This window comes from Pan troglodytes, chromosome 10 (genome assembly GCF_028858775.2).
Source record: "Pan troglodytes isolate AG18354 chromosome 10, NHGRI_mPanTro3-v2.0_pri, whole genome shotgun sequence".
Taxonomy (NCBI): domain Eukaryota; kingdom Metazoa; phylum Chordata; class Mammalia; order Primates; family Hominidae; genus Pan; species Pan troglodytes.
The window spans coordinates 20,106,115-20,168,795 of NC_072408.2; the positions used below are offsets into that span (position 1 = coordinate 20,106,115).

At 43.2% G+C, this 62,681-nt stretch overlaps 1 protein-coding gene, 1 long non-coding RNA gene, 1 other non-coding gene and 1 pseudogene across 3 annotated transcripts; 3 read left to right on the forward strand and 1 right to left on the reverse strand.

Moving 5' to 3' along the window:
* The first annotated feature begins 14,974 nt into the window (after positions 1–14,974).
* On the forward strand, positions 14,975–15,064 carry LOC112205158 (small nucleolar RNA SNORD88). The gene has a single exon (XR_002939009.2). It is a non-coding gene; the product is annotated as a small nucleolar RNA SNORD88 (small nucleolar RNA).
* Positions 15,065–17,787: 2,723 nt separating this feature from the next.
* Positions 17,788–43,589, reverse strand: HEBP1 (heme binding protein 1). The gene is made up of 4 exons (XM_528742.8): positions 42,855–43,589; positions 32,143–32,281; positions 30,044–30,224; positions 17,788–18,388 (listed from the first exon to the last, which is right to left on the reverse strand). Exons 1-4 carry the CDS (start codon positions 42,930–42,932, stop codon positions 18,217–18,219), a joined length of 570 nt encoding a protein of 189 aa, XP_528742.2. The 5' UTR covers positions 42,933–43,589; the 3' UTR covers positions 17,788–18,216.
* Positions 22,705–27,538, forward strand: LOC104001478 (uncharacterized). The gene is made up of 3 exons (XR_010147984.1): positions 22,705–22,790; positions 22,902–23,293; positions 26,246–27,538. It is a non-coding gene; the product is annotated as an uncharacterized LOC104001478 (long non-coding RNA).
* Positions 43,590–43,958: 369 nt separating the features above from the next.
* LOC107967466 (5-hydroxytryptamine receptor 7-like) lies at positions 43,959–49,323 on the forward strand (annotated as a pseudogene).
* Positions 49,324–62,681: the final 13,358 nt, after the last annotated feature.

The window sequence follows — 62,681 nt, forward strand, 5'->3', positions numbered from 1 at the left end:
CTGAGTATCACTTAAGAATGTCAGGATATTTTTTGGAATGGAAGTTATTCTACTTTTTTTTTTTTCACTTTGTAGCTATTATAACACTTTAATTGAACTAGTATACATTCTGTTATACAGAGCTGCTTTATTATTAGAGGAAAGCAGATGATATAAAAATATAGAGGTATATTCAAGTTCAGCTTGTTGACACCTGTACTATTACAGAATAATATGAGGCATTTTTTTTTTAATGGAATTACAGTCTGGTACAGATTTTTTGATTCAATTAAATCACAACACTGATGTTGCAAATTGCCAACACTTTTAGTCAGACTAGATATGACTGACAAGACAATTTTTATGAAGAATTTGTTGTGCATCTGGAAGTATAAATCTGACAATACTGAGAAAAATGTTGACTCTAATAACATTTTTTTGGGCTAGGCTAGGTGTGGTGGCTCACTCCTGTAATCCCAGCACTTTGGGAGGCTGAGGCTGGCAGATTGCTTGAGCCTAGGAGTTCAAGACCAGACTGGGCAACATGGCAAAACCCATCTCTACAAAAAATACGAATATTAGTCAGGCATGGTGGTGCACACCTGTAGTCCTAGCTACTCAGGAGGCTGAGGCGGGTGGATCGCTTGAGCCCAGGAGGTTGAAGCTGCAGTGAGCCGAGATGGCGCCACTGCACTCCAGCCTGGGTGACAGAGTGAGACCCTGTCTCAAACTGCCTCCGCCAAAACCCGAAAGAGAGCCCTATTTTTTATTTTATTTGAGTTGCATTCTAAAAAGGAAAAAGTACATGGAAGACCTGATAGTGAAGATTATTTAAATGCGATTTTATAAAATATACAAGGCTTAACAAAAATGACAGACTCAACATATTATTTACAAAAAATTTTTTATAATTGAAAGCTTAGGACCTTCAAAATAAAAAACATACCTGGAAATACAACATAATATCTTGTCAATAAGTCAAAGAAATGTTTCCAAAGGAAAAATACATACGATTACTAATAATTTATAAGTTGTCAGCTACTATTAATGAAAGAGCCATATAATCACCTATTTAGTAGTGTATTAGGGGCAAAAAAGAAAATGGGTCATGCACCTGTCAAAAATTATTCTTCCAGAATGGATGAGATGGTACATAGGATTTTTTATGATAAAATGATAAATCAGCTGAAAAATTAAAAATTATATCTTTTAGTATCCCATAATATCTCATCAAATCTATACTATTACAGAACAATAAGAGGCAGTGTTTTTGAATGCAATGACAGTATGGTACAGATTTTGTGATTCAACTTAATGAAAGCACTGATACTGTAAGTTGCCAACACTTTTAGTCAGATCAGATATGACTGACAAGACAATTTTTATGGAGAATTTATTGTGTTTAAATTTTATTTTACTTTATTTTATTTTGAGATGGAGTTTCACTCTTGTCGCCCAGGCTGGAGTACAATGGTGTGATCTCGGCTCACTGCAAACTCTGCCTCCCGGGTTCAAGCGATTCTTGTGCCTCAGCCTCCCAAGTAGCTGGGATTACAGGTGCACACCACCATGCCTGGCTAATTTTTTTGTGTGTTTTTAGTAGAGATGACGTTTCACTACGTTGGCCAGGCTGGTCTCGAACTCCTGACCTCAGGTGATCCACCTGCCTCGGCCTCCCAAAGTGCTGGGGTTGCAGGCATGAGCCACTGTACCCAGCCTTAAATTTTATTTTACCCTCAACTGGATTAGATATAATCTCCTAGTTGGAAAAGTATATTGTTTATTGAACATTTAAAAAAAAATTTTTAGCTTTTATTTTAGGTTTGTGGGTACATGTGCAGGTTTGTTACATAGGTAAACACGTGTCACGGGGGTTTGTTGTACATGTTATTTCACCACCCAGGTATGAAGCCCAGTGCCCAATAGTTATATTTTCTGCTCCTTTCCCACCTCCCACCCTCTCCCCTCAAGTAGACCCCAGTGCCTGTTGTTTCCTTCTTTGTGTTCAGAAGCTCTTATAATTTAGCTCCGCATTGTAAGTGAGAATCTGTGGTATTTGGTTTTCTGTTCCTGTGTTAATTTGCTAAGAATAATGGCCTCCAGCTCCACCTATGTTCCGGCAAAAGGCATGATCTCATCTCATTTTATAGCTGCATAGTCTTCCATGGTGTATATGTCCCACATTTTCTTTATCTAATCTGTCATGGACGTGCATTTAAGTTGATTCCATGTGTTTGCTATTGTGAAGAGTGCTGCAATGAACATTCGTGTGCATGTGTCTTTATGGTAGAATGATTTGTGTTCCTTTGGGTATATAGCCAGTAATGGGATTGCTGGGTCCAATGGTAGTTCTGTTTTTAGTTCTTTGAGGAATTGCCATACATTGAATATTACTTAAACTGAAAAAAATGTAAAGGAATTATGAGTGTGGACAACAAATACAACCAGAAAATCTGGCGGAATTAAGAAATATTGTTAAAAAACTACTAACAGCCCTGGTTTATTCAACATAAGGCTTTGGCACCTAAAGAAATTTAACTGAACTTCATGGATTTATTGAAATCGAGATGCCAGTGGGCAAAACTTGTAGAAATATTTTGTTCAGATATTGGAGCTGACATATCCACTTACCACACATAGTCAAAGTCCTGGTTACCATGAGGAAAAATACTCAAAAATAAGATTTAGATTTTGTTAAACTGAAAAACTATCTCATCTGGCAAATATTTTTGAACATGGTATTTGGATAGTAAAAGTGCACATTTAGCTGATTTGGGGGCATTATTTTCCTTTTTTTTTTTTTTTTTTTAAGACAAGGGTCTTGCTCTGTCACCTGGGCTGGAGTTCAGTGCTGCTATCAAAGCTCACTGCAGCCTGAAACTCCTGGGCTCAGGCATAACTGGAAATACAGGTGCACACCACCATGCTCAGCTAATATATTTTTTTTAATTAAAAAATTTTGGCTGGGTGTGGTGGCTCATGCCTGTAATCCCAGCACTTTGGGAGGCCAAGGCCGATGGATCACAAGGTCAGGAGTTCGAGACCAGCCTGGCCAACATGGTGAAACTCCATTTCTACTAAAAATACAAAAATTTGCCAGGTGTGGTGGCAGGTGCCTGTAATCCCAGCTGCTTGGGAGCCAAGATCACGCCACTGCACTCCAGCCTGGGACAGAGCGAGACTCCATCTCAAAAAAAAATTTTAGACTGGGTGTGGTGGCTCATGCCTGTAATCCCAGCGCTTTGGAAGGCCAAGGTGGGTGGATCTCTTGAGGCCAGGAATTCGAGACCAGCCTGGCTAACATGGCAAAACCATCTCTACTAAAAATACAAAAATTATCTGGGTGTGGTGGTGCACACCTGTAATCCCAGCTGCTCAGGAGGCTGAGCCACGAGAATTGCTTGAACCCAGGTGGAGGCAGAGGTTGCAGTGAGCCAAGATCATGCTATTACACTCCAGCCTGGGTGACAGAGCAAGACTCTGTCTTAAAAACAAAAACAATTAAAAAATTTTCCATGAAGACAGAAATTCACTATGCCAGACTGGTCTTGAACACCTGGCATCAAGCAGTCATTCCGCCTCGGCCTCCCAAATTGCTGGGATTACAGGTGCGAGCCACTGCACTCAGCTGTATGATACACTTTAAAATGTTAAACACATTTAAGGAATCTAAAAGGCAGCAATTTTAAAAGGTGGCTGTAAGTATCACACATTCCTCCCACCGAGAGGTGGGGTCTATCTAATTCCTCTCCACTTGAATCTAGGCTGGCTTTAGTGACTCTCTTGTAACCAATAAAATGTGGTGGGAGTGAGGATGCGTGAATTCCAAGGCTAGGTGAAAATTAGCCTTGCAGCTTCTGCTTTGATCTTTTGGAATACTTGGTCCAAAGGCTCTTCCTAGGACACAGCTGCTGTGTTCTGAAAACCCCAAGCTGCATAAGAGACCACACATATAGATTCTCTGGTCAATAGTACCAGCGGAGCCCAGCCTGCTAGCTATCCTTGACAAAGCACCAGGCATGTGAATGGAAAAGCCATCTGGGAAATTAATCCTCTTGTTCCAATTCTTCAATTGAAACTCCACTGAGCAGAATTTATGTTTATGTCTGTATGCAAGAATTATTCACATTGCTATCAGTTTTCCATATGTTGACTTATATTTCTACAGAGTTTTAAAATAGCCTAGTCAAAATCAAAGGCACATATCCCTATAGGATCAAATAATCCCAGAGGCACCAGCATTCCAATGAAGGGATGTTCATTCCTAAGTCTTAAAATTGTCCTTATAAAGGTCATAATTATGCTGCTGTATGTTCCCAACATTGCTGCAACACATGGAAGAGAACATTATAAAATCAGTTTGAGAAATAAAATTAGAGATATTGCTACATCTCATTTTTCTTTCAAAGTCACAATTATTACTTTTCAGAAGAAAATATGAAGCTTGAAAGAAAAGCATTTCAATAAAAGGTCTATTTTCTTTTCAAATCTCTGAATCAATAATTGAATTAAACCTGGTGAACAAAGAAGAGAATAACTGATTGTATTTAATTCTTTTTAAAAATTTATTATTATTATTTTTTTGAGACAGGGTCTCATTTTGTCATCCAGGTTGGAGTGCAATGGCATGATCTCAGTTCACTGCAGCTTTGACTTCCTAGGCTCAAGTGATCCTCCCACCTTAGCCTCCCAAGTAGCTGGGACCACCATGCCTGTCTAATTTATGTATGTTTTGTAGAGATGAGGGTTGCCATGTTGCCCAAGCTGGTCTTGAACTCCTGGGCTTAAGTGATCCACCTGCCTCGGCCTTCCAAAGTGCAGGGATCATAGGTGTGCCCCACCACGCCTGGCCTGTATTTAATTCTTATACTGAAGAATGATTTAAAGACATCATGTATATTATGTGGATTAAGATTGAAGAAAAATTTCAGTGCTACTATCATAACTGGTGTATTACTATTGTTAGCAATTGCTACAGCCTATTTGTGTGAATTTTTAGGATTTCAACTTTGACTGGATTTTAAAAAGAAAAAAACTAGGTTGAACAATGTATCAGATGTACTTATTGCCTCAGGTAGTCCACAGAATGAATTTATAAATGCTTTAGCATATCTGTCCACTACATAAAAATCATGTCTACATTTCTGTTTTGTGTTATTTTGGATTTTCATAATCTATATAAATATCAATAAAATAATATGTGATATTAGCTTTGCTCTGCTTTTATTTTACATTGGTAGCAATGGTAAATATTATTTTGTGAAATGTTTGAGGGGTATGTGTATGTATGTGTGTGTGTGTTTGTCCTGGGTTGAATGTAAAATTATTTCTGACTGGGGACTAGGGTAAAAGAAAATTTTGAAGCCAGGCGTGGTGGCTCATGCCTGTAATCCCAGCACTTTGGGAGGCTGAGGCAGGCAGATCACCTGAGGTCGGGAGTTCGGGACCAGCCTGACCAACATGGAGAAGAAACCCCCTCTCTACTAAAAATATAAAAAATTAGCTGGGTGTGGTAGCGCATGCCTGTAATCCCAGCTACTCAGGAGGCTGAGGCAGGAGAATCGCTTGAACCTAGGAAGCGGAGGTTGTGGTGAGCTGAGATCGCGCCATTGCACTCCAGCCTGGGCAACAGGAGTGAAACTCCACCTCAAAAAAAAAAAAAGAAAATTTTTTTTGAAAATACTAGTCGCATCAAATGAGCACTGGCTTGGAGTCTGACTTAATTTTGGATGCCTGCTCTCTGATCTTGGGCAAGTTTCTTGATTTTCTGAACTTAAACAAATGTTTCCTCTTCCCTGTGGCATATTTACAGAAAGGAAAACCATCAATGATGGTTTTCAGGTAATTTGGTCTGAGCTGAGTTAAAGGGTTTTGAAAGCAAAGTGATGATAAAAACCATATCTGAGGTTAAGAAAGAGTGCAACTTACTTAAGGATTCTAACAAGTTTATTTTATTGTTTTTATTTATTTATTTATTTTGAGATGAAGCATTGCTCTGCTGCCCAGGCTGGAGTGCAGTGGCGTGATCTCGGCTCACTGCAACCTCTGCCTCCTGGGTTCAAGCAATTCTCTTGGCTCAGCCTCCTGAGTAACTGGGATTACAGCCACGTGCCACCACACTTGGCTAATTTTTGTATATTTAGTAGAGATGGGGTTTTAACCATGTTGGCCAGGCTGGTCTCGAACTCCTGACCTCAAGTGATCCACCCGCCTGGGCCTCCCAAAGTGCTGGGATTACAGGCGTGAGTCACTGCACCCAGCCAGGATTCTAACAATTTCAAAGGATTTTTATATGTAATTGTCAACATGCAAATTATTATGTTAAATTCAAGTGTTAAGTCTACATATTAATGTAGCCCATTTATTTACTCTTAGACTCTCTCCCTAGAAATATATTGTTAGTGTTCATTCATCTGCTTGTTCTTTCTTTTAATGACTTTTTGAGCATCTATTTTGTGCTGAGTGCTGTGCTTGTGCTTGAGATACTACAGTGAACAACACTCAGGGCCCCCTACCTGTATTTAAGTTGCTTACCTACTGGGTGGGGTGGAAGGTAGGCAGGTAATGAAAACATCATTAGACATTCAGCGTATTCTGTGGGTTCATAGGCGCGAGGTTCAGAGAAGACCTTTCAGGAGAAATGTCTAAGTCAGGTCAAGTGAGGTGTAGGAGAGCTCTGGATGGAGGAAGCAGCCTGCACAATGTCCACAGCAAGGACGACCACAGTCTCTTCCCCAAATAACAAGTGGGTGAGTGTAGTGGGAGGATGGATAGGTAAGAGAGGAGGAGGAGGCCCTGTAGCCGGATTATCCAGGGAGGGTGTGGCTGTGTTGAGGGGTAGTATGAATGTTATTCTGAGAGTAACTGTCTTTATTGTATTTAAGCTATAAAGTGCATTACAGTTAATATTCACTCATTCATTTACACAACACATTTTTAGGGGCATCCATAGCTGCTCATTGTGCTTAATGCTGTGGATATAGTGGTAAACAAAGCAGGCACAGTTCTTGGCCTCAACGAGCTTACAGTTTGGTGGGAGAGCAACCAACAGAACAACAAATAAAACGTGTGCATATATAATCACTAATGTGAAAATGCTGTAAAAGATGTTGTGGTAGAGAATAATAGAGCAAGGGTCCCTCTGACAGGTTGGGTGAGGAGGGCCTCCCTGAGTAGGCACCATTTAAGCAGAGACCCAGAGGATACGAAAGATCCAGCTGTGCCCATGTAGAGTGGGAGGAAGAGCATTCCAGGTGGAGAGGGCAAGATAAGCAGGAGCCCTAAGATGCCAAAGAGCATGGTGTGTTTGAGAAATAGAAAGATCCACTGTATCTGCAGCAAGGAGGGGAGTAGCAAAGAATGAGCATGGAGTAGGAAGTGGGCATCAGATGATACAGAGAGCTTGAGTCCCAGGGAGAGGAGTCTGATGCAACAGGAAACCGTGAAAAGGTGTTAAGCAAGAAAGTGACAGCTTCTACTATAAAGATCAATCTGCTTCAGACTGTCTAATGCACGATGGAACATCAGGCATTGAGAACGGATTAGAAAAGACCAGGGTAGGAAGCAGGAGACCATCTCGAGAGTCTGGGTGAGGCATGATGGTGGTTATTAGTCCACCAGGGTTGGGTGGAGTGATGGAGAGAGACAATAAGATTCAAGAGACACTTTGGAGGTGGAATCTCTGTCTTGCTCGTGGTTGGGAGACAGAGAATGAAGAATGGCTCCTGGAACCCTAGATCTGCTCCACCAGCCCAGATTTTTTGCATCTCAGTTAGTAGCAAAGCCATTCTTCTAGCTGCTCAAACCAAGAATCTTGGTGTCATCTTGAGTCCTCTCTTTCTTTCATGTACAGTCCACCAGGAAGTCCTTTTGGGTCTACCTTCAAAATATCACGGACTCTGACCACTTCTCACTACTTCAGTGACACCATCCAAGTCCAAGTGACCATCATCTCTTGTCTGCTTGACTGCAGGAAACTCCTAACCTGCCGTCTGCTTCTGACCTCATCCCCCAGCCCCAACCCCGACCCCTTTACAGTATATGATCAAAAGAGCAGCCAGAGGGATTCTTGGAACAGTTGAGTTTGATTTTGTCACTGCTCTGCTTGAAATCCTACAATGGCCTTCTCTATTTTATACAGAAGAAAAGGCAAAGCCTCTGAAGTGACTTCTAGGTCCTTACCAGACCTGCCCACTCCTGTCACCTCTCTGTGCTTCCCCTGGGCTCTCTGTTTCAGCCCCTCCGACCTCTAAGTTCCTTGACCACACAGGCCCGCCCTGTCCGACAGCCTTTGCGCCACCTAGGATGGGCTTCCCTCAGGTTGCGTCTGGCCAACCCCTCACTATTTTCAAGTCTTTCTTCTCCAGGAGGGCTTCCCTGGCCACATCAGCAGGAACTGCACACCACCGCCTCCACACCGACCTCCCAAACACTGCCCATTCTCTTTGGTCTACTTTAAAATTTTGCCATTGCACTGACTACTTTCTAAGATATAATATAATATACTATTAAAATTTACATGTCTATTATTTGTTATCTATATACCGTACTCTACAAGGGTAAGGATCTTTGTTTTGTTCGCTTATAAACGGAATTGCCTAGGACAGTGCTTGGCATACAGGAGAGGTTCAATACATGTGAAATGAATGAACATGAGAGGGAATCATGAATGTGTTAAGCCAGAGGGTGGGCCAAACACCACAAACAATGAGGTGCAGGCCAAAGCCTGGTTAATAGGGAGGAATTATAGGCAGGGGTCAGCAAAATGCATGTGGCCTCCCAAGTTCTCACTCCTGGCCAGGCAGGGCTAGAGGCACTGTAGGTTTGTGCTCCAGGAGACATCCCCACTCTTTCCCACCCATCCCTCCACTTTACCTAAGAGAAGTTACAGGGAGACAGGAAACAGCTGGCTGCCTGATCAAGTGCAAATGTGAGGTTCCCAAGGAGGGGGATGACACTGTTGCCCAGAGGAATATTCTGAGCTCAGATGATAGTCACATAGGGGAGAAAGATGATGCCTGAGGGCCGTCCAGCTAACAAGGAAGATGTCTGTCTATTCAGGGTGATTTTGTGTTTTGATTTGAGCACGTAGGTGAATGGTAGTGCTATTTAGAGATATGGGGAAGATGGAGGCATGAAAAGGAGGGTGGAAAAGTGTGCAGTGAGAGTTCAGTTTTGGACGTGCTGTTTGAGGCATCTGCAAATTCCTTGTATGAATGTCAAGTAGGTCACTGGATATATGCATCTTGAACATCTGGATTTATTTCTGCATTTTTGTACTTTTCTTCATGTGCCAACTTCCTGTTGGCATCCTAAGCAGGTACCAGGCTGGTGCCATAGTCAGGACACCCCTCTCCATCCTCATTCCTCACCTTTCTTTCAGCAATTTCATGAATTGGGAAACACATTCATTCATTTATCCATCCCACAATCATACACCAAGCTTTCACTATATACTGGTACACAGCTGGGAACTGAGACTACAAAAATAAATAATACTAAATATCAGCACTCAAGAAAACCACGTCTAATTGGGGCTGGTAAATTAAATAGTTGAGATTTATGCACTGTGAAGTATGTGTAACTTGAAGAAGAAATTAATATTTCCCTGACCCTATCTCTCTTCCTACTAGAAAAAGACCTCAAAAAGAGGGTGGATCTTATCCATTCCTTAGAAGCCCTTACAAATGGCACTTTTACAACTTTTGTTATGTTTAGGTCAGGAGCAATGGCTCACGCCTGTAATCCCAGCATTTTGGGGGCCTAATCGGGCAGATTGCTTGATGCCAGGAGTTCGAGACCAGCCTGGCCAACACGGTAAAGCCGCGTCTCTACTAAAAATACAAAAATTAGCCAGGTATGGTGGCACACGTGCCTGTAATCCCAGCTACTCGGGAGGCTGAGGCACGAGAATCATGAGATTAACTTGAACCCAGGAGGCGGAGGTTGCAGTGAGCCTAGATTGCACCACTGCACTCTGGCCTGCGTGACAGAGTGAGACTCCGTCTGAAAAAAAACCCAGAATTTTTGTTACGTTTTTGTATCAATGAGGAATTGTTCAGTGTATGTCTCAGCAGTGAACCCATTTCTTATTTCCGCATACCTGAGGGTGACATTTTGAAAGGAGATGAGATGAAGAAAAAAATTAAGAAGAGAGATGGGCTGTAAATAAATACTTAGGAGTCAATAGGTCATGGATGGTCACAGAACCCATGTGCACGATTTTCATGGTCATGGATGTCCTGCTGTTGGGAGTGGGCACAATGACATGATGCAGCCAGAAGAGGGTAGAGAACCCTGTCCTGAGGACACCAACATTTAGGGCTGGGCGTGGAGAGATGAGCTTATGAAAGAAGTGGGGAGGTAGTCTGAGGCAGGTGCACCTGGAGAATGGCAGGTCACAGGTACCAGAGGAAGAATACCAGGGAGAAGGAGAGGTCTCAGTATTGAACAGTACAGAGAAGCTGTTCAGCCTGATAAAGGCCAACTATGCTGGACTTCATGATGATCAGTTTCAGAGAAAGTAAATGTCCATGAGTGGAGGAAATGAGGGGGAAGGATGTAAACACTCTGTGTAAAGTCATTTGTAAGACAATTTATAGAGGTAATGAGAGAGCTGACATGTACCTGGAAAGCAAGATGAGATTGAAGGAAGATGTTTTTTGTTGTTCTAATTAAAGAGATGTGAGCATGAATTTGTGTTGAGAAGGAGGAGGCAGAGACCAGGGAGAGACTGAAATAACAAGGACAGAGTAGATGGTAGAATGAAATTCCTGAGGAAGTGAGAGACCTGGCCCCCAGCACAGATGACACAATGAGCTTTGGATGGAAGGTGGGACACCTGATCCTCTGAGAGAGGGAAGGAGGCAAGGGTAGTGTTCTCCAATGACCAAGAAGCCTCTTCTCCTAATAATTAAATCAACTCCCGTAAGTCCACTTCCTCCGTGGAGCCTTTGCAGATACATCCAAGTGCTGAAGCTTCCTTTTGATGCTTAGGATGGTCGAGGCTTTGCTGGGCTCTGCCTCCAGTTTAGGGCCCCCCTCATAAGACACATTCTGCTCACACCAGCAGACACCCTGGTGTGAATCCACAATCTGCTAGTCCCTAAGAAAGGGCTCTAAAAAGTAAGCAGAGACAACAGGATCACAAACATACATTATATATTCAGAAGTATGTCATAGACATTATGTAAGAAGGGGCAATAGTCTTGTGTTTGTATTGGTGGCATAAGAATTTCTTTTAGCTGAGTTTTACTATATGAGAGAAAACAAGGGCTGCTAATTTGACAAGCGGCAAATAGGTTGCTGCTGGGTATCTATGCTGCTTCTGGAGTTTTGATCTCATGGAGTTTGTTCATCTAAATTCCAGGCAGTGGCACATACCCTAGGGACACAGGGATTATCTCACTGCCACTCTGGCTGAGCCACGGAGTAAATTATACAGGGATGAGGGAACACCCACCCAGCGTACTCACTGGTAGATTCACACCCTGTCTTATTTCCTTTCTTGCCAGCCAGGGAAACCAGCCATTGAACTAAGCATTTAGTGTTGTACTGCAGAGCAGATAAGAGCATGGGCTCAAATTCTGACTCTGTCACGGATCATCTGCATAGCCTGGAGCATGCTAATGAGCCTCCCAAAGCTGCCCCAGTTCATCTGTACATGGGGTAGAGATGACAGTGCTAGTGAACACCTCATAGGGCTGTGTAGAATACATAAGGTAGTCCATGTAACAAGTTTGCACAGTTCCTGGGATGTGGTGAATGCTCAATGAATATTAGCTATCAGTAGCTCTTATTTTTTAAAATTCCAGCCAATCTACATTAATACAACTGAGCATCTATGGTGCACACATCCTTTATGCTATGGGTGTGGGGTGGGGATTATAAATCATAGAGAAAAAGGAGTGTTCCTGAAGAGACCAAGGAAGAATTCAAAGACTTTTGAGCTGGACTCTAAAGGGATTGGGGATTGTAGGTATGGGAGCAGTGTGAGTGAAGGCATGAAGAAGGGGCGGTGGGGAGGCTGCCAGGGGAACCAGCAATAATTCCAGTGCTGCTGGAGGGTAAGGAACCCAAAAGGGAGCAAGAGGCAGGATATGAGAAGAGGCTGGGGTTTGAGCCCACTCTTGAAACGACTTTTTTGGCTGGGCGCGGTGGCTCATGCCTGTAATCCCAGCACTTTGGGAGGCCGAGGTGGGCAGATCACTTGAGGTCAGGAGCTCAAGACTAGCCTGGCCAACATGGTGAAACCCCATCTCTACTAAAAATACAAAAAAATTAGCTGGGTGTGGTGGTGCACGCCTGTAGTCCCAGCTACTCGGGAGGCTGAGGCAGGAGAATCGTTTGAACCGAAGAGGTGGAGGTTGCAGTGAACTGAGATCGCACCACTGCACTCCAGCCTGGGCGACTCAGTGAGACTCCATCTCAAAAAAAAAAAAAAAAAAAAAAAAAAGACTTTTTGATGAGGATCTAATTAATTCATTGCCAAGGAGAGAGGAGGTCTTTTTACCCGAAGTTTGATTATGCAATAGCTCTTCATTGCCTACACAAATTTTTGCCATACCTTCAGCCCATTCCGGCATTTCCACCTTACATGGTTTGATTCTTGATTCTGAATTTGTGGATATTGTTTGGGTCTGTCCCCAATTCCTCTAGAATAATGTTGCTATAGAAACAAAATTACTTCTAAGGAAAAAGGCTAGCGCTAGTTAGAAATATAAATTCAAAGGCAAGATCCATGGCATTCAATCAACTATATAACCACCGATGTGGCATGCTATGAAACTTTAATTACTGTGCTCAAGATCAAAGTAACATTACTCAGGAGTGGAGAAGCCAAATGTAATTAAGGAGGTCTTTCTTAAACAAGTGATGACCAACTAACTCCCTGAGCTCAGCCAGGCCTTCCACTGTATTTATATACAGTCACCCAGGGCCCTTAAACACTCACATGAGCATGAGAATGTGGTGTTGTGCTGTGGGACATCCAGAACAAATTTTACTGGGTGAGGCTCACAAAACATACAAGGAATATTCATGCCTCGGGAAGATGGCTTCTGGAGGAGGGAAAACATCCTCATATATGCTAATCTGCAGAGGCAGCAGCTTTATTTATTTATTTTTTATTGTTTTTGAGACAGTCTCGCTTTGTCACCCAGGCTGGAGTGCAGTGGTGCGATCTTGGCTTACTGCAACCTCCACCTCCTGAGTTCAAATGATTCTTGTGCCTCAGACTCCTGAGTAGCTGGGACTACAGGCACATGCCACCACACTTGGCTAATGTTTGTATTTTTAGTAGAGACAGCATTTCACCATGTTGGCCAGGTGACTCTTGAAGTCCTGACCGCAAGCAATCCACCCACCTCTGCCCCACAAAGTGCTGGGATTACAGGTGTGAGCCAACGCGCCTGGCTGAGGCAGCAGCCTTAAGGCTGTGGTCCTGAACATTAAACCTAGAGTACAGTTTAGATTTTATTAATATCTGTATTCTTCTGGTTACTGCTTTCCAATTTACAATCTAAAATATTAGCTGTATGCTCTAATCCAGGCCCTAGAGAGGAGTGAGATGGGGCCAGAGGGTTTTTCCATCAGTGTATTTTGGGAAAGATACTGACAAGAGGATGACTGGGAATCAGGAAAAAAGATTGCTTTACTAATCCACAGATGGACAATTAGAAATCCTAGTCTCATTGGTTCTGTTTTTCATTCTTAAGTCCAGAACAAGGATAAACTTCCTTCATTTTCCTAGCTCCTAATCCCTTTTTCTCTTAATTCACTCTATCACTATCATCCAGTCACTTGCTATGGCTTGGCTGTGGGTAGGGGACTGAAGATGCTTCCTCCCTTCCTCATCTTGACCATGCTCCACTGTTTTGGGTTTTCAAAGTGGGAGAGAGGAGAGATGGGGGAAGCAGGAGACATCATGAGGGGAGGCCGCTACTGCTCCTGAGCACTAGCTCATATGCTTGGTTCAGAAGTGAGAATAGGCCGGGTGTGGTGGCTCATGCCTGTAATCCCAGCACTTTGGGAGGCTGAGGCGGGTGGATCACTTGAGGCCAGGAGTTCGAGACCAGCCTGGCCAACATGGTGAAACCCCCATCTCTACTACAAAATACAAAAATTAGCTGGGCATGGTGGCACGTACCTGTAATCCCAGCTACTTAGGAGGCAGAGGCAGGAGAATCACTTGAACCCAGGAGGCAGAGGCTGCCGTGAGCTGAGATCACGCCACTGCACTCCAGCCTGGGTAACACAGCGAGATTCTCTCAAGAAAAGGAAAAAAAAAAAAAAAAAAGAAGTGAGAATATAGAATTGAAGACTATGATCCTCTGCAATCTGGCCTCAACCCATCTCTCCAGCTGTTTCCCATCTTCCCAAACTCTTGACCTCAGGTATATGCATCTTTACATAGTCTCCTTGCAAAAGACACTGTTGATCAGCTACCTCAGAGCCATTCTGAATATTCTTCTCCCTTGCTGCTCCTCACTATAGAGGCTACAAAACCCAACACACACTCTCTCTTGCAGCTATGGATGGCCCTGTGTGTTAGTTTTGGCCCATGAGATAAAAGTAGAACTCTGATGGGGAAACTTTTGGGAAAGCTTCTGTTTCTTCATAAAATGGGACAGATGCAACTGATACAGCCTGTCCTCATCTCCCTAATTTCCTGCCTTAAACATGGATGAGATGGCAGGAGCTGCATCAGCCATCTTGCAGCCCTGAGGGAGAGAGAAAGGCAAGTGCAGACATCAGCATTGAGTACTGAACCTGTCTCTGGATTTCTTGCTATGTGGGAAAAAAAAACCTTCTTGGCTTAAGCTACTGTTGGTTTTCTGTTACAGTTTCATGCATTCTTAAATGATAGATCCCTGAGCTAGGTGCTGGGCATACAATGGAGAACAAAGCAGGTATGGGGCTCCTCCTTATCAAACTTACAGTCTTGTGTGAGAGACAAAAAAAAAAAAAAAAAAAGGAAATGAATAAGTTAAAAAATTACATTCCATGATGTCCAGCACTGGGCTCTGATCACTCTGGAGGCACAGTTTTCCCCAAGACCATGGCTACCTGGGGATCTGAGAGAAAAAGGAAAATAATTATACAGTGGTTTGTATTATGAAAAAAGCAAAAATATAATGGTATGATTGAGAACTATAGGGGAGGCTGACTCTATTTTAGCTAGAGGGGCCATTGAAGGCCTCTTTGAAGAGGAGGTAGTTAGGATCTGTAGGATGAGAAAACCTGGCCATTTGAAAAGGAAGTGAAAAGGGTTTTAGGCAGACAAAACAGCTAGTGCAAGGGCCCTAGGGCAAAAAAGGGCTGTGTGTGTTCAAAGTCCACTGTGGCAGAAGGGTATTAAGGGAGAGATTGGAAAGAAAGAAAGAAGTAGTCAGAAGGGGCCAAATCACACAAGGCCTTGCAGGTCATAAAATGGAGTTTGAATTTTAGTCTAAGTGCAAAATAAGAATTATAAAGCAAAGATCCATTTGGAAGTTGTGTAGAAAATGTGTCCAAGGGGGCAGGAGCAGAAATGTGGAGACCAATTAGAAGGCTGTTGCAGGACTTCAGGCAAGAATGATGGTGATACATCCTAAGATGGTACCAGCAGAGATGGCTTCAAGATGATTTAGGACTTGGGTCAGTAGCACTTACTGATGTAGTGGTTTGATACACACTGATTACCTTCTTCCTTTTTTATTCTCTGGCATTTCTCCTATATAACTAGCCACTTCTAAAAAATATTTGTCGGCTCTTTTCTTCTGCTTGTCTCTAAATATTAGGGTTCCTGAGTCCTTACCTAGATTTTCTTCTCTTCTTACTCCTGGCCTTTCCCTGGGAGAGTTCATAATTCACCTACTCCATCTAGATATTTGTGATGTCCAAACACATCTCCACGTTAGGCTTCTATTTGTAGCATCAGACCCACACTTTCAACTGTCCACTAGATAGCCTCACTTGGATGCTCTGCAGGCCTAAATAATCTCTGTGGACAGATTAACAGGGAAAAAATATTAATAGGAAAAAATATAGATTTTTATCTGATGTTAATATTTCTATATGGCATGGAGGACTTCACAGAAAAAAGTGAAAACTCTAAAGCAGTTAGATTTGAGAATTATATACCATTTTAACAAAGAACAATACATTATGGAGACATGACAAAGGAAAAAGGGGTTTGGGCTGGAAGGGGGATGGGAAAGTGACTAGGAAACATATCAGGGAAACTGATGGAAGAGAGGGGCAATTTTAGTAAGGTTTGTACAGACTCATCTTGGCATTGACTCCCCATCCCTGGTGATAAGCATGTTCTCCTCTTCCTAGTAGAATGAGAGCACCTTTCTCAGGGGAAATTTACATACTGCTTTTAGGTAGAAAAGGGGAGGGCAGACAGCACTTCCTGTATCTGCCATTTCTCCATTGCCTTCAGCTCAAAATAACCAATTTGCCACAGTGGCATAGTTTGGAGCAATGCTCTGATCCTCTTCAAACCTTTTCCTTATCTCATTCACCAGTCAGCCACCAAGTGCTGTTAACCTCTTCTCTTGCTCCAAACTGTCTACTCTCCATCCCCACTGCCATGATCTAGTTTTGACCTCCATCATCTTTCTCTTAGTCTTGTGACTGGTCTCTCTGTCTCCAGTCATATCCTTTTTCAGTCTGTTTTCCACACTGTAGACAGAACTTTCTTTCTAAAACATGACAGTATCACGTCCCTGCTCAAAGCTGCCCATGCACTTTTCAATTTTCTTAAAACAAAACTTAAACTCCTTGACATGTAATAAGGCCTCTGTGGCTGCACTTTTGTCTTGGCTCCAAGGCTTCTCAAGTGTGGGAGCCTGTGGAATCCTCAGCTTCCTCACCTGTGTGTGGGAACAGCAGTACCTTTCTCACAGAGTTGCCCATGGAATAAGTGGGGCAATGCATGCAAAGTGCTTGGCATGGTGTCTGATAGTCAAGGCTGGGTGGCTGACGGTTTTCACCCTGGATCTTCAGAAATGGTCATGGCCTATCCCTCAGAAGACTGCTGAAAGGACTCCAGGAAAGATGATGACATATAGCTCTTGTTCCTCTCCTTAGGAAACCCCACTTTATGTCCAGTAAGAACTCTTCATGGTGAGGATTAAAGCTCATTTTTCTGTTTCCTATAGAAACAGCAAATGGGGTGTGGGTGGGTGCTAAGGTGGGTTTCTCCCTGAAAACCTGTCCAGCTGTCGTAGGGAGGGCTGCTGAGAGCGTGGGGCCCTGATGCACTATGAGGATCCGAGTACCTCCTACATGCCCTGGGGCCCACTGAGAGCTTCATCCTCCCCTGCTCACTCACGGGCTCTGCTCCAGCTCAGCTGCCATCCGGCTTCCTGCTCACAGCCTTGCATCTGTGTCCTTCTCTGCAGGCCAAACTGCACCTTTTCTTTCCTTCCTATCCTCTTCAGTTAATGAAACTGGACCCCAGCTGCTTCTCATCTCATCCCCCTGAACCAATCCTCCTGGCAAATCTCCTGTCTCCAGGGTAGTCTGTGCAATGATTTTTCTTCTTGGTCTGCTCTTGTGACTCCTGGAACCCTTCGCAGACCACAGCTGCAAACAAAATCCTCAACTTATAATCACAGAGTGCTACATAACAGTCATGGGAAATGTCTAGTTTAGGGATGGTGTGTGTCCTGGGATATTTGCGTTTATATTCGGAAGGACTTGGGAGCTCTAAATATAGGGTTCCTGCAATGGTAAACACCATCAATAGTACTTATACCTATATTACCTTCAGGACTGTAGAACCTTGGAAATAATTACACTTATGATTTGTCTCAGCTGTTTAAGTCAATGCCTTTTATTTTTAGTTTTTCTGAAGACAAAGCTCTTATAAGAATCACAGATGAAAGATCAAGCACAAATCACATTTTCCCCCTTAATAACAAAATACAAATCCAATAATTTTAGAAAATCAGTTTTTAGTGACCCAGATGCCTGGAGAAAAGCTGCCAGGATTTTTCTGGTCTACCGCAGAATTTTCTAAATCAATGAGAAGTATGCTGCATATCTTGGCTGTATTATTTCCTACCGTGAGAAAAGAGACTTAGTATATGGAACATGCTTTTTTCAGAAAATTGGCAGTAACTGACTTTGAAGGAAAGTTGGTTAAGTTGGACTTGCAGCTGGAACTTGGGAAGCACTGTCCCCTCCTTACCCCCGAGGAAGGAGACAGAGGCACACTTCCAGTAAGTTCTTGGTTCAGTGGGTCACTCATGTCTTCAACAACCAGATCTCATTGCGCCGTCCGTAGGGCTTCATGGGAGGGTCATAACCCGTGCAGAAGTAGATGTCCCCCCGGTAGGTGGCTGTGCCCTCCAGGGCAGCACGCAGACGGGTGGCTTGTGCTACGTAGTCTGCTTCCTTGGCATAACCACCAAACTGCCTGGGGGTTCAAGAGCAAGGGCTGGTTACGAAAGGACATGACCTCTGAGAGAGGGGGGATCTTTAGAAAAAAGTCACTCACCATGTTTATTATGACAAGCATGCTAGAGTGGTAAGACTGGGGACTGAGTCACCACTTCCTAGATGGGTTGATTTTACCTCTCTGAGCCTCAGTTTCCTCATCTGAAAAAGGAGATATATTTTCTTTTTCCTCTAGAGTTTTGAGTGTTAAAAGCAGTAATGGACATGAAAAACTCTAATGCGGGGCCTGAAACAGTAGCTGAGTATAAACGTGAGCCTCCCTTTCTTTCCTGAAATACCCAAAGGGACAGCAGGTTTGCTTTCCCAAAGGCCAAGCCTTCACCCTTTTCTCTGGCTCCCTCTACTGCCCGGCTGTACCTCTTTTCTGCTGCTCTGTCACCACCTCTGGAAGGAGGAAGTCTACATGGGACTTCCGGCAGAGCTGCAGTGAGTATGGTGGCTAATGCCCCTTCCACAGCAGAGCAGCTCTAGTGACTGAGTTCATCACAGCAGTGACTTGCAGCAGCTTCATTTAAAAACAGAGCTAGGCTAGCCTGGGCAACACAAGACCCTGTGTCAAAAAAAAAAAAAAAAAACCAAAAACAAAAACTAAAAAAGTAAAAATCTCAGAGCTAACAAAGGCAAAGACCCAAGGAAGACTTGGGAGGGCCCCACGCAAGCTTTAAACATGCCCCAAATAAAGAAATCACTTCTCATAAATCCTTTCTTCTGCTCAAATCATGAAAGCCTTCTTTTTCTAGTAAGGAAAGAGACTGTTCCTAAATCTGGTATTTCTTTTGATGGCAGAAATTGGGGACAGAGAAGCAATAAAGCCTTTCTTTTCAAGATTATTATTCTCTCCCTTACGTCATCTGCTTCTGTTCCAAAATTTGTCTTGTAGCCTACCCTAAATATACCACTCTAAATCTGGGTTGCACTAAAATTTTTATTAGAGTCAAGTACATCCCGATTTCTAATGAGCTGTATGACTCAAAAGTCTGAATTTGCACCAGGCCAAGATTAGGCCAAATAATGCATTATTTTTGGTGGAGTCCTCTGAATCATGCTTTGCTCTTTTACAAGTGGTTAGTCATGCTGGACAAGCATTCAGCATGTGGATTGCAGCATCACTGATGTGAACACCCAGGATGTTTTCTGTAATGGATTGGTTGTTCCAATGTCTAGACAACAGCTACAGAACATGGATGAAACTGAGACCAATTTTGAATAGCAGAGGCTTGATTCTTCAAATATATTGAAGAGATTATAAGGGAGATGAAGAAGTTGGGCTCTAGCTTCATTGAGGTTCAAATGAGAGGAAACTGGGTTAGTAGACAGACAATGAACATCCAGGAAAGACTTTTTTCAGGCAATAAGAGCCTGTAAGACACTGAAGTTTTTTGTGAACCATGTCTTTAGTTGGAGAACCATTTGTCTGAAATGAATCAAGTGCTGGAGGTGGAAGCAGGTGTTGAGTGCTCTCTGCACCCCCTACTTGTGCTGTGACACTGAACTGTTCTCTAGGAAAAGGGACAATGTTGGCTCTTTAAATACTGATTTTGGAAAGCTCCAAAGCAGTGGTCCTCAAATGTCTTCCTTCATCAGTTAGAGGCAAAATGGCTAGTGTGTGCTCAAATCCTAGTTCTGCCCTTTCTAGGTCTTAAGTTAATTCTAAAATTTCTCAAATCTTCTGGTTTTTCACTGGTAAAATAGGGATAGTGATAACATCAATCTTCGAAGGCTACTGTAAAGATTAAAGGAGAAAAGACTATGCAAACTGCTCAGCGCAGAGCCTGTCACGTAGTAAGCTCACAACAAACAGTAGCTATTATTGTTACTTGGCAATTTGCTCAGAAGAGCCTTTTAATTCCCTGACTCCAGGGTGAGGGACATGATGGTAATCTAAAGAAATACCATGTAGCTGAGTGTTGTGGTGCATGCGTGTGGTCCCAGCTACTTGGGAGGCTGAGGCAGGAGCACTGATCAAGGCCAGGAGTTGAGGCTGCACTGTGCTATGATCACATCTGTGAATAGCCACTGCATTCCAGCCTGGACAACATAGTGAGACCCTGTCTCCAAAACAAAAACACAAAATACAACTAAAAAAAAAACATAGTAATATTATGAACTGGCTCAATGAACAATTCTCACTTTCTCAATTAGGCCTATTCTTAAAATGCTTTGTTACCTTGTAACCCCATTCTCTAACCCCATCCCAATCTTCTTCCTAGGTTTTACTTTTTCTTTCTTTATTTTTTAACAGCACTTATCACCTTTTAACATACTATATAATTTACTCACTAAGTTTATTGTTTATGGTTTGTGTCCTCTGATAGAATATAGGCTGCACAGTGGCAGGATTTTTGTTATTTTTTGGCCACTGATGTACCTGATGTACACTGAGCACCTAACACAGTGCCTGAATATGTTGGACCCCTTGGTTAAATGAACAATTCTGGGCTAAACAATGAAAGTGATGTCTTCAGCCTGACAGAGCTAAAGATGACAGCACTTAGGACCTAGTGAGTGAAGTGGTTACATAAGTTTCACTCACTCATTCACATAATAAACATCTGAGGGGACAGTGGTGGGAACTGAAACAGGAGAAGTGGATCCACTGCAGCCAGATGCGAAGGCCTTGAATGCCATGCTAAAGAGTTTGAACCTCATCCTATATGCACAGGTAGACCTACGAAAGGGTTTTTTTTTTTTTTTTTTTTTTGAGACAGAGTCTCGCTCTATTACCCAGGCTGAAGTGCAGTGGTGCAATCTCGGCTCATTGCAACCTCTGCCTCCCAGGTTCAAGTGATTCTCCTGCCTTAGCTTCCCGAGTAGCTGGGACTACAGGCACACGCCCAGCTAATTTTTGTATTTTTAGTACAGATGGGGTTTTGCCGTATTGGCCAGGCTGGTCTCAAACTCCTGACCTCAGGTGATTCACCCGCCTCAGCCTCCTAAAGTGCTGGGATTACGGGTGTGAGCCACCATGCCCGGCCTGGAAAGGGTTTTAAAGTAGAGGACTGGCACGATCCAATTGTTCTTTGGAAGGATCCCTCTGCTGGCAGTGGAGGGACAGGGGAAATGGCAAGGGGTTGAGAGATGTGGGGCCACCGGAGCCCAGGAACAGCCAAGTGTGAGATGATGAAGGTGGGAGAAAGGCAGATTTGAGAGGTAACTGTATGTGGAGGGAGGTAAGAGAGAGGAAGGAAGAGAGGATTCTCCAGGGCTTCCAGTTAAGCCTCTGGGTAGAAGAAGATGCCGCTAACCAGAATAGGGATTAAAGGCTGAAGAGTAACATTAGGCAGGAGGGGCAGCTGTAGGGGTGTTCATGATTTAGTTTGGGGGGCATATGAATATTAAGGGCCCTCTGTGAAATACATTCATGCAACAATTATTATCTAAATGTGTGTCTGACCATGTAAAAATCTCCTTAGACTTGGGACAGAACTGGAGTCAGAGATACCAATTTGGGAAGGAGAAGGATCTAGTGACAGAAACTTGGGAGTGCCCAGTGGGTAGGTACTGGCTATAATCATGGTAAGAAGTGACATGTGGTAGAGATGTTGTACAAACAGCAGGCCAGAAGCTTGCTCCTTAGAATCCTAATATCTAAATGGTGGGTGAAGAAAGAGGACAGGTCAAAGGACAGCGAGAAGGGGCTGAGAAGCAGAAGGAAACCCAGCAGAGAGTGAGATGGAGAATGTCATCATTCAGGGAGTCCTAAAATTCACTCCGGGAAAACCCCCAATTCTTTACATTTATTCCCAGGCAGACTGAAATGCTGGTAATGCAGATAAAATTTTCCCTATTGCTTCATCGTAGAATCCTTTTACTGGAAAACAAACAAACTGGGTGGGCTATGGGAACAGATACATGAGTTCTCCTCTCTGCTAATTTAACCAACCACACTGACTCCCATCACAGAACTGCACAAACAAGCCAGAAACCGAACCCTACCGGGAACCCCCTGGTGTATGAAGGGAGCCTAGCTCTGGCTGACTCTGCTTGTGTTCACAGACACTTCGCCTCATTGGTTCCTGCCTCAGCTTCCAATCTGGACATGGAGCACAATAACAGTGGGCCCACTGCTCTCCGAATTCCTGCGCGCACTTGAAGGTGAGTTAAGAAATGCTCATAAAGTGCTTTGAGCCCCTAAAAGAAAGAAACGTGAAGTCTATACATTATCTTTGTAAGCCTGTGAATACGTCTTTATCTATAAACGCCTCATCTTGAAAGAAGCTCTCCTCCAGGGCAGTGTTTTATCTCACCCAATGTCAGAGCTCAGTATTCTGAATAAAGAATTTGGTTACCATGGGAACTGAGGAATCTCAAACATACACACACCCCTGATTCCAGAAACACAAAAGGAGCTGACTCAAAAGGTCTGGAAGAGTTAGAAAGGGGAAAGATGACACAAGCAATAGTGAAGGCTAGTGGAGGGAAGCGGGGCTTTCGTCCAAGGAAGCAAAAAATCATAATGTATTATTTTTTAGGGAGTGTCTGGTGCAGGCATGCAGGGAGGAAGAATGACTCTGAGCTTGACCATTCAACTTCGAAACTTTAACATCAATGGATCAGCACACACTGGTGTACGGTCTGCTATGCATGCAGCCCTGTGCTAGGCAAAAAAAGTATCAGACCAGGAACTGACAGCCTCACTGCAATAGGAAGAGAGGCTTCACACAATAAGCGTTTCATTCAACCAGGCTGGACCTGCGCTTATTGAGTTGAACATCACTGAGCACAAAATGCAAGCCAGACACCATAAGAGCTGTAAGGATGATAAAGATGTCTTTCTACCCTCGAGAGCTCTAAGTGTGGTCAGGAGAGAAACACACGCAAAGATTATGCTGGCTGGAAGGAAATGCTGGAATGAAGGTGGAAGGTACATCCAGAATGTTCTGGGGGTGAGGAATAGCGAATGATGGGTTCTGACTTAGAACATGAAGGGAAGGTATTAAGAAAGAGGTGATATTAAGCATTTATTGAGCATCTCTAGTTTTTTTGTGTATGTGACCTTGTTTGGAAATACAGTATCTCTTCTTGATGCTGGCAATGAACAGTGTGACAACCTTCTGTCCTCACAGAGCTTCCAACAAACAGAGGCTGTGGAGGGTTGAGAGGAGCTGGGGACATATGAGCAAAGGTCTGGAAGTGGATGTTGTGTCCGGGGTGGGAGGCATGTTGGGTGGTCGTGGGTGTGACGCTCTGAGATCAGGTTGACATGGGAGTGGTGCTATGTGTGGAGGGTGGTCAGTGCCATCACAGGGCATTTTTACTAGGCTTTACTGCCTGGTCAAACATTTGGCACCCTAAGTTGATCCACCCTCTCCTAGTGGAAATGAAGCATCTCATTACTAACTGGGCTTTTGTTCAAACCCCAATGTCTGGTTGGATGGGCCTGAGGCCCCCAACCAGAGCTGAGCAGCCTCTGGGGAGGCTCAGTTTCTGAGCAAAGACAGGCGATGTGATCAGTCCTGTGCCTTAGGCAGGTGGTGATAAAAGGACACTTTAGAAGGGTCAGAAATGGGAGAGCTGGAAGCCAATGCCATGGCAATCATTTGCGCAAGAGATGATGAAGACCTGTGTAGATGGAAGGGAAGGAAGGGACAGCTGGGAGCTGACCAGGATGGGCCAATAATTAGATGCAGAAGTGAAGGAGTCAGAATGACATTGGAACAGGGTGGGTAGGAGGAGGGAGGGGACCATCACTAAGACAGAGAACACAGAAAGGGATCTGATTTTGCGTGGAAATCTGCGTTGTGTTTTGGACATGCTGATTTGGGAGATACTTGAGGTGGTGATGCCTCCTGGGAGCTGGAAATATAAGGCTGGTGCTTAGGAGAGAAGGCAGCATGAGACGTGTTGACCCGGGCATCATCTACAGAGAAACAGCCTGAAGCCCCTGCCTGGTGGGAGTTTATAAAAGACTTACGGGATAACTGACAGCTATCAGGGGGAGAGAAAATGGTGATTAATTAGGCTGAGACACAGAATCTTATCATTGGCAAGGCTTTTGGACATGAGGTGGCTTAAATATTAGAGATATTTAATAAATGTTTGTCAAATCAAACCAAACTTCCCACCTAGTGCAAATGTCACATGGCATAAGTGTCACCCGTCTATCCAGATGGCACTTGAATTCTTCCAGGGGCAAGGACATTACCTCATGACATCCATTTTGCTGTTAGACACCTAAAATAGTTCCTGGTACAGAGTAAGTGAACAAGGAATCCACTATCTTTTGAATGAAGGAATGAACCAGTGGGTAAATCACATTGTCTCAGGCTCCATGCTGAGTCTGATGGGATGACAAGACATTCAGGGGAGACAGATAGAGGTTAGGCTGGAAAGTTACCAACACACTGGTGACAGCTGAAGCTATGATGGGGACCAAGATCTTTATGGGACAGAGCAGAGAGAGAGAAGCACAGGAGAGGCAAGGATGAAGCTCTTTTGTTCATGTATCCATTCACCAACTTGTTTTTGTTTTTTATTTAGAGACGGGGTCTCATTATGTTGCCCAGGCTGGTCTCGAACTCCTAAGCTCAGGTGATCCACCTGCCTTGGCCTCCCAAAGTACTAGAATTACAGATGTCAGCCACTGTGATGGCCAATTCAACAGCTTCTTATTGAACACTTGTTATATTCTAGCCAAAGGCCCTGCCCTTGGGAAGCTTGCATTCTAGTGGGGAGAGGGCAATAAATAAATGAGCAGATAGAGATATATAATGCAATTGATTATAAGTGAAGCAAAGCAAAATAAAGCTGGATAAGAGGACAGAAAAGGACAGGGTGCTATTTTCAATAGAACGGCTGGGCAAGGCCCCTTTTAATTAAAGTGAGGGGGCAAAGCAGGGTGCTAAGACTGAAAACCCTTGGTCCCAACTTCCTGTGGTTACAAACAGGGTTGAATTATCTAGGAACATGGGCAAACACTGGTCTGTAAATCTCCTAAGTGGTAATGTGGGAACCCCCTAAGAGTTTAGCAGTTGAGCTCTTTCTTCCAAACTTCTCTTTCTCTAGGCGGAACTTCCCAAGCTGCCAATGGCCTCCACAGGGGCCTGGTCATTTAGAGGGAAAAATGACATCAGCAACCTAGGTGCTGACAGCTGACAAAGTTCTTTCAAATGCACAATGAAACTGGCTTTTGCAATCATGCCTTAGAAATTTTATTTTATAGATGAGAAAACTGAGGCTCAGAAAGATTAAACAACTTGCTGCAAGTTACAAAATTCATAATTATTGGAGTTGGGGTTCTAACCCAAGTGTATCTGCAGTAACTTTGACTTTTTTATTGTTAATTCTAATAAAACTTGATCAAATTCTCAAAGGGAGGTGAAGTTAGGAGGAGGAGAATAGGCTAACATTTACTGAGTGTCTACCTCATATCTAGGATTGAGTAGGTATTTACAGGTATTATCATATTTTATCCTCACAACACCATAAAAGCTAGGTACTCATGCCCATCTTACAGATGAGGAAACTGAGGTACAGTGAGGCTGGCAATATACCAAAGGTCCTATGGCCACTGAATGATGAACTGGGTTGGAGCATATGTTACCCTGAAAATAAACTCCTGGTTTCCAACTTTTTCCTTTATATCTAGACATTTCATTTAAACCGTGAAAGTTTCATTAAGACCATCAAACTTCTCCTGCTGTTGGTCCCTATTGAGAACCTGGTGCTGAAATGAGCTGAAAAGGCCAAACTCTAACCTAAGTGCATAGAGAAAGGACAGTAGTCTGGAATGTTGCTGCTGGTCTAAGTGTGAGGATAATTCTATTGCCTCTTGTGAATACTAAACATATTCTGATAGTGCTATTTTTTTTCACAGCATTCTATTCATCTAAAAGCACCGGTAATTAACGATGCTAATAAATGTATAATCCCTTTGTAAACATCTCTTCACAAGGTCATAAAGAAGGAAGACTGAATGAAGGACGCCAGGCTTTCATTTTAGAATTAATTTTGTCATTGAATGCACTCACTGCATTATTTGATAGAGTACTTTTGCATTTGAAGTACTACATTTGCCTTCTACCATCTCATTAACATTGCTTTCAACAGAATCAGAAATAACACAAATCACTGCAGGGTAATTTTGAATGCTCATTTGACTATGCAGTGACATCAAGTGGCGAGTTGAGGAATGATCATATGCTGTGTGAGAACTCCATGTTAAAAATTCCATGGAGCCAGGCTAGACACCACATTTGGCACTTTCAGCTGTTTAGATTTCAGAGAATTAAAAGGAAATGGTCACCGACCTGCCTTTGATAGTACCCTTATACTCCTTCCCACCATAAGAAACCAGCGTTCCTTAGAGAAATGGCTAATTCTAGCTCTAGGGCAAGAAATGCTAAGATGTGCTCAAAACATCTCATTATACCAGAAAGCCAGGGAGCCATCAACGACTACTGGAGCTGTGTCAAAAGGACCAACAAACCAACTTGAAGAAGCTCCCGCTGGCCAACAGTGGGGCAATTAGAGCATCAATAAGAATAATATCTGTAACAAACTGAAACGTATCAAATATGTTTAAATTCATATGTTTATAATTACACTCAAAAAACGAAGATGCAGACCACTTCACCTTGAGGATGTTACAGAATGAAATTATCATTCTGAAAACTGGTAAATAAAGAGAAGGTATCAAGCAAGCATGTATCTGGCTTTTTCTATATGAAATAAAGGAAGCCAAATAGTAAATGAGGGGAAGTTTCTCTTTACCGAAATATTGCAGGTAATAAAAGAAGAAGGAGAAACAGAGAACATTATCGTTTTATGGCCTCTAATGGAACAAGACATCTAGGCAATGATGAACTATGGTCACCAACAGGGACAATCAGGGACACTGTGGGCCCCTGAAGGAAGTAAACACCACCACCTAGGAAATATTCTCACCAAAACTTCAAAAACTTGAATCTGATCAAGTCTTTAGTTTCAACTACTAATTTACAGGCAATACGGGGCTCAGAGGGATGTGGTAAAATGTCACGGAAATATAATCAGCAAAATCCAGTACAGATAATAAGAAGACAAATGATCCACAGATGGAAAGGAAGAATGTAAAGTTGTGTTGGTAAAGAAATTCACAGATTAATAAAAGCTTAAAAATGTACCATCAGCCAGGTGTGGTTGTGTGCAACTGTAGTACCAGCTACTTGAGAGGCTGAGGTGGGAGGATTACCTGAGCCCAGGAGTCTGAGGCTGCAGTGAGCTATGATCACACCACTGCACTGCAGCCTGGGCAACAGAGCAAGGCCTTGTCTCTTAACAACAACAACAAAAACAAAGTACTACAAAATCTGATTTGGATCCAGATTCTAACAAAATATTAAAACAAATGATGGCCAGGCGTGGTGGCTCACGCCTGTAATCCCAGCACTTTGGGAGGCCGAGGCAGGTGGATCACAAGGTCAGGAGTTCAAGACCAGCCTGGCCAAGATGGTGAAACCCTGTCTCTACTAAAAAACTACAAATATTAGGCACAGTGGCAGGTTCCTGTAATCCCAGCTGCTTGGGAGGCTGAGGCAGGAGAATTGCTTGAACCCGGGCAGCAGAGGTTGCAGTGAGCCGAGATCGCACCACTGCACTGCAGCCTGGGCAACAGAGAGAGACTCCGTTGGAAAAAAAAAAAAGTAATGGGGTAAATCTGAGCATTGAATATTTTATATTATAAATTAATGAATTACTATTGAAATTTCAGAAAAAAGGTATCGTGATTATATTTAAAAAAAATCTTCAGTAATTACCTGAAATATTTATGAATGAAATAATATAATGTCTGGAATTTGCCTAAAAATAATCCAGGGTAGGGCTGGGTGAATGCTGTGAAGATACACATGACACAGAATTGGCCTTGAGCTGATCGTTGCTATAGGTAGGGGATGGGCACATGTGATTTCATGATCTTATATGCTTCTACCTTTCTATAAGTTTGAAAATTCCCATACTAAAAAGTTAAAGACAAAAGAAAAAAAAATTATATCCACTCATTACTCAGGGTCTGGTAAAACAAATGATCAGAAACTAGCCCCATCTGCTTGAAGTCTTAATGTGAACTGATTCAATCATGTCTATCTCATTCCTTATGAAATAAGAATGAACAGACAGAAGGGGTAATTGCCAAAACCTGCTTCAGGTCATAAACATTAGGTAATACATAAATAGTATCTTAGTAAATACTGAAAGATATTTAACAATAATCCTATAAGGTTACATTACATGCACACACACACACATCATATATAGGAGGTTATATTATCAGCACTTAACAAATGCAAAAGCTAAGTCTTAAAGTGGCTAACTTCCCAAGCATCATTCTGCTAGTAAGCAGTAGAGCTGGAATTCAAATAAAATACAAGTTCATTTTATTATACCTGCTGCTTCCCAAACACAGGAAATAGAATGGAAAAGACAAGCAGACATCTAACCCAGGGCACAAGATTTAAGGAGGCGCTCACTCTCAGTCCCCATCCTGCACTTGGACAGCTGTGAGAGTGAGTGCTTCCTTAAATGCTGCACCCAAGGTGCATCTCCACCCTAGGAAAAGATATTGATAAGTTAATTTGCTTTCTCCACACCCTCTGAAGGGAAGCTGGGAAGTCTGAATGAGGACTGCAGGACAAGCACAGGAGCTGAGGCTCTGGTGCTAGCTCCCAGCTGCATTACATTCACTGTCCTCTGGAGGGCCCTGCAGTCACCTGGCCTAAGACTACACACAGCGATGAAACTCACATTCTCAGAACATTCACACAGCTCCGGGGAAAATGGTCCCACCATCAGGTTCAGGGTTGCAGCAGGGCAGCCAAGTTTGGAGGTCCCTGAAGTGGACCAATACTCAGTCCAGTGCAATATTATATGTATGTGAATTTTTCATGAGGTTGCTCCTGAGCAGAGCCAAACCACCTATGATTACTTCTGGTGAAGATCCTGGTCTTTCCCTGAGCCTGGTTTGGTGCCTGTCACATGGGAGTATTTTAACAAATGTGAGGAGTCATCAATGACCTAGAAGACTTGGTTTCTGAGGGCAGTTTGGAGCACAAGGGATAGAAACTGGTAACCATTTGCACCTGCTATTCTCTACAGTCAAGGGAAAATGACCCCACATGAAGTCCTGGAAACAGGACCAGGATGACAAGAGAATAGATGTGTGCTCTGCTCAAAGGACTACCGTCCAGGAACAACAAGGAGGATGGAAGCCCAGCTCCAGCAAATGCTCCCTGCTCTCTGGCATTCAAAGGGAGTGTGGGGTAGAAATCAGGTATTCCTCAGCCCTTTATGCTTCCCATGTGTCCACGAATCCAGACCATGGCTTGACTTAAGATATTTGCTGAGTCTCCTAGAACCCTGCTATGGCTAATGTAGACATTCACTGTAAGCTTAAGCAAAGCTTAAGCTCGTCCCATCAATTTGGCAACTGGCCAAGGCATTTATTCTGATAAAATGCAAATGTGTGTGTGCTGCAGCCTGAAGAAATTAAAATGAGAAACTGTTAGGATTCAGCATTTCCTACTTAAATTAATTCAGCAACCATAAAAATTTGACGTGAATGCTTGCCAGAGGTGATGCAAGGAGTGGTATGGGAATCAAGCGCCACCCATGGATGCCTGAAGGATTGTCTCCTTACATGGAATAGACAGTGATGCCTTCCCGTTCCTCAATCTTAACGCTTTTGTCACTGGGAGCTGGTGGGTCGCTTTGAAATTGGTTTGGAATCCGGAACCAGACTTTTAATTTCTTCTGCAGAGAGCCATCTTCATTGGGGAACACAGCAAAGGAAATAGGGACTGTCATCCCCATCCCAATTCCTGAAAACACAAAAGCACAGAGTGAGGCAGGGATCAGAGACAGAGCTTGCTCAGGGCTGTGGAATTCACATTAGTTCCATTCGTCTTTCAAAGTGGTATGTTTTTGTTCTTGAAATTAACAATGAACATTTCAAGTGTTAAAAATACAGAAATACATGAACACTTGTTATTTGTATACGCTGTTGGTAGGAGTATAGTGGTACAACTCTAAAAAATGATTTGGCAATATATATCAAGACTGTAGATTATCAGTCTCTTTCTTTCTCTCTCTCTCTCTTTCTTTCTTTCTTCCGACAGTCTTGCTCTGTTGCCCAGGCTGGAGTGCAGTGGCATGATCTCGGCTTACTGCAAACTCTGCCTCCTGGGTTCCTGGGTTCAAGCGATTCTTGTGCCTCAGCCTTCTGAGTAGATGGGATTACAGGTGTGCGCCACCACACCCAGCTTATTTTTGTATTTTTAGTAGAGATGGGGTTTTGCCATGTTGGCCAGGCTCGTCTTAAACTCCTACCTCAAGTGATTTGCCCATCTTGGCCTCCCAAAGTGCTGGGATTACAGGTGTGAGCCACCATGCCTAGCCAGTATTTAATTACTGCCTATTTAAAACATCAATCTAAAATATGGAAAAGGCTATAGGTAGTAAGATATTCATTACAGCAGAATTATAAATTCTGTTCAAAACAGGAATATGTCTGTGTAAATTACAGACACATGATACAATATAATGTAGCTAGGAATTATGCTTAAGAAGACTCTGGTACTAGTGGAAAATAATTATGAAATAATAACTAACAGAAGCAGGATATGTAATTATAGGAACACTAAGATTACATTAAAAAGCCCTAGAAAATACATTCAAAAGACAACATTGATTGTATTGAATGGGGGAATTAGGGAATACTGTTTTGTTATTTTAAAGGTTTTCTTTAGTGAGTTTTATAATTCTTATACATATTTTCATTTAAAAAAATGTTAAGACAGTGTTAAGAAGGAAAAGATTTCTTCCTGACCTCCTACAGGTTAACGTATCTTCCAAAGCCTGACTACTTTAGTCCTAGTAAATTTTTTTTTTAAAGCAAGTTTTTTAAGTAAGTAAAGGAATAAAAGAATGGTTACTCAATAGACAGAGCAGCTCCTAGTAAATATTATTAAGGCTAATACATGTTTTTAGCTCTCTAAATTATCAGCTTGAGAAATATCCTAAAAATTAAACACATCTCTTTTTTTTCCCCTTGCTTTCTGACCCATTTTTGTTTTGCAGTGATTCCAAAATGCTACCCAAATTAGAGGGCTTCTCACGAGTCAAACTCATTTTTAAATATGGTTTACATCTAACAGGTACACCTTTCATGAGACTTCAGGCTTATCATTTTAAAAGTAGAGAGGTGGCCAGCATGAACTGCCAAGTTTTTAAGAGCAGGATGGCCCAAGAATTCTCAGACCCTTCATTTGCCAGACAGGGTCTGGAACCTCACTGCTCACTGAGCCTCAGGACCCAGCAGAATCTGAGCTACCAGGGGCTGACTCTGGGGATCTCCAGCCTGATGCTGGCCTTGCCTTGTGCTGTAGCTCAGCTTACTGCGGGCACACGCCACCTAGTCAACCAATCCAAAGACATAATAAGCACTGCAGGGTTAAAAAAAAAATAGAGCTTATGGTCCCACACCTGGGAGTGAAGCAGGAACTTGGAGATATTGAGCAGGGATGCCTTCAAGTGAGGGACAGACTGGGCTGATATCAGAGTGGTTTCCCCACATTCCTGCAATAAACTGCTTGTTCACACAGTGCAGGAGGTTCACAGGTCATTGAAACAGGTCACTACAGGTGCCTTGTAGCCCCTCACTTGCGTTTACCACTGATGAAGTGAGACCTTGCAAAGCTGGTCCCCGAGACCAGAGCCACGTCCTGCAGGGGTACTCACCCTTGTCATTGGTGCCCCCCGCATACTTTGCGACCTTGGGCATTGCTTCCCGTAGAGCCTCATCCACAGGCTTATCTGTCACTTCTACTGTGGCAAATTTGCCGCCTTCACAGGCCCTTTCTTCATAGGCGACTTCTTCCTAGAGAGAGAGAAGGTACAGTGTTTAAGAGGTACAAAGTAGCAACTTGTGATGTCTCTAGAAGTAGTAACAGAGGGCTAAAAAACTTTCCTTGGTGGGTATGGCCATAGAGCAGAAGGGACAGGCCTGAGTATGAAGGGCCATGAGAAATAGATTCTGGGATTCTTGTAGAGACAATATCCAAAGCAGGAAAATCTTATACATTATATTCTTGGGGAGATAAGAGAAGATATTGCATCCTCAAAACCAGAATGCTACAAAAATGGAACATTCAGAGAGCAAAAGAGCTCTCAGAAATTAAAAATCTGATAACAGAGAAGAAAAATTCAGTAAACAGGTTGGAAGATAAACAAACAGGAGATTCAGAAAAAAATACAGATAAACTTAGAAGGGAGGAAACAAAAAATACAATGATGACAATCCAACAAAACTGTGAAGCTCCCAAAATTAGGCTCATTCTAGTAGGAGGACTGCAATTCAAGGAATCAGAGTTCATTTGTCCCTTGGCCTCCTTGGGGGACTGGATCCAGGACCTCTATGGATACCAAAATCGATGGATGCTCAAGTCCCTGATATAAAATGGTGTAGTATTTTGCATGTAACCCACACACATCCTCTTACATACTTTAAATCATCTCTACATTACTTATAATACTTAATACAATGTAAAAGCCAAGCAAATAGTTGCTATTCTGTGTACACACACACACACACACACAAACACACACACATATATTTTATTTATTTATTTATTTATTTTTGAGACAGTGTTTCACTCTGTCACCCAGGCTGGTGTGCAGTGGTATGATCATGGCTCACTAGCCTCAACCTCCTGAGCTCAAGCGATCCTCCTACTTAGGCTTCCTGAGTAAGTGGGACCGCAGGTGCATACCACCATGCCCTGCTAATTAAAAAAAAAAAATTTTTTTTTTTTTTGGTAGAGTCTCCCTATGTTGTACAGGCTGGTCTCAAACTCCTGGGCTCAAGCAATCCTCCTGTCTTGGCTTCCCAGTGTTGGCATTATAGGCATGAGCCACAATTGAAACTGCCTTTGCAAAAATTATAACTGAGGAAATTATGACAGTGAAAGAAATCAGACTTCACTGACTCTATCTTGTTTCTAACCCTTAAGCTGTCCTTGTGGGATTCCTGGGCTTAGGCCGAACTAATTGTAGGAAGGAATTCAGTTCGTGGCTTGACTCTGAAAGAAAATTGGTAACAGCCCTTTCCCAATAAGACCCCCTTCTTGCCTGGGGTCCAGTCTGACTTTGCAGGACTAACAAATTAGCTACAAGATTAGAAATTACAATTTAGAGGTCATGCAGCCTCTGGCTCCAAGAGTCTGAACCTCCTCAAATTGCTCCTGGGGATAACATCACTATTGTAAAACCTAAGATCAGTGCTTGAGATATTTTCCAGACCCTGTACTCGATGGATCAGCTGACACCACTCAGACCAGTAATCTGGCCCAACCAGTTCTGCCATTGCACCGAGGAACAGAAGACAGCAAGAAAAACCTAACTTGGCACCCCCCATGATTCCATCTCCAACCTGACCAATCAGCACTCCCCACTCCCCAAGCCACTACCTGCCAAATTATCTTTAAAAACTCTCATCCCTGAATGCTCAGGGAGACTGATTTGAGTAATAACAAAACTCCGGTCTCCCGCAGAGCCGGCTCTGCATGAATTACTCTTTCTCCATTACAATTCCCCTGTCTTGATAAATTGGTTCTATCTAGGCAGCAGGCAAGGTGAACCCACTGGGCAGTTACACCACGCCTGGCCTCTGCTGTTGATTTATGTATTTTTTATTGCTGTATTGCTATTATTATTTTTTGAATATTTTCCATCTGTGGTTGGTTGAATCGTGGATCCAGAACCCACAGACAGGAAGGGCTGACTGTAGTTCTGTTCACACTGCGCTCCCAGACACAGCATATCCTCTCCCTAACTCTTGTCTCACTAAATCACAGCCTCCCAATCTGCTTAATGCTCAGCTCCACTGTCTCTTTTCACACAAATCCTTCTTTCATCTCCCCATCACCACTTTCTGCATTGAGGCCCTGTCCTTGGACTATCCTTTCCCTGGTGTTTACTCATTATGGACCCCCACAGCTCTCCTTCAGTACATCTCCTGCTCCTTGCCACGTGATTGCTCATATAATTTAATTTTGTATTCCTGGACATACTGTAAGGCAGTGTTCTTCACACTTTGAAAAAAAATCACAATCCACAAGAAGGAAAGCATTTTTTACAGCCTGTCTTATCATGAATATACACATAGTTAAAGTTTCACAAAGTAATGCTTTACCCTTATGGATGAGATGCATCCTGGTTTTTTTTTTGTTCCTTCCCCTATCCTGTTTTCTTCTCTTCTATTCTACTGGAGTGAATTTTATTCCATCCCATTAGAAGAAGGAAAGTTGGTCTATGTTAATTTTACCATCTGGTAATGAAACATTATTATAATTTTAACAATCTGCAGTAAAGCCTTTATGGGCAGAAACTATACCACAGAGCTTTACATGTGAGAAGTGCAACAGATATTTATTTGATTAAGGTGCTGTCTCTCCTAACAATGATTATGAAAAACAGACACATGGTAGGGAACCTGGCTGCCCTAGACTGGTCAAATAGGTTTTCATATAATATCCTAGACTGAAGATTCACAACTAGGGAAGAGGGTGTGACTCCCAGGGGAACAGAAGGTGTCTCTGGAGGAAGGCAGGACTGTACGGCTGTGAGTGGCAAGTGTAGTCTCAATGAGCATATTTAATATTTATTTTATTTTTGAGACAGTCTTGCTCTGTCACCCGGGCTGGAGTGCAGTGGTGTGATCTCTGCTAACAGCAACCTTCACCTCCCAGGTTCAAGTGATTCTTCTGCCTCAGCCTCACAAGTAGCTGAGACTACAGGCGAACGCCACCACTCCCAGCTAATTTTTGTGTTTTTAGTAGAGATGGGGTTTTGCCACATTGGACAGACTGGTCTCGAACTCCTGACCTCAGGTGTTCTGCCCACCTCGGCCTCCCAAAGTGCTGGGATTACAGGTATGAGCCACTGTGCCCGGCCTTAATATTGTAATTTTAACCCTGAGTGCCAAGTTTGTACTTAAATCCCCCTTCACATGGGGTAGAGGAAATTGCGCCAGACCAGGAATCATGAGGCAGCAAGTCAGCCTTGACTGTGGGGCACCATGCTGAATCATTCTGAGGCTGCTGTGAAGCCCTCCATCTGGTGAATCTGACACTTCCAAAGAGCCTTCAGTAGCAAACTGTTAAGTAAACTTAGGGTGTTTTGCTCTTTCTGTTGCTGCAGAGAATTCCAGAACTCCCCTTTCATTTGAGAGCGCACCTACCCTTGGCACTTGTAATGTTTTAAATTCCAGAAACACTATCCTGTGAATCACAGAAGTTCAGAACCTAAAATGGTTTTAAAGTTTACCTAATCTAACTAATTTTATCAAGGAGAAAATGAAGAACCAGAGAGACTAAGTTGCTCAAAGTGATGTAACTACTGAATGGTGAAACTGAAACAAAAATTCCAGTTCCCAAACTCTAGTCTACTCCAGTCTAATACTCGTTGCAAGGTTCTCTAAAGCTATGGGGGGTGAAGTGAGCATTTAAACCTCTGTTTCTTTTCTTTATCCTCCTTTCTTTCCTCTGTCTTTCTTTCTTTTTTTCTTTCGTTTCCTCCCTCCCTCCCTCCCTTCCTTCCTTCCTCTCTCTCTCTTTCTTTCTCTTTCTTACAGGGTCTCATGGTTGCTCAAGCTGGAGTGCAGTGGTACAATCTTGGCTCACTGTAACTTCAGCCTCCTGGGCTCACGTGATCCTCCCACCTCACCCTCCTAAGTAGCTGGGACTACAGGTGTGTGCCACCATGCCCAGCTAATTTTTTTTGTATTTTGTTTTCTCTGTCTTCTTTTGTAGAGACAGGGTTTCACCATGTTGCCCAAGCTGGTCTCAAACTTCTGAGCTCATGCGATCCACCTATGTCAGCCTTCCAAAGTGTCTTTGCTTTTTTTTTTTTCTTTTCCTCTCTCTCTCTCTTTCAGATGGGGTCTTGCAATGTTGCCCAGTCTGTAACCTCTCTCTTTAGCCACTGTGTTAGATACTTTGGGCGGACAGTTGTATGCCCGTATCAAATTCAGAATAGAGGTATCAGAAGTCATTTTACGCAGTTACTTCTTTTACAAATGGGAAGACCAAAAACAAGATCTCACTGGAGAAAGAGCTAACTGGCTCTTTCCTTTGGTCTTTTTCTTCTTTTATTCATTTAACCAACAACTACTGAGTATCTACCACGTGCTGAACATTGTTACAGGTGCTATAAGGGAAGATGCCAGGAAAACAGAAGGTTATCATCTAATGATATTTTTAGGGGGCAAGGAGTGCCAGGGCAGTATGGGAACACAGGAAAGGACCACTTAGGTTAGTTTATGGGGCATGGGTGTATGTGATAACATGTTTGGGGAGGTCAAGCTGACTTTGAGGTGGTCACAGATCACCCAACTGGACGTTCAGTCACTACTTTATTAATTCATGGAATAAACATTATCGAAAACCTTTGCCAGGTGCTACAGATTTGGAGATTAATATGATAGGGATAATCAGGAGGGTGGTGAGGAGTATTACACAAATTATTGTACAATGCAGTAAATGCTCTGATCATTTGGGGAGGAGATTCCAGGTAGTGGGTACCATAAGAGTAAACGAGGAGGGGTCAAGAACAGTATGATGACTGTGAGTAAAAATATTACAAATAGTTGTGGCTGGAGCAAAGACTGTCAAGCAGGACACAAAAAAGGTGTTCTGGCTGGGGCCAGATCTCAGAAGAACTCAGAGGCTGTTGTGGGAGTTGGATTTTGTAACCATTAGTCCAGTGATGGTGATTTGATAGCAAGCCAGTTCATCTACTCTAAATTAGTTCAACTGACATTTGTGACCTAAACATAGGATTTTGCAAGTATGTCTGGGTCTTGAATGGAGGGTCTCTGCAGCAGAAAAGAGATCTATAAAATGGCACGAGCAAGCTGTGCTCTTGGCCTGTTCTCCAGGCACAAAGTCCACAGCAAGGAAAGAAAGGCTGCCAAGAAGGGACTCCAGCTTGACTCGGAGAGCCAAGTCCCCCATGATACACCTATCATCCTTCAAGGCTTGGCTCAACTTCACCACCTCCTCCTCCTGAGTGATCCCTCCTTTCTAGGAACCCCTAAAGTCAGATAACTCTAGAGCTGGAAGGGGTCTCATGTGTCCATCAGTTCATCTCCTCCTGAAACAGATGAGCAAACTGTCCATTGGGTAGTTGGGCACACAGGTCTGGAGCTCAGCAGGGGACTGGCATAGAGGCGTAAATTTGGGAGTCATCAGCATAAGGGGAGACTAGAGCTGTGAATGAGGTTGGGATTGTCCAGAGGGCATATATAGGGCACTCTACACCAATCTAACTGTGTTAATTAATCCGCTGCCAAAGGCATTCATTCTCCAAGTTCTTAACCTGCCCTTGATGATGCAGGCACCACTGAGCTTCTACCTACTTTGCCAGCCACACTCACAGCACCTGCTCTGCAGCTTTCTGCTGTTTCCTTTGATGCCATGGTCATTTCCACGCCAGGGCCTCTGTGTCTGCTGCTCCCTCTCCCTGGAGCATTCTCCTCCTGCCTTTGCCTGGTGTCTCCCTATTCATCTAACAGGCTCCAACCTAAAAGTTGCTTCCTCAGAGAGGATCCTGACTTAAAATAGGTTCCCTGTGATATTCTTACCCACCCTGTACTTTCATAACACAATATTTATTGTAATTACAATTAAATGATGTGTTAAACTCCCACCTCCACTCACAAGCCCCACAGGGTAAGGACTGTTTCTCTTGTTCACCGCTGTATCTCTCTGTACCTAGATGTACCACGCCTTGCATATTGTAGGCACTCTACAAATATTTGTGAGAAAGGAGAGATGCAGAGTAAAACCTAGTTTTACTCTAATGACAAGGAATACAAGAGCCATAATAGATGGGCAGAGAGATAAGGACCTCGTCTAATAGGATCTCCTGGAGAAAAGCTGGGCCACAATGTATTAAACCAGTTCTAGTGCAGGGACCACTTGTTTTCATAGCATCTGTATCCATAACCACTCATTTGAACCACGGGACCACTGTGAAAATTCAGGCTTGAGAGATGGATTTGTAAAACTATTCTAGTTCTCCAGGGAGCTCTATTTAAATGTATTTAACCAGAATTCTCTACTGCTGTAGAGAATAAGGCAGCTAAGTTAATACAGTCTTGATTCTTAAAATTTAACATCTTTAGTGCATTTGCTTGTGACATGGAACACAATAGTAGCCCTCCTTCACCCCATCTCCGTTAGTCTATGCTCCCAATCAGTTCCTAGATGGAGATTTTGGCCTGTGGCTACAAAAACCAATTTTCAACATTCAGTGGGAACCTTGGTCAAGTTCAAGTCCCAGACAAAGGTTTAACAAGAATGCCTCTGGCTATGGGATTTGCAAGTCCTTTGAAAGGTCAGTTTTTTTCTTGCCACTTTACGTAGTGGGTATACGTGCTAATGTTGGAAGCCTGCTTTCTCATTACAAGAAAATACTGATCATAACAATTAACCTAACAGAGTACTTTCTATTTGTCTGGTGTTATTTTAAATGCTTTACGTGGATTCATTCATTCAATTTCTCCAATAACCCTGTGAAGAAGTTAGGGCTTTAATCTTCATTTTCAGATGAAATTGGGGAACAAGAGGTTAAGTAACATGCCCAAACTGCAGCGGGTGAATAGTGGAGCCAGGACTCAAAGCCAGGCTATCAGGTCCTAACCTGTGTGCACAGGCCGGACACAAATCTGATTAAGGATGTCAGTTACTAATATCAGTTCTGCTGTGAGCATCCAAAGGCCCACCCAATCCAACACAGAGAGCTGTCTACCCTCCTCCCTCCCTGAGCAATTAAGAAGGCACCTGATAAGGTCTGCGGCAGCACTGGCCTCCCCGCCAAGTACTTGGAATCAGTCCCCAACATCTGGTGAGCCTGAAGCCCATGCTATGTGGGGAATATGGTATGCCATCATTTGCCCAGGAGAGTGGACAATAGTTTCTGACCCAGGCTGTTTCCAGGATAAAATATAATTTCAGGGAGAGGTTCTCTTCAAAAATAATACCCTTATGTTTGTATATTTAAAAAAAAAAAGGTTTACAAGTATCTATGCATAATTAATTAATTTCACATTGGCATTGTTATTCTCATCTTAGAGTTGAGGAATTCAAGGGCTCACGGGATGTTAAGTAATTTACACAAACTTTACTGTAAAACTAGGGGGAAGCTAACCATTACCATCTCCAACCAAGTACTAACATTGAACCGTTTTATAATTGGTTATCTCATTTGAATTTCAAAACAATCTATTAATATATGAACTATTATTTTCTTCCACAATTAGCTTCAGAGGGGCTAAGTTGGCCTGTGACCACACAGCTAGAAAGAATGAAGCTGAGATGAGCACTGATATAATGCTATTACTGTATTTGTAGGGTATGTATACTACTTTACAAAATGTTTTCATGGTTTTAAAGAATTTAATACTTATAGTAACTCTGGAAATAGATGGAAAAGATATTTTTATACTCATTTTATAGCTGTAGAAACTGAGGTTCATTTGGGTTAAATGATTTGCTTTAGCCTGGTACCAATATCCCATATGGCCCCATATTCCCATCAAACACTGAGAGAAGATGCTTATTAGGGAGTTCTCCTTATCCCAGAGGCCCCAAATTAACGGCAAGTGACACTGTATCAATAAGAGTCAAACAGGAAACAGAAACTACTAGAGTATTTAGAGCAGAAGCACTTCGATGCAAGGGATTGGCTGCACAGATAACAGAGGGGCTGAGATGCCAGCAGGGGACAGAGAGGCAACCTAGAGGTTAGTAAGCACCCTAGGAGACACAGAGGGAGAATTACCTGTTACCTAAGTTCAGATACCTAGGTTACTGGGTAGAAGCTAGAATCATGGTGGCCTGTGTAGCGGAAGCCAAAGCCACAGAGAAGCTCCTAGTAGTATGGATCTGATGGGGTGGAGAAGGAGGAGAAATACTCTGGTTTCTCCCTTTTTATCTCCCAGTAGAGACTCCCACTGAGCAAACGTAGCTGGGCGCCGGCTGACATCTGGCCTGGGAAACAGGCCGAATGGGTCAGCTTCCACTCCACAGGAAGACAGCAGAGCAGGGAATGGGTGAGGAAGGAATCTGAGGGCACAGGCCACGAACCAGCCCAGACCCCTCTCCGCCTGTGTGGGCCCTCATCATTAACCCAAAAAGACAAAGTGAGCCCCATTCCATGACAAAAGCAAGAACACATGGATTCTTAAAGTGTTAGAATCACAGGAACCTTCATCAGGGCTGTTAGGAGAAAGGCTGTGGTTCTGAGTAGGGCAACTACTTGATGGGGAGGCCAGTGATGCTGCAGACCTTATCAGGTGCCTTTTTCATTGCCCAGGGAGGCGGATAGACAGCTCTCTGTGTTGGCTTGGGTGGGTCCTTTGGATGCTCACAGCAGGACTGATATTAATAACTGGCATCCTTATTGCATTTGTGTCAGCCTATGCACAACTATGTCAGTTTCCCTACTCAAAATCACAGCCTCACTCCTAATACTCCCTATTCCTCACTCCCCTTCCCTGCTTGCTTTTCTTCATAGCACTGATCACTATCTGATCCATGATACATTTTATTTGTTCATTAGCCAATAAAACATAAGTTCCATGAGGGCAGAGAATTTTGCTTGTTTTAATCTTTTATCCCATTGCCTAGAAGAGTGCCTGGCACATAGCACTCAAAAAACAGTTTTTGTCGAATTAATTTTAAATTGGGTGATTTCGCTAAGAATCTGGATATATGGTTTTCCTTAAGAATTTGGCAAGACTGTTTCATATATCACTGCATAGCAACAAGTGGCTGGAACTGCCGTTTAGAGATGGGGACCTGAGTTCACTCTCTGATTTGCCTCAGTCCCCACTATGCCTTATAGTCTAAAACAGCCAGCTTCATCCATTTCCATTACCTGCCTGGCTGCTGCAGGTATTCAAATGTGGGACCTCTGATCAGGGCTAAACTGTTCATTCTACAGAGAGCTGGGGAAACGGAGATAAGAACAGGAGAAAGGTCTTTGGTTGTCAAAGAGTTCAGATAAGAGTCTAATTGAGGGCTTTCGTGATATGAAGATCATTGTACTAGGTATCAGAACATGGTCCCCAGGCAATACAGTCCTTTCACAAATGAGGCATCGTATTGGGAGCTCTGTATACAGCTGCACTGTTTAAACTACCTGTCCACCAGGAGATTATAATCTAGCAGCACTCTCCTTGTTTTCAGGGGTGCAGTCCAGTTAGCCCATGTTAGCACTGATATAAATTTGGGGGAAGACAGCAATTATGCTCTTCTCACTCATTCTGTATTCTAGGTACCCAACTCCAGCGGATCTAACTGGCCAAAAGCAATGGTACAGCTCTGGGCCTTTGTGCATGCTCTTCTCTGTTGTGTGCACTCCTACACATCCCTGAGGCCCAGCTCAGGACACTCCACTGAAGGCCCCATCATAGCCCCCTGGCAGAATTGACTGCCCCTGTGCTCCCTGCGTAGCGCATTTATATCTATTCTGCACAGATCTTGTTCTTTTACACAGTAGTCCCCCTTATCTATAGTAGATACCTTCCAAGCCCCCCAGTGGATACCTGAAACGGTGGACAAAACTGAACCCTGTATCTACTACGTTTTTTCCTATACATACATACCTATGATATAGTTTAACTTTATCAATTAGGCACAGTAAGAGATGAACAACAATAATAAAATAACAGCAATTATAACAATATGCCAGCATTGCTAAGCTTGCACTTTGGGGCCATTACTAAGTAAAATAAGGGTTACTTGAATACCGCCACGGTCGATCCGATCACCAAGCTAGCTACTAAGTGACTAAGGGCGGGTACTAGAGATAGGAGGCTGACCTTGGACAAAGGGGCATTCCGGTCCCAGGAATCAAGATTTCATCCTGCTACGCAGAATGGCCGGAAACTTAAAACTTAGGACTTCTGTATTTCTGGAATTTTCCATTTAATAGTTATGGACAGCAGCTGACCACAGGTAACTGAAATCGCGGATAAAGGGGGCTGCTATCCGCAGTTCTCTAGTACTTGGGAGTTTCTTGTGACACTCATTTCTGCAACCGAGTGTCTCTCAACAAATCAAACTGTTCGGAATGTTTGGAATATTTTAAACGAAATAATGCATTCAACAGGCAGTGCCCAACTCCCCAAGTTGGGATTCTCTCCTTGGATCAGTCTCTCCTGTTTACCCCCCTCCTCTCACCACCGGCTGCAGGGGGACCTCTCACTCCTTTCCTTCCCAGTCCAAATGCTGGGCGGTGGAGAGCCGCACTCGCGACAGACACCAGAACGCACCTTCGATAGCACATTCCTGCCCCACCTGCCCCTCAGCACCCGCTGCAGCCCCGACGAGGGTGGGGGTGGGAGGCAGCAATCCTTCAGGTCCTCGGCAGCCCTGCGGGCCTACCTTGTCCCCTTTGCTTAGGACCTGCCAAGGCCACGTCTCTACGCTTCCGAACAGCGAGTTCTTGATCATGCCCAACATGTTGTAGCCGAGACGCTCCCGACGCACGGGAGGACGTGAGGTGGCGGGGGCGACGGAGCACCACGGGCAGCGACCACCGGCGGCAGGGCGGCAGGGCGGCAGGGCGGCAGGGTGGCAAGGCGGCGGGACGGCGAGGCGGCGAGGCGGCGAGGCGAGAGGCGGGGCTAGAGGCAGGGGCCAGAGGGCGTGGCTAGAGGGCGGGGCGGCAATTCAGCCCGGCGGTGAGGCGAGGGGGCGGGACGGCGAGGTGAAGGGGCGGAGAGAGAGGGCGGGGCGGCGAGGGGAGGGGGCGGAGAGAGGGCGGGTCAGTGATGCGAAGGGCGGGCAGCAGGGCAGCAGTGCAGCAGTGCGGTGAGGCGAGGGTGCGAGGCGGCTAAGCAAGGGGTGGGCCCGCCGTGGCGAGCCGCTGGGCCGTGTTCCGCCTCCTTTCGGGCTTTCCGCGGGTGTCTGGGGAGGGAACCCGGCAGCGGGCCTCAGGCTGTCCCGCTCCGCAGACCCCTTCTCTTATACTGAGTCTAACCTATCCGCTGGGGCCCTGGAAAGCGATTCTCGCCTGGAGTGGCTTTAGGCAGCGGTGGTGGGGAACGTCCTCTCTCAGGTGCCTGGGCTCCAACCTCCGAGCCCCGGGTTGCTCACGCTTCTCCGGTCCTCTACCCGAAGGCTCGATCCCGCTGGTACAGCGGCGGCCAGGCTCCCTGTCTTGGTAGCCGTCCCTCTACCCCCGCCCCATGACCTCTTCTAGACCATTGAAAGAGCATCCAAACCACTTTCCTGCTGCCACTCTTTCCTACCATCCCTCTAAATCACAGTTTCCAGGTGACTTTTCTAAGCATGGCTTTTCTCGTTTCACTCCTGTTCAAAAATCTTCTCACCAATTTTGTCACCATTTACTCAGCTGAGTGCCTGCTTTCTGTCAAGTATTTTACCAATAAATCTCTACTCCACACACCACCGACAATAAATATTTTGGAGCCATTTAAAAAGGAGGAAACGGAAGCTTCTGCCGCTGCCTGATCCTCCATTGCTCCGAGCCGCGCGGGTGCTGCGGGCTGTGGAGCCGCCGGCCGAGCCCCGCCGGAGCGCCCGAGAGCCCGCGCGTCCCGGGCGTCCGTCGGGGTCCGAGGTCCCTCCCTCAGGGAGTCCCCGCTCGGCAGCGCTCTCGCGTTTCACGCAGCGGCCGGGGATCTGGGACAGGCGGGGCCCCGAGGCCGAGCCTGGCGCTGCCCAGCGGCCGGTGCAGGCCTCAAGCTGGGCCGGGCGGAGGGGAACCGGCGAGTTGAAGCCCCGGGGCCGAAAGCCGGAGCCTGTGGCGGCCGCGGGGGTGGGGAGGGGGGTGGGGCGGCTTCTTGGGCAGCTCCACACGGCGGCGCGGTGATGGATGTTAACAGCAGCGGCCACCCGGACCTCTACGGGCGCCTCTGCTCTTTCCTCCTGCCAGAGGTGGGGGGCAGGCTGCCCGACCTGAGCCCCGACGGTGGCGCCGAACCGGTCGCGGTCTCCGGGACGCCGCATCTGCTGAGCGGGGCCCCCGAGGTGACGGCCAGCCCGGCGCCCACCTGGGACGCAACCCCGGGCAATGCCTCCGGCCGCGGGGAGCAAATCAAGAAAGGGCCGAGAAAGTTGTGATCGGCTCTGTCCTGACGCTCGTCTCTCTGCTGACGATCGCGGGCAACTGCCTGGTGGTATCTCCGTGTGCTTCGTCAAGAAGCTCCGCCAGCCCTCCAACTACCTGATCGTGTCCATGGCGCTGGCCAACCTCTCGGTGGCCATGGTGGTCATGCCCTTCATCAGTGTCACCGACCTCATCGGGGGCAAGTGGATCTTTGGACACTTTTTCTACAACGTCTTCTTCTCCATGAATGTCATGTGCTGCACGGCCTGGATCTTGACCTTGTACGTGATCAGCATCGACAGGTACCTCGGGATCAGGAGGCCTCTCACGTACCCTATGAGGCAGAAGGGGAAATGCATGACGAAGATGATTCTTTCTGTCTGCCTTCTTTCCACCTTTGTCACTTTACCTACCATTTTTGGTCGGGCTCAGAATGTAAACGATGATAAGGTGTGCTTGGTCAGTCAAGACTTTGGCTACACGACTTACTCCACCGCAGTGGCATCCTAATCCCCATGTGCGTCATGCTTTTCATGTCCTAACAGATTTACAAGGCCGCCAGGAAAAGCGCGGCCTAACACAGGTTACCTGGCTTCCCTCGAGTGGAGCCAGGCAGCAGTAGTCACCCTGAATGGCACAGTGAAGTTCCAGGAGGTGGAAGAGTGTGCAAACCTTTCGAGACTCCTCAAGCATGAAAGGAAAAAATATCTCCATCTTTAAGCGGAAACAGAAAGCAGCGACTACCCTGGGGATCATCGTCTGGGCCTCCACCATGTGCTGGCCGCCCTTTTTCCTCCTGACAGCCAGACACTTCTGTCTATGGCACTGCCTGCAGCTGCATCCCACTGTGGGTGGAGAGGATATTTCCATGGCTGGGCTATGCAAACTCTCTCATTAACCCTTTTATATATGCCTTCTTCAACTGGGACCTGAGGACCACCTATCGCAGCCGGCTCCAGTGCCAGTAGCAGAATATCAACCAGACACTCTCAGCTGCAGGCATGCATGAAGCCCTGAAGCTTGCTGAGAGGCCAGAGAGACCTGAGTTTGTCCTACAAAACTCTTGACTACTGTAGAAAAAAAAGTCATGATTCATGACTGAAAGAGGGATAATGGAGATGAAATAAACAAGGCAAAATAGAGGTGGAAACAGAAGAAAGTCATTTGCCAAGACTGCAGAATGGAATGCAGCTTCTGTCCTTTCTTAGGATGGCTAAAACGTGACAAACAGCATGACCTGATATACAACATATCTTATGAGGGAGATGGTGACCTCTCCTTTTTTCTGTGGATCAGTGTTATTGTGTGTTCTCAGTTTAAGATAGCAGATCATCTCAGCAGTAAGCACACTGACAGAATTGAGTTCCAGAAAGGAAGCAGTTTCAGGTTCTTAGCACATGTCCAAATCCATGCAAGTGGGAGAAAGTTCCAATGCACACTTTCCATGCTTCCGAGTCTAGGTCTCATGGTGAATATTCAGCAATCATTCATGAGATAGAATGTATTTTGTTGTATGACAGAAGGGTTTACCAAGCAAACTGTGGTAAGCATAGTATTGAATATGTTGCATGTCCATGTTAGAAAACAGAGCCCAGTCATCAGCTAATACAAATGATTTCCCAGAGCAGTGTTTGTTTCAAGATTCTGTCAAATAGTTTGGCTTTTCTGCAGGGTCCCTGTAACTTCCCCACAAATGTACTTCTTTGTTAATTCACTTATTGTTATGGTGTAGCTCGGGAACAGGTCTCAGGATGGAGAGCAGCATACAACCTGAACAAAGCTTTTTCTTGTGCTCTGAAGGGTCCTGAGACATGAGGGGGATGCCTTCCATGAGGATTTTTATCTCAGTGAAGTGCGAGTGGTACCCAACTGTATTGTCATTAACATGATTATTGGCATGTTTTTGACTCTCATTTTTCACAAGGGTGCAGTAGGGCCATGGACCATCCCATGGGATGGTCCATAACTGTATGTTATATGGAAATAGTGTGGGAATAATGGGTTTTCCATGAAAGGTTGTGATGCTTCTGGAGATGGGGGCATAAACGTGTTCATTCTTGTTGAGCAGCATTGTGTTAAACCAAATTGTGTGAAGTGGAGGTCACCTGGACCACTCCTGGGAAATGCTCCAGAACACCAGTCTGTTCCTTCTAGAAATTTGTTCTCTGTATTTATTTTTATTTTTTATTTTGAGGCAGTGTCTCACCCATCCTGTCTCCCAGGCTGGAGTGCAGTGGTGCGATCTCGGCTCACTGCAACCTCCGCCTCCTGGGTTTAAGCAATTCTCCTGCCTCTGCCTCCCAAGTAGCTGAGATTACAGGCACCTGCCACCACACCTGGCTAATTTTCGTATTTTTAGTAGAGAAGGAGTTTCACCATGTTGGTCAGGCTGGTCTCAAACTCCTGATCTCAGTTGATCTACCTGCCTTGGACTCCCAAAGTGCTGAGATTACAGGTGTGAGCCACTGTGCCCAGCCTGTTCTCTGTATCTTAAATCAACTGTGTGCCAAAGCAGTTCTGTCCCCTGACTTCCACCCCTACCCACCAAAAAATGGTAGACATGAAGGGCAGGTAAGAGAACAGAAAAGGTCTCCTTGCAGATATATATATTTTAAACGAGCTGTGTAATAAGTATGAGCTAAGGAGACAGAAAGACAGTAGATGAGAAAAGAAGAGTACCTATACCTACAAGGGGCAAAATGAATGCAATCCTTCATTTGATAAGAGAGAACTGAAAGAGAATATTATTTTTCTACAATAAAGCAAGCTGTCCTCTCAGGATAAAGTGGAATTTCGACATGGATTATGGACTTCTTCCAACTCCCATTGACATTGCTTCTTACCACACAGGGGGAAGGGCTGCCTTTCCTGAAAGGGGAAGAAGGCACTGTCCTTTCAGACAAAGTTTGTACAAATTCCTGAGCTGCAGATTTGCTAATGTGACTGCGAGTACTTATATTCATAATTTAAGTGATTATTTATGGTCAGATACATATTGTTAAACTTGAAAATGTTTTATTACATTACATCAAATAAAGTCTATTTGTATCTGAAAAAATTAAAAATAATAAAAAGGAGGAAACTGAGGCTTAAAACAATTAAGTAACTTTCCCAGGCAACAACTAATGTGCGGCTTGGTGAGGATTTGAACTCATGTCTGTGGTGTCAGCGTCCATAATGCTTTGTACTCTGTCACCCTGGCTTTTCCAACCTGTATCTACATCTACATATGGCACTGCTTTCCAAATACTTTCTGAATGTACAGCTTCCCCCTTGGACTCACTCCTTGAAACTGACTTCTCTGAAAGTGTCCCTCAAACACTGTGTCCATGAACACTGTGTGGTCCTGTCTGAACTCTCTTGTCACCTCATTTGTTCTAATATTCTGCCTACTTGAGGATTCTTTCTCTTTTCTTTTTTTTGATACAGGATCTCACTCTGTTGCCCAGGCTGGAGTGCAGTGGCATGATCTTGGCTCACTGCAGCTTCGAACTCCCTGGCTCAAGTGCTTATCCCACCTTAGCCTCCCAAGTAGCTGGGACTGCAGGTGCATACCTAATTTTTTTATTTTTTGTAGAGACAAGGTTTCTCCATGTTGCCCAGGCTGGTCTCAAACTCCTGGGCTCAAGCAATTCGTCCATCTTGGCCTGTCGAAGTGCTGGGATTACAGGTGTGAGCCACTTTGCCCAGCCTATTTTTCTTTTTTTGAGAGAGGATCTTGCTCTGTCACCCAGGCTGGGGAGCAGTGGTGCGATCGTGGCTCACTGCAGCCTAGAACTCCTGGGCTCAAGTGATCCTGCCACCTCAGCCTCCTGACTACCCGGGACTACAGGTGTGCACCACTACTGCCAGTGAATTTTTAATACATTTTTGCAGAGAAGCGAATCTCACTATGTTACCCATGCTGGTCTCAAACTCCTGCCTCAATTGATCCTCCTCCATCCGCCTCCCAAAGTGGTTAAATTAAGCCAACCTGCCTGGCCTTTATGAGGCCATAAAACATTCTTTATGCATGTTTTACCCATTGGTTGCATTGTCATTTGAAATTGTTAACCTAATTGTCAGACTAATTTGTGGCAGCTGCCCTAAACCAGAGCTGAGGGATTGCCTGCTGTGCTTTCATCCTGAGCAAGGGGAAGTTGAGCCGGAGCCAGGTAGTGGCAATCAATAATAGTGGCACTGTTGACCTCTAGCTTTGTGGTAGAAGATATTAACTTTATTAACTCCAGACAAAAAATATTTGCCCTTTGACAAATATTTGTTCATTGCTATAAAGTAAATTGCCATTTAATTATTTCATAGTTCCTTGACTCTAAGATGCTATTGACTATAAGACAGGCCCTGTTATTTTATGTGCCACCAAGAAAAAAAAAATGCTGCTAAGTAAACTATGACATTCAATTGATTTTAAATGCATCCAGAGACATTAAAATGTGAAATAGCATGCAGCTTGGAGTTCATAAGAGATTCTTAGGTTGCTTTGTAAGGGTCTCTTGAGTATTTTTGCTCACAACCATACCTCCTTTATAACAAACTAATCTTTTAAAAGGCAAGATCTATTTTTCTTTAGCACTTCCCTCACTAGCCACACACAGAGGATGCTCAGTAAGTGTGGAATGATTTAAAACATTCTTGATATTAGAGCTAGTCATCTATTTTAGTTACTAAACTAGATACAGTGCAATGGGCTCTATTACTCAGTATGGTCAAGTAGCGGAAGTATTTGGGAATCAGAAAACATCGGGTCAAAAGATGGGGATTCCAATCTGGCTCTGTCCTACCAGTGTAATGAATATTTCTTCTGCAAATTTCCTAACCTCTGCAGAACTCACTTTCTTTCTTTTTTTAAATTTAGAGACAGGGTCTTGCTATGTTGCCCATGTTGGTCTCAAACTCCTGGGCTCAAGTGATCTTCCCACCTCGGCCTCCCACAGTGCTGGGGTTACAGGTGTGAGCCACTGCACCTGGCCTCAGAACTCACTTTCTACATCTGCAACACTGGGGTAGTAATGCCAGCTCACAGTGCTGTCGGGAGGATTAAAGGAGTCCAGGCAATAAAAAGCACTGTATACACTGTTAAGGGCTAGATTCTCCCCACACCAGTGGTCAAGTTTGTCCTGCTACCAAGGGCTGAACATTGCTGCTTCAAGAGCATTGTGGGGAAGCATCATTTTAAAGTCCAGATTATTTGGTGTCTTGCTTTTTTTTTTTTTTTTTTTTGAGATGGAATCTTGCTCTGTCTCCCAGGCACGATCTCGGCTTACTGCAACCTCCGCCTCCCAGGTTCAAGTGATTCTCCTGCCTCAGCCTCACAAATAGCTGGGATTACAGGCGCACACCCAGCTAATTTTTGTATTTTTAGTAGAGACAGGGTTTCACCATGTTGGCCAGGCTGGTCTCGAACTCCTGACCTCAGGTGATCTGCCTGCCTCAGCCTCCCAAAGTGCTGGGATAATAGGCATGAGTCACCACGCCCAGCTATTTGGTGTCTTTCTTTATCTGAAGAATTCGGTATGCTGTGAGACATTTTCCTTTGCAATTTATTAGGTATTATGATTGAATACTGTTGAGTGTGTATAAACTGAAAGAAAAATTCTAAGCCCCCCACTCGACTGAATGGACCCCTCGTCTCAGCCAATGGAATTCCAAAGAAACCTGAAAAACTAGTTCAGGCCATGATGGGAAGTGGGGGTCCCATCATGCCTCATTATACCTTCCTCCTTTTGGAATTCAGGCACAACTGACCAGCATTAACATTAAATCTTAAGGCTGAAAACACAGACTCTTTGTAGCAATAAGATACCAAATTGTAACCTTGTATAGCATCATATGACAGATAGCAGCTCTGAAAGAAATAAAAATATTTTAGATGCCGGGCGCAGTGGCTCATGCCTGTAATCACAGCACTTTGGGAGGCCAAGGCAGTCAGATTGCCTGAGGTCGGGAGTTCAAGACCAGCCTGGCCAACATGGCGAAACCCCGTCTGTACTGAAAATACAAAAATTCGTCCAGTGTGGTGGGTCATTCCTGTAATCCCAGCTACTCAGGAGGCTGAGGCATGATAATTGCTTGAACTCAGGAGGCGGAGGTTGCAGTGAGCCCAGATTGCATCACTGCACTCCAGCCTGGGCAACAGAGTAAGACTCTGTCTAAAAAAAAAACCCAAAAAACAAAAAACAAAATCAGATGTGAATAAGAACATGGGTGGTTAGACATCTCTCCCATCATAGGAGGAGAGAGGGAGGAAAAGGTGGGTGTCTGCCTATGTACTTACGGAGGTTGGAGGTGGCAAGTTGTGGGAGCTCCTGTCAGAAGGCTTTCATTTTCTCTGTGAAATAGGTTATGAGAATGATGGAACAGGAAGCAGGAGAGAACAGCTACCACCATTCTTTCCTTATAGGTAAGACATGGGCAAATCAAATAATATTTGGCAATAAGGCATCAACACACAGTTGCATGTAATAAAGTAGGCTGGAATTTATTCTCAAGGTAACGAGGATCTATTCCATTAAGATTTTTACATATGGTGGCTAAATCATTAGTGTTTCTGCCTCAGTTTAGCAGTAGTATTTTCTGGTGCACCTGAGACTCTTCTGAGTCCTGGCCCAAGAGTATAAGGCTCACAGAGAAGGGGTATTTCCTCCACATTGCCCCCTCTCTCCTTTGTGCAGCCTGCACAAAGTCTGCCTTCCCAGTCAGCTTTTTTTTCTTTCTTTTTTTTTTTTTGAGACAGAGTGTGGCTCTGTCACCCAGGCTGGAGTGCAGTGGCGTGATCTTGGCTCACTGCAACCTCCGCCTCCCAGGTTCAAGCGATTCCCCTGCCTCAGCCCCCTGAGTAGCTGGGATTACAGGCACATGCCACCATGCATGGCTAATTTTTTGTATTTTAGTAGAGATGGGGTTTCATCACATTGGCCAGGATGATCTTGATCTCCTGGCCTCATGATCTGCCTGCCTCGGCCTCCCAAAGTGCTGGGATTACAGGCGTGAGCCACTGCACCCGGCCCCCAGTCAGCTTCTTAAATTTTTGCATTCCTATATTTTATTTTTAAGTGACATTCAAAATTGTATATATTTATCATGTACAGCATGATGTTTTGAAGTATATACACATTGTGGATGACTAAATCTAGCTACTTCATGTATTCATTCCCTCATAGTTATCATTTTTGTGGTGAGAAAGCTTAACATCCACTCTTTCAGCAGTTTTCAAGAATATTTTGTTATAACTATAGTGTCCATGTTGTACAATAGATCTCTTGAACTTCTCCTTTCTAAATGAAATTTTGTATCATTTAACAAACATGATCCCAATACCCACCCCTCCCAACTGCCCCCGCCCCTGCTAACCACCGTTCTACTCTCTACTTCTATGAGATCAAGTTAGTGTCCACATGAGTGAGATCATGCAGTATTTATTTTTCTGGGCCTGGCTTATTTCACATGACATAGTATCCTCCATTTTCATCCCTGTTGTTGCACATGAGAGGATTTTCTTACTTTTTTATGGCTTAATAGGATTCCATTGTGTATATATACTACATTTTCTTTATCCATTCATCTGTTGATGAACTTAGGTTGATTTCATATCTTGCCTACTTGAAGTACTGTTCATTAAGCAAAGCCAATAGCTTTGATTCAAGTCAAGTACTATGAATCGTGCTGCAATGAACATGGATGTGCTGATATCTCTTCAACACTGATTTCATTTTCTTCGAATGTATACCCAGAAGTGGGATTGTTGGATCACATGGTAGTTCTAATTTTAATTCCATGAGAAACCTCCATACTATTTTCCAAATACACAAAGGATGGAAATTAATGCTGTACTAATTTACATTCCCACCAGCGGTGTGCAAGAGTTCCTTTCTCCACGTCCTTGCCAACACTGGTTGTCTTTTTTGTCTTTTTGATAATAACCTTTCTATGACGTAGGAGGTGACATCTCACTGTGGTTTTAACTGGCATTGCTCTGATGATTAGTGATGTTGAGCCTTTTTCATAAACTTGTTGGCCATTTGTGTCTTCTTTCGAGAAATGTCTAGTCAGGTCGTCCTTTGTCTATTTTTTTTTTTTTTTATACCGAGTCTCGCTCTGTTGCCCAGGCTGGAGTGCAGTGGTGTGATCTCAGTTCACTGTAACTTCCGCCTCCCGGGTTCAAGTGATTCTCCCTGCCTCAGCCTCCGAGTATCTGGAATTACAGGTGCATACCATCATGCCCGGCTAATTTTTGTATTTTTAGTAGAGACAGGGTTTCACCACGTTGGCCAGGCTGGCCTCGAACTCTTGACCTCAGGTGTTCTGCCCGCCTTGGCCTCCCAAAATGCTGGGATTACAGGCGTGAGCTACTGCGCCTGGCCTGCCTTTAAAATTTTTTAAAATTTTTTATTTATTTTCATTTTTTGAGACAGTCTCGCTGTGTCACCCAGGCTGGAGTGCAGTGGCACAATCTCGGCTCACTGCAACCTCCACCTCCTGGGTTCAAGTGATTTTCCTGCCTCAGCCACTTGAGTAGCTGGGATTACAGGCATGCGCCACCATGCCTGGCTAATTTTTGTATTTTGAGTACAGACAGGTTTCACCATGTTAGCCAGGCTGATCTCGAACTCTGGGCCTCAAGTGATCTGCCCACCTTAGCCTCCCAAAGTGCGGGGATTTTAGGCGTGAGCGACTGCGCTCAGCCATATTTTAAAAATAAGATTATTTGTTGTATTGCTATTGAGCTATTTGAGTTCTTTATACATTTTTTGGTATTAACCCCTTATCAGATGTATAGTTTGCAAGTATTTTCCCCTCTTTTGTAGGCTGTCTCTTCACTCTGTTAATTATTTGCCCTGCAGAAGCTTTTTAGTTTGATATAATCCCATTTGTCTATTTTGCTTTTGTTGCCTGTGCTTCCACCAGCATTTCTCATCCAGGACAGGGCTCCTCCCAGGGTGTCTGACTGTGGGCATGCTCCCCTCTTCAGGGTGGGCCCACCCTGAAGCACTCCCTGCCCACAGTGGCGTGCTTTTTCTTCTGTCTCCCATCAGAACATAGGGTACCAGCAACATTTACTCACTAAGAAATTGTTTCCTTTCATCTTTCTTTTTAAATTATAAAATGAAAAGTCATCTTCTTTAATGTTCAACATTTCTAAATGTCTGATTTGTTTAAATTTATAAATAATTTATAGATTTAAATTTACTGATTTGTGTTAAATTTATTCACCACTGTTTATTTACTACCTACCCAGTTCCCAGGTAGTCTACGGGGTTCTAAACTGTAGCAGTGGACAAAACAGACGAAAACCCCTGCTTTACTGGAGTTTACATTTCGGCATGGGAGACAGGCAGTAAATAAACACATTCATAAATATGTAATAGGTCAGGTGGTGTGTGTTGAAGGCCAACGTATGTCAGTGTGTGCCACTTTAGATAGGGTGGTGACATTTCAACAGAGACTCCCCAAAAAGTGAGGGCATCACTGAGAAGATAGCTAGGGGAGAAGTTTTCAAGTCAGTCAGAAAGGCACGTGCAAAGGCCCTGAGGTGGGAGAATACCTGGCATGTTGAAGAAAGCAAGGAGGCCAGTGTGGCTGGAGTTTACTGAGACGGAAGAAGGTTACAGGCAAGGGCTCCAGAACCAGGCTGCCTCGGTTCAAATCCCTGCTTACAAGTCGGGTGACCTTGGGCAACTTATTTACTCTCTCTTTGCCTCAGGGCTCTCATCTGAAAAATGGAAATAATGATAATATGTACCTCAGAGGCTTGTTATGAGGATGAATAATTGCAAAGCACTTAGAACAGGGCCTGGCACATAGTAAGTGCTCTGTAAGTGAACCTTCACCTAAAAAAGGAGAAGAATGATGAAAAATCCAAATTGAAGCAACTATTTCAATATCATAAAATTACTAATCTATATTCTTTTAAAGTGTCAATGTCTTAAAAGACAAGAAAAGGCTAAAGAATTGATTCAAATTAAACGAGACTAGAGAGACACTACAAGTAAATGTCATCTGTGATTATGGGCTGGACCCTGTGCCAGGAAAAAATACTCTAAAGAACATTAGTAGAATTAAATTGATTAAGTTAGCATACAGACTGTAGATTAGATAAAAGTATTATATCAATATTAAAGTTCCTGACATTGATAACTATACTGTGGTTGTGTAAGAGAATATCCTTGTTCTTAAGAAATACACACAGGGGTATTAAGGGGATAAGCGGACATGATATATGCAACCTACTATCAAATGGTGTAGAGATAAGCTGTGACACACACACACACACACACACACACACAGCCTACTTCTTTAACCTAATATATTAAGTATCCTTCTCCTAGTTTCCTATACTGTAGCTGCATTGATCTCCTTGGTATTCCTTAAGAATACAAGTATGTTCTAGATCAGGGTGTAGGTATTCATTGTTTCTTTGCTTAGAATTTCTTCTCCAGAAATTGACTTGAATGGCTTCTTTTCATCATTCGGGTCTCAAATCCCCTTTTCAGAGAGAGCTTCCTCGACTCCCCAACCTAAAGTGTCTCCTCTCCCTAGAGCGCTTATCATTATCTGAAAATAATTAATTCATTTCTATGCTTCTTTTCCTTTTTGTCTTTTTCTTCCCACTAAACTGTACATGTCATAAGAGGAGAGATCTTCTGGATCACAACTCTATCTTCAGTACCTAGAATAGTGTCAGAAACATAAGCTCTCAATATATATTTGTTGAATGAATGGGATGGGATGGGGTGGGTTGGTGTGGGATAGGAGAAGACTCTGGGAGGAAGGTCGGCAGCATGAACCCAGTTATTAGAGAGACTGTGGGTGCATTAGTGTCTATCATTCCATCCTACTACAGGTACAAGTTTTTAAGAAGGGAGATATGTTTAAAAGAGGTTGGGAGGAGAAAGAGAGAGAAAGCACAAAGAGGAAAAAAGTATAAGATATGCTTATTTGAAACTTAGAGGTTGATCATAATCAGCAATTTTAGAGAAAAAGAGGAATCAAAGGAGAGGAACTTTGTTGACATGTCCAAAACAATTGTAATGTCAGCCATTTCTTTCCTTTTTTTTGCCAGAGTTTTGCTCTTTTGCCCAGGCTGGAGTGAAGTAGCTTCCGCCCCCCAGGGTTCAAGTGATTCTCCTGCCTCAGCCTCCTGAGTAGCTGGGATTATAGGTGCTCACGACCACCCCTGGCTAATTTTTGTATTTTTAGTAGAGACAGGGTTTCATCATATTGTCCAGGCTGGTCTCGAACTCCTGACCTCAGGTGATCGACCCGCCTGAGCCTCCCAAAGTGCTGGGATTACAGACGTGAGCTACCACACTCAGCCTAATGTCAGCTATTTCTTTTTGATGACATAATCCACATTAAAATTGTATCTAGAACAGTAAGAGGAACCAGTCTCCAATGACATCTAAATGGGTGTATTGTCCTTTATTTTGGAAAATTCCCCTTCCATCTTATTTAGGACAATGTTGTAAGTTTCCCACTCTTGGGATCAGCACCTGGATGTTGTCTTTGGCTCTCTTCATCCTTACATTTTCTTTTTTCCCTCCTAAATCCTCAATTCTTTGTGATTCTTCTCTTATATTACTCTCACATGTGGACCTATGATGTGGGTCAGTGTTTCTCAGTGTGCTCCTTGCATCTGCTGTATCACTTGGAGAGCCTGTTAATCATGCAGATTCCTTGGCCCCAAATCAGAATCTCTGGGAGGGGTCAGCAGGGAAACTGGTAACTTTTAAAATTTTTCATTTTTTTAAGTAAAATATAGATTTCAAAAATTCAAAATATACTAAAGGATATGAAATAAAGAATTTTTCTCCTAGACTATGTTTCTCAGCTACCCTTTCCCCTTTCTTAGAAGTATGCATTGTTGCATTTTTGTTTTTTTTTTTTGAGACAGGGTCACACTCCTCCACTCAGGCCTGGAGTGCAGTGGCACGATCTCGGCTCACTGCAACCTCCGCCTCCCGGGTTCAAGTGATTTTTGAGCCTTAGCCTCCCAAGTAGCTGGGATTACAGGTGCATGCCACCATACCCAGCTAATTTTTGTATTTTTAGTAGAGACGGGTTTCACCATGTTGGCCAGGCTGGTCTCAAACTCTTGACCTTAAGAAACCACCTGCCTCAGCCTCCCAAAGTGCTGGGATTACAGGTGGAGCCACCACGCCCAGCCAAAAAGCATGCCTTGTTATATTACTTTCATATATATTTTTCCAGAGTTTTTTTGTGCATAGACATACAAATACATGCATATATTTTTTTCTCTACTTTCTCATTACACAAATGATAATGTACTATACTTATGGTTTCTGTAAATTGTTCTTTTGTTGTCATGTGCCAATGTATTTTGGAAATCATGCCGTAGTGATATATGAGTAATGATTCACGTTTTTCCCAGTGGTATGGATTTTCATGTATGGATGTGCCGTAAATACTTAACAAGGAGCCTATCAATGGAGGTTCACATTGTTTTCAATCCTTTGATAATAGGAACAATATTGCAATGAATAACCTCTGACATATATCATATCCCACATGTATAAATATACCTGAAGAAAATTTTCCTGAGCCAAAGGATATGTACATTTAAAATTTTGATAGATATTGCTAAATTATTTTCAGTATAGGTTGGCAAACTCACCAGTGAAAACATCTGGGCCTTCAGATTTCTTTCTTGGAAGGCTATTAATTATTGATTCAACTTATTTAATAGAGCTAAAGCTATTCAGATTATTTATCCTTGTGTGAACTTTGGTAGTTTGTGTCTTTCAAGGAATTGGTCCATTTCATCTAAATTGTCAAATTTATTGGCATAGAGTTGTTTATAGTATTCTTCTTTTCTCCCTTTAATATCTGTGTGATCAGTAGTGATAACCCTTCTTTTATTTCTGACATTGGTAATTTGTGTCTCCTCTTTTTTTCTTGGTTAGTTTGGGTAAAGGTTTATCAATTTTATTGTTCTTTCCAAAGAACCAGGCTTTGGTTTTGTTGATTCCCTCTATTGTTTTTCTGTGCTCAACTTCATTGATTTCTGTTGTAATTTTTATTTCTTCTGTTCCTCCATTGTCTTTCTTGCTCTAGTTTCTTAGGTGGAAGCTTATTGGTTTTACATCTTTCTGTTTTTCTAACACATGCACTAAATTTCCCTTTAATCACTGTTTTTGCTGCACCTCACAAGTTTTGATAAATTGTATTTCCATTTTCATTTAGTTCAAGATATTATAAACTTCCCATAAAAGATAAGTTGTTGAGCCTGCATAACTTAAAAACTGACATATTTGCTGACTACCTGTGCTTAGAGAAAAATGCAGAGAGCAATGCGAGGCCGAAGTTGTGGAAACAACGGAGGGTGTGAACCAAGAAAATGGAACAGGTTTTAGGTTAGCAGGGAAAGGTGAGAGAGAATTCCAGGGAAGAGTTCAGATAGTAATGCCTATTGGGAGAATCTCTATTTGGAAAGCATTTTATTTTAAATATATAAAATGCACAACAAAATTACCAATTTAACATGCAATTATGAGTATTCGTAATAATATTTTCTTTCTTCTTTTGAGATGGAGTCTCACTCTGTCTCACCCAGGCTGGAGTGCAGTGGCGCGATCTCGGCTCACTGCAGCCTTCACCTCCTGGGTTCAAGCGATTCTCCTGTCTCAGCCTCCTGAGTAGCTGGGACTACAGGCACGTGCCACCACACCTGGCTAATTTTTTGTATTTTTAGTAGAGACGGGGTTTCACCATGTTGGCCAGGCTAGTCTCGAACTCCTGACCTCGGGTGATCCACCCGCCTCAGCCTTCCAAAGTGCTGGGATAACAGGCATGAGCCACCAAACCCAGCTCATAATATTTTCTGATTAATGGCTATAAGAAAGTGCTTTAAAATAATCAAAATATACCTTTTAAAATAAACAAATGAAAAAACAAAAATATCTTTGAGTTTCTCTTGAGCCTTATTCTTTGACCCATGTGTTAGTTAGAAGTGTGTTGTTTAATTTCCAAATATTAGGGGGATTTCCTAGCTATCTTTCTGTTACTGATTTCTAGTTTAATCCCACCGTGGTCTGATGAATTCCTTTGTATGATTTCTATTCTTCTAAATTTGCTAAGGTGTGTCTTATGGCCCAGAATGTGGTTTATCTTGATGAATGTCCTGTGTGGGCTTAAGAATAACGTGTATTCTGCTGTTGTTGAATGGAATAATCTATAATGTTAATTAGATCAAGTGATTGATAGTGCTGCTCAGGTCAACTATATCCTTACTGATTTTCTGCCTGCTTGATTTATCAATTACTAACAAAAAGTTGTTGAAGTTTCTAACTATAAATAGTGGATTTGTCTGTTTCTCCATTCAGCTTGGACTTGGGCACATTTAGGATTGTTATGTCTTCTTGGAGAATTGACCCCTTTGTCATTACAGAGTGCCTCTCAATCCCAGAAAATTTTCCTCATTCTGAAGTCTGTTTGTCTGACATTAATATGGCTCCTCCAGTATTGTTTTGATTAGTGTTAGAACAGTTTATCCATCTCTATTTTTATCTCTCTTTCTTTCTTTTTCCATTCCTTTATTTTTAATCTATCTGTCTTTATAATAAGAATGGTTTTCTTGTAGATAATATATAATCTTGCTTTCCTTATTCATTCTGACAGTGTCTTTTTTTTTTTTTTTTTTTTTTTTTTTGAGACAGGGTCTTGCTCTATCACCCAGACTGGAGTGCTGGAGTGCAGTGGCATGATCACTGCTTACTGCAGCCTTAACCTCCTGGGCTAAAGTGATCCTCTCACCTCAGCCTCCTGAGTAAGCTGAGACTACAGACACATGCCACCTTGCCTGGCTAATTTTGTTTATTTTTTGTAGAGATGGGGTTTTGCCATGTTGCCCAGGTGGTCTTGAACTCCTGGGCTCAGGCAGTCTGCCCACTTTGCCCTCCCAAAGTGCTGGAATTACAGGCGTTAGCCGCTGTGCTCAGTCTCTGTCTTTTAATCGGTATAGTTACTGATATAGTTGGATGAATATCAACTGTTTGCAACTATTTTCTATTTATTGCCAGAGGCTTCTCTTTCTGCCTTCTCTGGTTTCAACTGAGCATTTTGTATGATTTTATTTTATCTGCTCTTTTAGTGTATCAATTATATTTCTTAAAATTTTTTAAAGTATTTTCCTTAGTTTCAGTATGAATTTTTGACTAATCTATCTTCAAATAACACTATACCATTTCACATGTAGTGCAGATACTCCCTTTAGGTTGTAATCTTAAGCAACTCTGGAGGGTTTTAGAGATAAATGTGTGGAGGACGGAATAATCTACCTTATCTTTCATGGGTGGAAAAAGAGGTTAAGGAGTCCCAGACTGCCTGCTTCTCCCTGTATCGCCTAAACGTTTGTTTTTTATCACTTTTTGATGCTATGTGATTTGGTGCACAGATACATGTAACTCATATCTTTATTATGCATTACATCTTTTATCATTATAAAGTGCTTTAAAAATCTTGTTAATGTTTTTTGCTGTTAACTCTGATATTAAGATCATATCCCCAGCTTTTATACAGTTAGACTTTTCAGACACACTCTTGCTATCCTTTTATTTTTAATTTTTTTGAATTTTGAGCACACATATTTGACTATGGACAAAGAATTCCACCTCTGCCTATATGCTGTATAAAGCACTGTACATCTGAAATCACACTTTTCTTGTGCAGAGATGCATTCATATGCATATGATCTTTACCAGAGAAGTTTCCAAATTTATTTGTGATGGATGAGAATGTGTATTCAAAGGTAATATAGTACTGGAGTTATCTTCAGGGGTTATACTCCTCTTGACTCAGCCCCTACCTCGCCACTAAAGATTCGTTTTTAAATGAACAAAGCAATAGACAATAGAACATCTCTTTTAGGTGTGCCCAAAACAGAGCTTTGCTTTGCAATCCAATTTGAAGATTTTTTAAACAGTGTATTTAGCTATTTCACATTAATTCCAAGACAAATGTTTGGTTTTTGTCATAAAATTTCAAGTTATATTTTCTATTTTTGCAATGTATAACCTCTTTGTTTTTTGTTTCCTGTGCCAACACTAAAGCATTTGTATTTTTGTGCAAATGGTTTCCTTTATAATTATGTTATTTATAACACCGTATTCACCTGCATTTCTTGAGATAAGGCCAATTAATTTCCTACAATGAGCAGCAATAAAATTAGCATCTTTGTTCTTCCACCTCCCTCCTGGTGTTAGTTTTTAAGGGGTGCTGTAACAAAGTACCAAGATGTGGGTGGTTTAAGCAACAGAAATTATTATCTCACAGTTCTGGAGGCTAGAAGTTCAAGATCAAAGTGTCAGCAGGGTTAGTTTCTCCTGAGGGCTGGGAGGGAAGGACCTGTTCCATGTCACTCTCCTAGCTTCTGGTGGTCTCAGGTATTCCTTGGCTTGCAGATGGCATTCTCTCTGTGTCTTCACATTGTCTTCACTCTGTATGTGGCTGTCTCTGAGTCCAAATTTCCACTTTTTTTTTTTAATAAGGGGGCAGTCACACTGGATTAGGGCCCACCCTAATAACCTCATCTTCGCTTAATCATCTGGAAAGACCCTATTTCTAAATAAGGCTACATTCATAGGCTCTGGGGGTTAGGATTTCAACATCTTTTTTGGAGGAGCACAATTCAAACTATAATACTCTTCTACTGCTAGATTTTAGCCACATTACTCACTTCCTAGTGTTTACCTTTGAACTAGTAAATGTACTATGGTTTTATTATTAATTTATCATTTTTAAGTTATATTTTTTACTTCTGACTCTAAATGATGAAGAAATCAAATTACTTACTACTTTCTCCCTTCCCTCTTGGTTGCCACTCAATTTTTGCTGATTATACACTGTAGAGCTTCATAACATTCACATTTTACTCTATTATTTCCATGTTTGTTCAGCTCTGCTTGCTTTTCTCATTCCTGCCTTCTTTTTCAGTTTCCATAGTCTATTCTTTCCCTCATTTTTTTCATTTCTCTGATATTTTTATTTCTGCTTCTAACTGAGCTCTGTTGAGTTTTTGTATTTCTGCTTTTTAGTTTTGTTCTACAGTGATAATTGTTTCATTAAATTTTTATAATTCATGACAAAATATTTGGCCTAAATTTTCACCTGCTCTATAGGGATATTTTTTCTGGTGTTTTTTGGCCCATTCTTTTTCTGTTCCTTTTCTTGATTTTTTTTTCCTCTTATATTTCTGGACAGCTCCTGTGTTGGTTCTATTTTGAAAACTCGTGGGTTTTTTTGTTTTTTTGAGACTGAATCTCGCTCTGTCACCCAGGCTGGAGTGCAGTTTTGTGATCTCGGCTCACTGCAACCTCCGCCTCCTGGGTTCAAGGGATTCTCCTTCCTCAGCCTCCCAAGTAGCTGGAATTACAGGCATGCACCATCACGCCTGGCTAATTGTTGTGTTTTTAGTAGAGATGGGGTTTTACCATGTTGGCCAAGCTGGTCTCGAACTCCTGACCTTAAGTGATCCACCCACCTCTGCCTCCCAAAGTGCTGGGATTACAGGCATGAGCCACTGTGCCCAGCCCTTGAATACTTAGTTTTAAATGAATACAGTGTTTACTGTATCAGCGATTCATGGTAAGTCAATGTGGAAAAGGGGCAAGAATGTGTTTCAAGCTATGGAAATTTTAAGAAACAATTCTCAGGTTTATATGGGAGTTTATTTAGCCTTCCCCACACCCAACCAGATAAAATCTGTTCCCAATGTAAATTGTCTCTTTTCTTAATACTCCATGGACAGATGATGAGAAGGAGGAGAAGAGGAAGAGAAGGTGGAGGAAGTGAATATGGCTGCATCAAGGGATTCTTCTTTTAAACCTACATAATTTTTAAAAATCAACCTGTGCATCCCAGCTCCCATTGGTGCAAACAAGTGATTTTGATTTTGTACTTCAGTGCATGCCTTTAACCTTGGTGAAATGTCTTTGCCACTTCTTTCTGTGATGTACAATCCTGAGTGATTGCTCCCTCTCTGAATTTTTTTGAATCCCTGCTTAATCTTCTCTACTTTTGGCATTCTTTTGCATACTTTGAGGTTCACGGTTTTAACTGTTAAGTATTATGTTTGTATTTGCGTTTCTCCTTCTCCTTGCTATTTTTGGATAATTTTCTAAGAG

What these genes read in the sequence shown, in the direction of transcription:
- HEBP1 (XM_528742.8), bottom strand. Translation starts at nt 42,932, where the DNA reads ATGTTGGGCATGATCAAGAACTCGCTGTTCGGAAGCGTAGAGACGTGG. An exon ending in TCCTAAGCAAAGGGGACAAG is followed by an intron (nt 32,282 to 42,854) that starts GTAGGCCCGCAG and finishes CTCTCTCTCTAG; the next exon opens with GAAGAAGTCGCCTATGAAGA. An exon ending in GGGGGGCACCAATGACAAGG is followed by an intron (nt 30,225 to 32,142) that starts GTGAGTACCCCT and finishes TTGTGTTTTCAG; the next exon opens with GAATTGGGATGGGGATGACA.